Source organism: Rana temporaria, chromosome 8, assembly GCF_905171775.1.
Source record: "Rana temporaria chromosome 8, aRanTem1.1, whole genome shotgun sequence".
Classification (NCBI taxonomy): domain Eukaryota; kingdom Metazoa; phylum Chordata; class Amphibia; order Anura; family Ranidae; genus Rana; species Rana temporaria.
Window position 1 is genome coordinate 117,078,342 of NC_053496.1, and position 72,089 is coordinate 117,150,430.

At 42.5% G+C, this 72,089-nt stretch overlaps 1 protein-coding gene and 2 long non-coding RNA genes across 4 annotated transcripts; 2 read left to right on the forward strand and 1 right to left on the reverse strand.

Moving 5' to 3' along the window:
- Positions 1-4,386: 4,386 nt before the first annotated feature.
- Positions 4,387-12,718, forward strand: LOC120908984 (glycine-rich protein 5-like). Of its 2 annotated transcripts, XM_040320535.1 has the most exons (6): positions 4,389-4,569; positions 5,871-5,915; positions 9,331-9,426; positions 10,526-10,600; positions 10,823-10,882; positions 12,489-12,718. In XM_040320535.1, the coding sequence occupies exons 1-6, from the start codon at positions 4,443-4,445 to the stop codon at positions 12,569-12,571; spliced, it is 486 nt and encodes a 161-aa protein (XP_040176469.1). In that variant the 5' UTR covers positions 4,389-4,442; the 3' UTR covers positions 12,572-12,718. The 2 variants fall into 2 exon arrangements, with proteins under 2 accessions (XP_040176470.1, XP_040176469.1); XM_040320536.1 differs by lacking the exon at positions 10,526-10,600 and having other exon boundaries at positions 4,387-4,569.
- Positions 12,719-30,333: 17,615 nt separating this feature from the next.
- LOC120910704 lies at positions 30,334-31,854 on the reverse strand. The gene is made up of 5 exons (XR_005741543.1): positions 31,707-31,854; positions 31,424-31,497; positions 31,027-31,121; positions 30,683-30,880; positions 30,334-30,425 (listed from the first exon to the last, which is right to left on the reverse strand). It is a non-coding gene; the product is annotated as an uncharacterized LOC120910704 (long non-coding RNA).
- A 13,932-nt stretch (positions 31,855-45,786) lies between these two features.
- On the forward strand, positions 45,787-47,307 carry LOC120910705. Its single transcript, XR_005741544.1, has 5 exons — positions 45,787-45,934; positions 46,144-46,217; positions 46,520-46,614; positions 46,761-46,958; positions 47,216-47,307. It is a non-coding gene; the product is annotated as an uncharacterized LOC120910705 (long non-coding RNA).
- The last annotated feature ends 24,782 nt before the right edge of the window (positions 47,308-72,089 follow it).

Sequence of the window (72,089 nt, forward strand, 5' to 3'; positions counted from 1 at the left end):
GAAAGCTCTATTTGTGGGAAAAAAAGGACGCCAATTTTGTTTGGGAGCCACGTCGCACGACCGCGCAATTGTCTGTTAAAGCGACGCAGTCCCGAATCGCAAAAAGTACTCTGGTCTTTGGGCAGCAATATGGTCCGGGGGGTAAGTGGTTAAAGGACAGCTATGAAGGTGAGTATTGCAGCTTGAACTGATTTTTTTAATTTATTTTACCCTTCCTGGGGTCCCATTTTAAAGAGAAATATACCTGTAGCATGACTTTATAAAAATGGCCTTCCGTTTTACAGGTAAAAATATTACTCTTTTATGATCCCTATCAACTGCCATGCTTCTTTCCATTTAGGCTCCATTCACACCTGAGCATAATGAAGCTGTTTTTTTTTTAGTTTTGTTTCGTTTTTTAGTGGAGTGTTTTTGGAGCGGCACCATTCATTTGAATGGGCCTCCCTCCACTCTAAAAACACTCCAAAGAAGCTCATGTACCAAATCTTGCCATGAGCCTAGAACGTTTACTCTTGCGATTTTTGCTGTGATTGTAGCGCGTATTGTCACTTGACAATATGTTGTGAATTGTGCCCTTTTAGGCAGTTTTTTGAGCTCTTTCTAATCAGGTGTCAAAAAGAATGGAATATATAGTAACAAGGACCAACACATTTGACTGTATTTTTAAGCAAAGATTAGTGGTGTTATGGTGAGAATGAAGATAAAAACGTATTCCCAGATTCAAAAAGCACTTACGCCGACGTATAACACGTTACGCCGACGTAAGTGCAAATGTGCCCCGGCGTATGTGTGCGGCAGACCCACAAGTCAACATGCGCCTAAAAACATGCTACACCCCGCCGACGTAGCTTGCACACGCCGGCGTAGGGTGAGCGCACATATGGGCTGGGCGCATGGTGCTGCTCCCATTGATTAGCCATTCAAATATGCAAATGAGGGAAACATGCCGATTCACGAACGTGTGTGTGCCCGGCGCATGCTACGCGAGATGTGCGTAAGTTGTACGTCCAGCGTAAAGGTATTCCCCATAAATGAGGTGCAACCCGGCAACAGACATGCACAGGTCTGCACCAGGGAACACAAGCAGGCGTATTGTGCGTTGGACGTGTGTCTGGCTGGGCGTACGTTATGTTCACGGTGTACGCAGTGATCCGGCGTAACTTAGGCAGTTGTGCTGGCGTGGTTGTGAGCAGGCGCAGGGGGTGCTGAGCATGCGTCTACGTCACGGCGCATTTGCAGTTCGTGATAAGTACCTGTCTGGCGCTTGGCTTATCATTTGCATGGGGTCACGCCTCATTTGCATGGGTTCACGCCCACTTCCACCTATGCTGGCATGCGCCTTCGAAACCCACGCCACGCTGGCGCAGCGTTGGGAGCACTGGCTTGCTGAATGCAATGCTTGCCTCTCCTCGCTACGTTGGCGTAGCGTACAGTGTTTGCTCCACGGCGACGTAAGGTGCGCCTTGCTCTCTGTGAATCTGGGCCTTAGTAGTGTTATGGAAAGGGAATATAAAACTAATCTTTTTTTTTTTTTTTTCCCTAAAACCCATTTGAAGCCAAATGTATTGTTGATTAAAGTAAATCACCAATAAAAGCTTATAAATTTGGGGTAAAAAATGTAATGGATTATAAATTTCAATGTCTTATTTACCTATAACAAAACTAAGGCCAAATTGCAGCATGCACCTTATGATAATAACAGAAAATCCCAAGGATTTAAAAGTATATATGGAATCTATAAAATACAAGTTAGGCCCCTTTCACACTGGGGCAGTATGTGCGGTGGCGGTACAGCGCCACTATATTTTGCGGCGCTATACCGGCGGAATTGCAGCGGAATTGCGGCGGTATTCGGCTGCTAGCGGTGCGGTATTTACCCCCGCTAGCGGTCGAAAAAGGGTTAATACCGCCGGTAATGCGCCTCTGCAGAGGCGCATTGCGGGCGGTATTACCGCGGTGTCCCATTGTTTTCAATGGGAAGGAGTGGTATACACACCGCTCCTCTCACCGCTCCAAAGATGCTGCTTGCCAGCGCATCGCCTCAGTGTGAAAGCCCTCGGGCTTTCACATTGAGAATGCTGGGGTAGGAGTATTTCAGGCGTTATTTATGCGCTATTTTTAGCACTAAAACACCTGAAATACTCCTCAGTGTGAAAGGGGCCTTAAGCACAGATAAATAAACAAAACACTCCATTTAGTTGACATTATTTATCTGCCAACAATGTTAATGCCACCTAAAGAAAATGTTAGACCTCGTGCAGTCTAGTTCTTAACTACTTCTTATGTCTTTCTTTTCCTAAAACAGAGGAACAGACATTAAAATAGCTTAAAATTACTGAAATCTAGGGATGAGCTTCGAGTTGGATTCAAACTCATGTTCGACTCAAACATTGCCTGTTCGGCGAACAGCGAACAATTTGAGGTGTTCGCGGCAAATTCGAAAAGCCGCAGAACACCCTGTAAAAGTATATGGGAGAAATCGAAAGCGTTAATTTTAAAGGCTAATATCCAAGTTATTGTCATAAAAAGTGTTTGGGGATCTGGGTCCTGCCCCAGGTGACATGTATCAATGCAAAAAAAAGTTTTAAAAATGGCAGTTTTTTCGGAAGCAGTGATTTTATTAATGCTTAAAGTGAAACAATAAAAGTGAAATATTCCTTTAAATTTCGTACCATGAGGGGGGGGGGGTAAATCGTATGCCTGTAAAGCAGCCCTTGTTTCCCGTGCTTAGAACTGTCCCTGCACAAAGTGTAATTTCTGAAGGAAAAAAAATCATTTAAAATCACTCGCGGCTTTAATGAATTGTCGGCTCCTGGCAATACAGAGAAAAGTCATTCATAAAAAAAGAAATGTGTGGGGGTCCCCCCAAATTCAATTACCAGGCCCTTCCGGTCTGGTATGGATATTAAGGGGAACCCTGCGTCAAATTTAAAAAAAATTACGTGGGGTTCCCCCCAAATATTAATTCCAGACAAATCAGGTCTGGTATGGATTTTAAGGGGAACTCCACCCCAAATTTAAAAAAAATGGTATGAAGTCCCCCCCCAAAAATCAACACCAGACCCTTTATCCTAGCACGCAACCTGGCAGGCCGCAGGAAAAGAGAGGCCTATAGTCATATGATGGCCGCAGGAACCTCCCCCAGTCATTCCCCTCCCCCCACAGTAAGAATCACTCCCTAGGGAACACATTAACCCCTTTATCACCCCCTAGTGTAACCCCCCCCTCCCTGCCAGTCACATTTATATAGTAATCAGTGCATATTTATAGCACTGTTCGCTGTATAAATGTGAATGGTCCCAAAATAGTGTCAAAAGTGTTCGATCTGTTGGCCGCAATATCGCAGTCCTAACAAAAATCGCAGATCGCCGCCATTACTAGTAAAAAAATATAATAAAAATAAATGTCATAAATCTATCCCCTATTTTGTAGGCACTATAACTTTTGCGCCAACCAATCAATAAACGCTTATTGTGATTTTTTTTTTACCAAAAAAATGTAGAAGAATACATATCGGCCTAAACTGAGAAAAAAATATATATATTTAAAAAAAAAAAATTGGATATTTATTATAGCAAAAAGTAAAAAATATAGTTTTTTTCAAAATTGTCAGTCTTTTTTGTATATAGCGCAAAAAATAAAAACTGCAGAGATGATCAAATACCACCAAAAGAAATCTCTATTTGTGGGGAAAAAAGGACGTAAATTTTGTTTGGGAACCATGTTGCAATTCAAGGAGTGACAGTGCTGAAAGCTGAAAATTGGCCTGGGCAGGAAAGGGGTGACAATGCCTGGTATGGAAGTGGTTAAACAAAAAAAGAAAAATGCAAAAAATAAAATAAAAAAATGGGCAGACTTGATGGACTACTCTGTCTATTTCTGCTGTTACTTTTCTATCTTTCTATTATGCTTCTTGATTTTTGAGAATTGATTTTTGTGTCAAGACTGAAACGAGGTATAAAAAATGCAATAATTAGTTGTACTAGCTTAAGACGTATCAAAAATATGACAGGTATATTACATCTAGAGTTGATCTTTTGTAATTCTGCATCCATGAATAGTCAAAAGGATTAACTATGTCTTATTGCTGTTACCCTCCTAACCAGGTCACTTTGACAATAATTGATGTTTCATTGCTGAAATGAGTCATTGCATTGATTTATAAGAAACATGTGAACAATTGGATTATGATGGATAGAACAAAATAAATTACTAATGAGATGCACCCATCCCCAAATTTAAATCAACAGCAAGTCATGGAAATACCTTTGATATGCAAGCATCTAATTAAATAGGTTGTAACAGGGATGTAATTGGCCCCTGAAAGTAAACATATTTTAATAACTGAAAAAAAAAAAGTACAGAACATTTTGTATAAAAAGGATGACAAAAAGAACTACAAGCATTTCACTAAAGCCCTTCACAAAGCTCAATCTGCAGTTATGGCTGCCAAGGGTGGAAAAGGAATAAGCGGAGGCATCAGTGGTGCTGGTGGTGCTGGTGGTGCTGGTGGTGCTGGTGGCACCGGTGGCTTTGGTGGAGGTGCAAATCAAAACAAAGGCTGTGGCAGTAAGTACAACATAAAACTGTAAGTAGAATTTTATTTAGAGTGCATATTTGTGCAGAAAATGCCCTGCATTTACTTTGAGGAGTAGTCAAATCAATTAACCTGGAAAGAGACCAAATTATCAATCTTTGTAAAGAAAATGCTGACAATTATTAAGCCATTCCTAATTGTTAGTAATAACTTTTCTAGAAAACAATTTTTAATTAAACACATGACTCGAGTACTGTAAATATATATTATGTGAATTACGCAATAAACATTGATGCCAAATAGATGCCAAAGATAAATGCCAAATCACTAAGTTTGTATTGGTTGTGTGGAATACATTTTGCCAAAGCATACTCTGGAGTTCTAGCCAGCAATGAGCATTTGTGAGATCTGAAAATGCACTCCTAAACTTGGCTTCTGCCTGAGTGCAGGGCCGTTAGCTAACATGCTGTGTGGGCTTTTGTAGGAGATTAAAACTTTCAATTTACCAAGCCATTTTTTAATGTAATGCTGGCAATGCCTTTGTTATTTGACACATTTTTGCATGTCTGTTATCAACACTAAGTTCAGGCAGGAGACAGGATGCATCTACAACCTGGCACATTTACTCTGAAAATACAAGTAACTAAAAAAATCAAGCAAATGTGTATGGATGCGGTATTGTAAGGGTACACAAGTGAGGAAACAGATTATTACATACTATATGCCCACTGTGGTTTCAGTGGTACCCGAATGTAAGTGTACTTCAGCATAGGCAATTCCAATCACTTCTGAAAATGATCTGTGTGTCTATTTACATAAGATCAAAGCATGATAATACATAGTTAGACTAGTTTCAGCATTACACTAAAATATTATATTTGGAAATGGCTACCAGCAAGTTATAATGCAATGAAATACATACTGTATGCGCAAGAAGACTAATGATATTAAAGCGTGGTCCCAATGGTATCGATAAAACATCCCAATAATAGCTATTCATACATAAACAAGATTGAGCATTCTTCAATAATATCCTGTGTCATGTATAAGGCATGATAATAAGTACAACTGTTCATTTTCATGATTGCACATAATGTAGCTATTTTATACATAAAAAGATAATAATATATGGTAAAAAAAAATTGCTTGCATATTAAAAAATAAAAATTGCAATATTTCTACGATATGTGACCTGACATTACTTTGTGAAGTATCAACATAAGCGGTTATTTAAGTATGTCATAAAATATCACCCAAAGCATCTTTTGCATGTTGTTATATATACTGTAGATTTATATGGTTTACAATTTATTAAAGCTTTTATTTTTTCCAGCTGTACCAGTTCAGCCATGCCAGGTCATTCCAGAGCCATGTGGAAGTAAGAATATTGTATATTTAACTTAAACCATGTTTTAAATTGTCACACTAGCTAAAATTGGGCAACTAGAATTGCACTTTTGATATCAGTAATAAGTTTAGAATCTCAGTCTGATTGGGAATTATGTTGAATCAGAAACACTATACTTAGCAGACTGGTAGAAGTGGGCCCAGAGCCACTTTGATTAAAGGGTCACTAAAGGAATTTTTTTTTTAGCTAAATAGCTTCCTTTACCTTACTGCAGTCCTGGTTTCATGTCCTCATTGTTCGTTTTTGCTCTGATGTTGCTGTAATCCTTCTCTGTTCTGGACACTTCCTGGTTGTGTTTCCTGATGACCACAGTACTGGGAGATTCTAGTTTCATTTTCCAAACCATCACTGCTCTATAGCTCTGTATAGCACAGAGGCAGGATAACATGCAAAAACTAAACTAGATGCAAAACGAAACTAGAGGCACATTATATGATTGAATTTTATCTATTTTTAATCAATTTTAAAAGGAATCAGTTAACTATTATGTCTCCATACCCTGTAAACAGTCATTTCAGCAAAAAAAAAAATTTCCTTCACAACTCCTTTAATAAATGTCTTACTGAAGCTAATTACAAAGTGTCATTGTGTTGGTAATATGGTCCCTAGTCCAGCATTGATAGATGTTTTCCTCAGCCTTCTTCACCTTGCTTTTAAAAAAAATGGTCACATTGGTACAATAAGCCATGCTTGGTGGCAATGCCAAAAAAGAAAATGTTATTACTCACTCATATTTCTATCTATCTATCTATCTATCTATCTATCTATCTATCTATCTATCTATCTATCTATCTATCTATACATATATATATATATACAGAGAGAGAGAGAGAGAGAGAGAGAGAGAGAGAGAGAGAGAGAGAGAGATATCTATATATCTATATCTATATATCTATCTATCTAGATAGATAGATAAATAGATAGATAGATAGATACTGTAGATAGATAGATAGATAGATAGATAGATAGATAGATAGATAGATAGATAGATAGATAGATACCAGTAGATAGATATATATAGATATTTATATCTATATATTTAACCTGCCTGGCGGTCTTCCCGAGTCTGACACGGGGTTAGATTTTCCTGCTGCGAGCGGAAACCCCGTGTCAGACTCGGGCTTGCCTCGCTAGATCCACAGGCAAAGTTACTTACCTTGTCCCTGGATCCAGCGATGCCACCGCGCTGTGTGAGCGAGCAGGACCTCGCTCGATTCACACAGTGCCTCCGTGTGACGCCGATCTCCGTTCCCTGCGACGTTACGACGCACGGGGACGGAGAACGGCGCCAAATTCAAAAAAGTAAACAAACACCTTACATACAGTATACTGTAATCTTATAGATTACAGTACTGTATGTAAAAAAAACACACCCCCCTGTCCCTAGTGGTCTGTCCTGTGTCATGCATGTCATTTTATATAATAAAAACGTTTCTTTCTCCCTGCAAACTGTAGATTGTCCATAGCAACCAAAAGTGTCCCTTTATGTCAAAAATAGTTTTAGATCAGCTAAAAAACAGCGATAATAAATTATAATCACTTGCAGAATTGTGCGATAGCGATTTGTGGGGAAATTCGTCATAAAAAAAAAAAAATAATGACAGCAACAATTCTGCAACTGAGCAAATTTCAGTGATTTTGATTTGATTACATTATTGAATAATTTTTATTATAATTATATTATTATTTGTTATAATTATTTATAATTATTTATTATATTATAATTTATAATTTTGTTTTTAAAAAAATGTCATACCCGGGATGCCTATTAGAAGCTTGTTTGGTCAGATTTAAGTGAGTTATTTCTAAAAATTACAGACCTACAATATAAAACGCCAAATTTCCTTGCAAATAATGGTACCGCTTTTAGCATGTTTTTTCTGACAGAATCATACCGCCAGGGAGGTTAAACAGATAAATAATAAATAAATACATGAAACAAAAACAAAAAACTGTATAATGGAGATACAAGGCTAAAGTATAGCTCATGGAAATGTGTATAAAAACAAAGGTAGGCCAAACAAATGGCTACAACCGTTAAGAAAGGAGACAAAACATTTTAGTAACGGGAAGACAGTGTACTAATGGAATCAGACAAATGAAAACTGGGTGTAATACTTAAGACTTGGATGTATAATACAAATACAAAAATAAATAAATAGACAGACTCAGTGGGTCTCTTGGATTTTTTCTTCCATGTTTCTACACTTTTATAATGTATTACATTGATAAACAGCCCTCAGCCTCTATTAAAATCTTTACTACCTGCTAAGATTACTGCAACTTCCTGGAAGGCAACGACTGTTGGCTTTTCCTTAGTTGAAGTATATGTAAACCCTAAAAATAAACTTCTCCTATTTGCTCCCTATTATTCCATCAATTAAATTAAAGGCATTTTGATATTTCCTAGAAAAACTGATCCTGCTAGGAATCAGTAATCTCATATGGGTTTATGTTTTCTACCTCTGTGGCACTCTTATGAGCTACCAATGTTCCCAGCTCACCTTTTGGAACTACTAAACACCTCCCACTTATGTTATGGAGATGAGGACAGAGGAAAGTGTTGTGTAGTCCTAACACACTTTCTATCTTAGGTGACAATCCACATTCCATAGATATAGTAGACTGAGTGAGCATTGTCCTCTTAGGACATACATCTAATGACCAGTACGCTGCAATATATTACACCTGTGTTCTTGGGTTTTGATATACTTTAAAACAAGTTGTCAAGAATATTAATAGATGAAAACCTCCCTAGCATTTTTATGGATAAACAGGATCAATTTGTTAAGGTCTCGTGTCACCCTGGATCATTTATCTTCAGTAATTGTAAGAAGCAAAGGTTGGATGGACACATATAGACCATATATACCAGTGTTTCATGACATAATGGCTTCTATAACTGCATGGAGTATACATAAATAACTAAATGGCATTATCTATATACTGTAATGTCATATGTACACATTATGTTGTTAAATCTGGTATATCAATGTTAGATACAATAGGGCAATAAAAGATCTAGTGAAGTAAGAACAAATCTCACAGCTATTTTTTTTTCTTGTATTTTTTTTTTTTTTACTGTCCCAGTGACAAAAGGGCAACAAGCAAGGGAACAACTCTCTACTGGGTGCATAGCCAGGTTTTAACCCTTCCAACTTTACAAAAGTGCTTTTACTGCTGTCCACATCCCTGTTTTAGGGTGTTTTCTCCATATTTCTTATTCCATACCACAGAAGAAGTAAGAAATGCCCTCCCTTTAGGACTAATGCAGAATCCCCAAATCAAAACGGGTTAGATAGAAGTTATATTGCTACTAGCCAACATTTTGTATAATTAATGTGTAATTATTGTTTAATAATTTGTGTACTGTGTCATTCTTTAGTTGTTGATCCATGCCAACAAGCTGGAGGCGGTGCTGGAGGATTTGGCGGTGGAATTGGTGGTGGAATTGGCGGTGGCATTGGCGGTGGAACACAAGGTACTGGTTACTGTAGTGGAGCCAAGAAACCGAGAAGCCAACACAAACCATTTAAAATATGTGATATTAAATGCTTAACCCCCTTAGCGGTAAACCCGAGCATGAGTCACGCTCGGGGTGGATGTGCAGAGTGTGCAGCGGCGCGGCTTACCTTTCGCAGCATCCACAGACAAGTTACTCACCTTGTCCCTGGATCCTGCGATGCCTCCCCGCTGTGTGAGCGAGCGGGTCCTCCTTGCTCGATTCACAGTCTCCCCGCGTGCCACCGATCTCCGTTTCCTGCGACGTTACGACCCACGGGGGCGGAGAACGGCACCAAATTCAAAAAAGTAAACAAACACTATACATACAGTATACTGTAATCTTATAGATTACAGTACTGTATGTAAAAAATACACACACCCCTTGTCCCTAGTGATCTGCCCAGTGTCCTACATGTTATTTTATATAATAAAAACTGTTCTTTCTGCCTGAAAACTGTAGATTGTCCAAAAGTGTCCCTTTATGTCAAAAATGGTTTTAGATCAGCTAGAAAACAGCGATAATAAATTATAATCACTTGCAGAATTGTGTGATAGCGATTTGTGGGGAAATACGTCATAAAAAAATAAAAGTTAAGGCAGCGACAATTCTGCAACTGAGCAAATTTCAGTGATTTTGAGTTGATTACATTATTGAATAATTTTTATTAGAATTATATTATTATTTGTTAGAATTATTTATAATTATTTATTATATTATAATTTATGATTTTGTTTTAAAAAAAAAATCATACCCGGGATGCCTACAAGACTCTTGTTTGGTCAGATTTAAGTGAGTTATTCCTAAGAATTGCAGGCATACAGTATAAAACGCCAAATTTCCTTGCAAAATAATTGTACCGCTTTTGGTACGTAATTCCAGACAGAATCATACCGCCAGGGAGGTTAAATGATGAACTACTGTTTCTAGATCTATACTATTAACCATTACTTAAAATTATATTTACACATGTCTTACTGTATCTTTACTGTTCTTAATCTCTTTTAAGTATATGTGATTTAGATTTTTTTTTTTTAGAAAGATACCTCAGTAGTGTATGTACTGTGTCATTCTTTAGGTATTGTTGACCCATGCCAACAAGCAGGAGGCGGTGCTGGAGGAATTGGTATAGGATTGGGCGGTGGAGTACAAGGTACTGGTTACTGTAGTGTAGCCAAGAAAATGAGAAGCCAAAATAAACCATTTAAAATATGTGAAATTTATTTCTTAAACTACTGTTTTTAGATCTCACTGTATCTTTTCTGCTCTTAATCTCAGTAAAGTCTACGTGATTTAGCACAGTATTTTTTTTAGTAAGATACCTAGTATGACTTGCATTCCTGCTCAGTAACGTATGTACTATGTCATTCTTTAGGTATTGTTGACCCATGCCAACAAGCTGGTGGAGTTGCTATTGGAGGATATGGAGGGCAAGGTACTGACAGAGCCAAAAAATAATATCACGGGAAACCAAAAAAAATTACTTTTAATATATGAGAAATTAAATGCCTTAACAACAGTTAGTAAATTATACTACATACCATTATAATTACCTTTACATGTCTGATTGTATCTTCAGTATATCCTGCCTCATAAAGCATATTGTTGATCCACTTAAACATAGTCGTGGAGTTACTACTGAAACTGGTGGACGATTTAGGGGTGGAGCACAATTAATTAACAATGAGAAACCTAAATAGACTATTTAAAATAAATTAAATAAAAAGCCACCCTTAACAGAATCTGGGGGTTCTTCCCTTTCTGCCAGCTCATGTCATTTTTTTTTTATTTAGCGCGGCCGTGTGTGGCTCCACTGACATAGCCATGCCATTCATTCATGGGAATCTGTGAATGAAAAAAACAAGTTGTATCTGTCACCACGATAGAGAGACTTGTAGTTCTCAAAAGAGCACAAGTGCAGTGACTTCATTGCACGTGTAGTCCATTAATACTTCCTCCAGCCTGTAAATAAAGATCTACACCTTGGTATGGACCTTTGGCCGAATGAATAGTCTTCAGGAGCCAGAGCATTGCACCCTGATTTCCTGATTGTGGTTGCAATGCCTTGCAGATTTCAATGCAAACAACTAAGGCCTCGTACAGACGAGGGGATCTCTGCTGGAAACGGTCCGCCGGACCGTTTCCAGCGGAGATTCCTCCTCCGGATTTTGATCCAATGGCTTGTACACACCATCGGATCAAAATCCGCGCGGAATACATCCGCGGTGACGTGTCGCGCCATCGCCATGACGATGACGCGGCGACGTGCGCGACGCTGGAAGGTAAGTACTTCCACGCATGCGTAGAATCATTACGACGCATGCGAGGGAGGGGAGCGGACGGATTGATACGGTGAGTCTGTACAGACGACCGGATCAATCCGCTGGACACGATTCAAGCGGATAGATTTCTTAGCATGCTAAGAAATTTCTATCCGCTTGAAATCGATCGGCCGGACGAATCTCCGCGGATAAATATCCGCTAGGCCGTACAGACGACCGGATTTGTCCGCTGGAACTGATCCGCCGATCAATCCCAGCGGATAGATCCGGTCATGTGTACGAGGCCTTATAAATAAAAGCTGTATCTGAGGCGGTGATAGAAATTGGCCAGTGGCAGGACAATTTTGCTTCAGTGAGAACCAGGACAGCCTCAGTGAACCACTGACCAAAATTCTATCTGTTGGTCTAAGCAGGCCTCCTACTGCTAAATGACAGTTTTTTTTTTAAATTGAAGAGAATAAGATTGGGATGCAACTGCTGTATACATATAACAACTTACATATTAGACTTACAAATTGAAATAAAAAGCTAACAAGATTTTCTCCCCCTAAACGTCATTGCAAAGTTCAGATTCTCAAACCATCTAACAAAACTCTGAATTCCCAGCTACTTGAACCTGGACAGAATCTTTCACTGCTAATAACAACATATCTGTGAACAGAAAGTGTACTGTTTGATAAGAATGTTTTATAACATAGCAAATAACATATAACTTGTATTCCTACACACGTAATAAATACTTTGTGTGCTCTTTTATAGGGATAGGTGGAGGAGTTGGAGGAGGAGCTGCTGGAGGAAATGTTGGTGGAGCTAAAGGTGGCAATTACGGAACCAAGAAATGAATATCTTAAAATAAGTTAAATTAAATGCCTAAACAACTATTTGTAAAGCTGTATTATGTATCATTATTTACAATTAACTTCACGTGTGTCTCATTTTGTCTATATTGCTGTTCATCTGAATAAAGCATACCTGATTCAGCAATGTTATTCTGTTGATGAATATTTTTTTCACTTACCTTTGAAATTATACTTTCATTTCTTCACACTTTTTTTCTGTTCTCTCCACAGAATAACACAAATTGATGTTACATATGCAACCTTCATTAATGCACATCAATAAAATCTACATTTTAAAACAATATCCATACATCCCTTTACACAACATACAGCCCACACATTCCTATCAAACATCAAGGTAGTACTACTATGACATAGTAGCAATACCATAGAAAGCAGAGACCACACACCAGTGACGTCATTTGCTTCAAAACTTTATTCCAGCAAGACAGTGTAAATCAGAATTTCAGCCTGGAAGACCCATCCATTGTGCTTTTTATAAGCCAATCTCAAGGAACTCTCTTCCGACATATGGGTAGTTAACAATTAACCGGCAACCCGTTATATTCCAAGTTCCAAATTCTTTATTAATCTACATTAAAAATGGCACAAAATTGCTAACATGTTTCGGTCACGATAGCCTTCTACTTTGAAGAAGGCCGTCCTGGCCTAAATATGTTAGCTATTGTGTACCGCTTTTAATGCAGACTAATAAAGAATTTGAAACACTAATTTATTCTATGGATTGATGCCTTGGGAGCACACAGTTCAGTCATAAGCACCAGCCTTCAGCATTCTATGTGGTAACAGACCAGTTGAGCGTGGGTAAAGTCTCTTCAGTTTTTCTATGTGAAGAAGACCTTACCCAAAGGGCAGTTTATTAGAGCTAAATGGAATTGCTCTAGATTAGAGGATCTTGATAGGGAGCCATTAGCGATGAAAGCCAGGAACATCTCAAGGGAGATTCTATTGAGAGAACAAACTTTAAGATGTAGACAGTGTCAGATCAATGATAGACTCCCACTCAAAAAAGCATTCTCTACCAGCTATTGCCTAATAAAATTAAGCATAACATGTGTAAATATGTATCTATTTTACAGGGAGATTAACCACTTTAGCCCCAGAAGGATTTGCCCCCTTAACGACCAGGCCATTTTTTGCGATATGCTTTAACTGACAATTGAGGGGACGTGCAACGCTATACCCAAACAAAATTGACGACCTTTATTCCCCACAAATGGAGCTTTCTTTTGGTGGTATTTGATCACCTCTGCGGTTTTTATTTTTTACTCTATAAACAAACAAAAAGCACAAATTTTGAAAAAAAAACAACTTTTTGCTATAATACATATCCAAAAAGGGACAAATGATTACACACAACAAGTGTGTAGGGTTACAATGAGTCTTTCTTAGATCAAATTATATCTAAGGTAGCTGATCTTGACAGAGAGACATCATTAGGCCCAATAAAGAAAAAGGAGACCAAGATATTTTTGTCAGTTTGTGACTAATTGTTCAGTACAACATGCTTAAGTTAAGAATATCCTTAAAAAGAGATAGGAAATATTGAATCAGACCCAGTCCTTAAAAAGGTTTTACCAAAAAAAACATAAGTGGTATTCAAGAGGGTTACAAACTTGAGGGATCGTAATATAACCAATCATCCCAGTAAAATAATTTTTTTTACAGAATTCAACGGCTTTCATCCCTGTAATAAATGCGGTATATGCAGTTTCCAATTAAAAAAAAAATCTATAAATCTATACATTTTCATCTACTGATGGGTGGCACTGATAAGCAGGCACTGCATCACTGATGGGCACAGATTGGTGTCGCTAATGGGTACAAATTAGCATCATAAATGGTCACTTACTGGCATCACTGCTAGGCACTGCTGGTGCTGCATTGCAAGAGCAATGACACTGGGGCGACGTCATATGACGTCGTCCAAGAACGAGAAGGGATCCCAAATGCCATCATTTTACTATACTGATTGGTGGGACGTCGTTAATGTGAAAGCTACTACAACAAAATGCAGCCAAAACTGGAAGTGACAGCTGCAGAGTGCCGGGCACAGGCTACATAACAAACTAAAGCTCCTGAAGATGCACAATCACGCAAAACGGCGTGAATTATTAAAATTATCAGAATATTGTTATTATTATTTACTGATCTGAATACACCAATAAATGTACTGCAGCCAATCTTTGCCAACAAGTAGTTTGTGTTTTATTTAAATAGGTACTATAAGTTTGGTATTCGGGGAGGGTAGGTGCGGCCTGCATTCCCATGAATATAAAAACGTAGTGGGGTTATGAAAAGGGAATATAAAACAAATCTTTTTTTTTTCTAAAACCCATTTGAAACCAAATATATTGTTTACTAAAGTAAATCACCAATAAATGCTTATAAATTCTGGGTAAAAAATGTAATGAATTATACATTTCAATGTCTGATTTACCTATAACAAAACTAAGGCCAAACTGCACCATGTACTTTATGATAATAACATAAAATCCAAGGATTTTAAAGTATATATGGAATCTATAAAAAAAGTTAAGCACAGATAAATAAACAAAACACTCCATTTAGTTGACACTATTTATCTGCCAGCAATGTTAATGCCACCTAAGGAAAATGTTAGACCTTGTGCAGTCTAGTTCTTAACTACTTCTTATAGCCCTGTACACACGATCGGTTTGTCTGATGAAAACAGACCGTTTTCATCGGACAAACCGATCGCGTGTGGGCCCCATCGGTTTGTTTTCTATCGGTGAAAAAAAAATAGAACATGTTTTAAAATTTTCATATGGATAAAAAGACGATAGAAAAAAAACGATCGTCTGTGTAGAAGTCCATCGGTCAAAAATCCATGCATGCTCAGAATCAAGTCGACGCATGCTCGGAAGCATTGAACTTAATTTTTCTTAGCACGTCGTAGTGTTTTACGTCACCGCGTTGAACATGGACGGATTTTTGACTGATGGTGTGTAGGCAAGACTGATGAAAGTCAGCTTCATCGGATAACCGACGAAAAAATCCATCGGATTAGATTCCATCAGATATCCGATTGTGTGTACAGGGCTTAAGTCTTTCTTTTCCTAAAACAGAGGAACAGACATTAAAATAACTTAAAATTACTGAAATGTGGGGCTAATTGCTGTCAAATATATATATATATATATATATATATATATATATATATATATATATATATATATATATATATATATATATATATGTATATATGCAAGAGCTTAGAAAAATAAGGAAAAAGCACAACATAATGGTTTTGGAGGTTTGTTCTCTGCATGGAACCCTCTAATCCATCGATACACATAACTACAGGTCTCTGAACTGGCCAGCTCCAACCTACAACTACATATCATCGATATGATATTTATGACATGCAAGAAAGGAAACCAAGTTTTGGATTGCGGTAACCTTTAGGCCTTGTACTCACGAGCAGACATGTCCGATGAAACCAGTCCGCCGACCGTTTTCATCGGACATGTCTGCCCGGGGACTTCTGTTCGATGGCTGTACACACCATCGAACAGAAGTCAGCGCGTAAACAATACGCGGGGCTTGTCCGCGCCGTTGCCGCGATGATGACGCAGCGATGACGCGGCGACGTGGGCGGGCCTGCCTTTTAAATGCTTCCACGCATGCGTCAAAGTCATTCGACGCATGCGAGGGACGGCGGGCGCTCGGACATGTACGGTAGGTCTGTACAGACGATCGTACATGTCCGGGCGGACAGGTTTCCAGCGGACTGTTTTAAAGCAAGTCCAGGAAACAGTTGTCCGCTGGAAACCTGTCTGATCCGCCCGAAAATGGTCCGCTCGTGCCTACACACGGCCAAACATGTCTGCTGAAACTGGTCCGCTGGAAACTGGGGCCTTATACATAAAAAACAAAACAAAAACAAAAGACCCCTAAAAAAAAGAAAACATGCAGACTTGATGGACTACTTTGTCTTTTTCTGCTGTCACTTTTCTATGTTTCTATTATGCTTCTTGATTTTTGAGAAGCTCCCAATACAGACGTTACAGTATGTGACAAGACTGAAAAGAGGTATAAAATGCAATAATTAGTTGTACTAGCTTAAGAAGTATCAGAAATATCACAAGTATATTACATGTGGAGTTGATCCAGTGGCGGAATTATAGGGGTCGCTGAGATCGCCATGGCGACCGGGCCCCTTGCTGCGGGGGGCCCTCGAGGGCCCCCTGTACTCTTTGATAGGAGGAGCGTCAGAGGCAGCTGAGATAAGCTCCCTATCGTCAGCCGAACTGTGCAGGGAGCTCGTCAAAGTGAAAGTAGTGAGTGCTGTGCTCTTTGTCTCCCCCTAGAGTGCAGTACCCGGCAGGAAGAGCCAAAGAGTAAAGGTCTGCCGTATTTTTAGCTGACAGGTCTTTCTGGGAGATATGCTGATCATCCGTCCAGCAGGCTATAGGGAGCCCAGGCCACCATGGATGAGTGCTCGGCCTGCAGCTTGGTCATGGAGGTGAGTGAGATGACTCCACCCAGGGGCCCCATCTCTCCTGGGGACAGGGACCCCATCTCTCCTGGGGACAGGGGCCCCATCTCTCCTGGGGACAGGGACCCCATCTCTCCTGGGGACAGGGGCCCCATCTCTCCTGGGGACAGGGGCCCCATCTCTCCTGGGGACAGGGACCCCATCTCTCCTGGGGACAGGGGCCCCATCTCTTCTGGGGACAAGGACCCCATCTCTCCTGGAGACAGGGGCACCATCTCTCCTGGAGACAGGGGCAACATCTCTCCTGGAGACAGGGGCACCATCTCTCCTGGAGACAGGGGCAACATCTCTCCTGGAGACAGGGGCACCATCTCTCCTGGAGACAGGGGCAACATCTCTCCTGGAGACAGGGGCACCATCTCTCCTGGGGACAGGGACCCCATCTCTCCTGGGGACAGGGGCCCCATCTCTTCTGGAGACAGGGGCACCATCTCTCCTGGAGACAGGGGCACCATCTCTCCTGGAGACAGGGGCACCATCTCTCCTGGGGACAGGGATCCCATCTCTCCTGGGGACAGGGACCCCATCTCTCCTGGGGACAGGGACCCCATCTCTCCTGGGGACAGGGACCCCATCTCTCCTGGAGACAGGGGCACCATCTCTCCTGGGGACAAGGACCCCATCTCTCCTGGAGACAGGGGCACCATCTCTCCTGGAGACAGGGGCACCATCTCTCCTGGGGACAGGGGCACCATCTCTCCTGGGGACAGGGATCCCATCTCTCCTGGGGACAGGGACCCCATCTCTCCTAGGGACAGGGGCCCCATCTCTTCTGGGGACAAGGACCCCATCTCTCCTGGAGACAGGGGCACAATCTCTCCTGGAGACAGGGGCCCCATCTCTCCTGGGGACAGGGATCCCATCTCTCCTGGGGACAGGGACCCCATCTCTCCTGGGGACAGGGGCCCCATCTCTCCTGGGCCCAGGGGCCCCATCTCTCCTGGGGACAGGGACCCCATCTCTCCTGGGGACAGGGGCCCCATCTCTCCTGGGGACAGGGATCCCATCTCTCCTGGGGACAGGGACCCCATCTCTCCTGGGGACAGGGACCCCATCTCTCCTGGGGACAGGGGCCCCATCTCTTCTGGGGACAAGGACCCCATCTCTCCTGGAGACAGGGGCACCATCTCTCCTGGAGACAGGGGCACCATCTCTCCTGGAGACAGGGGCACCATCTCTCCTGGAGACAGGGGCACCATCTCTCCTGGGGACAGGGACCCCATCTCTCCTGGGGACAGGGGCCCCATCTCTTCTGGGGACAAGGACCCCATCTCTCCTGGAGATAGGGGCACCATCTCTCCTGGAGACAGGGGCCCCATCTCTCCTGGGGACAGGGATCCCATCTCTCCTGGGGACAGGGACCCCATCTCTCCTGGGGACAGGGACCCCATCTCTCCTGGGGACAGGGGCCCCATCTCTTCTGGGGACAGGGATCCCATCTCTCCTGGGGACAGGGACCCCATCTCTCCTGGGGACAGGGACCCCATCTCTCCTGGGGACAGGGGCCCCATCTCTTCTGGGGACAAGGACCCCATCTCTCCTGGAGACAGGGGCACCATCTCTCCTGGGGACAGGGACCCCATCTCTCCTGGGGACAGGGGCCCCATCTCTTCTGGGGACAAGGACCCCATCTCTCCTGGAGACAGGGGCACCATCTCTCCTGGAGACAGGGGCACCATCTCTCCTGGGGACAGGGACCCCTTCTCTCCTGGGGACAGGGACCCCTTCTCTCCTGGGGGCAGGGACCCTTTCTCTCCTGGGGGCAGGGACCCTTTCTCTCCTGGGGGCAGGGACCCCATCTCTCCTGGGGGCAGGGACTCCATTTCTCCTGGGGACAGGGACTCCATCTCTCCTGGGGACAGGGACCCCTTCTCTCCTGGGGACAGGGACCCATTCTCTCCTGGAAAATGGGACCCCATCTCTCCTGGAGACAATGACCCCTTTTCACGTGGGGTCAGGGACCCCATCCTGCCTAGGGTTTGGAATCCCATTTCCCCTGGTAACAGGGACTCCATCTTACCTAGGGACCCCACCTCCCCTAAGAAATGGAACCCCATCTACAGACCATGCTGGCTGGCAGGGCTGATGTCAGCCACCCTACGGTGCCAGGATGGAGGAGGGGGCAGAATACACAGAGGATACCTGAATCCCCAGCCATTTGGAGGGTGTACCAGCAGGGTCACTGGACACCAGGGGAGGGGGAGGGAGGTACAGCAGTATCAGCACGGGGAGGTTGGAGGGGTACATCAGTAACAGCAAGGTGTGATCTCCAGCCTCTGTGTGCTCTTTCTCGGACCCCCTCATCGGCTCTGCCAGGTTTCCCCATCCCCTTTCCTGTTGGCTGCTGCTTGTGATCTGTCAGGACGGAGAGTGGGAAATGGGCCGGTAAATGTGTAATTTACCAGACCCTTTTTTCTGAATTGAGAGTCGGTGATCTGTACTGATCACTGACTCTGTCCATTCATAACTGTGGCGTATACTATGCTTCAGTTCATGAATGGATAGGAAGCTCCGTGCAGAGCTATTACTGTCCATTCATTCTATGTAGCTGAGGCTGCAGAGAAGGAAATTAGGGGTCTGTGTCCTCAGTCTTCCTCTTTGTCTTAAAGGTGAAACATCACGAAAGTCCCCCAACAGGGCTCCTCATTTTTTTTTTTAAATAATAAAAAAAACACTGATACCAGTGGCGGAACTACAGGGCTCACAAAGGTCATACCTGTGACCAGGCCCTGGAGTACCACCACTGGATTTGGAGGGCAGGGCCCTGGCTGAAGTTCAGGGGGGGGGGCCCTTCATGGTTTGTTGCACCGGGGCCCTGAAGGTTCTAGTTACGCCACTGAGTTGATCTTTTGTAATTCTGCATCCATGAATAGTCAAAAGGATTAACTATGTCTTATTGCTAAATGGCAAGGGAGAGAGGGATTTTAACGGTGCAATATAGTCAAATAATGATGAGAGAGAATTGTTTCCATAATATAAAAAGTTTTGATTTGTAATATTGATCAGATTAAAAAAAATTGTGAAACAATAAACAAGGAAAATGGGCGGTAATTCAGTTAAATGGTGGTCACAACAAGCAGTTGAGAGGAAGATGGACATGCATTATCCCGACATGTTTCGCTGTGTTGCTTCTTCAGGGGATGTGCAAGACAGATCGATACTATCAAATATAACTATACAAATATGGAGACAAAAAGTGGTACATATAAATAATCATTACAATAACTACAAGGATAAGTCAAAGACTCTGATAAGGCATTTCAAAAAGTTTGCATACTCAGCAAAAGACTCCACCCATGGCCAACCACCGCCAGAAAACCAATAAACCAAGACAATAATTGATGTTTCATTGCTGAAATGAGTCACTGCATTGATTTAAAAGGAAAAATGTCAACAATTGGATTATGATGGATAGAACAAAATAAATTACTAATGAGATGCACCTATTCCCAAATTTAAATCAACAGCAAGTCATGAAAATACCTTCGATATGCAAGCATCTAATGAAATAGGTTGTAACAGGGATGTAATTGTACCCTGTAAGTAAACATATTTTAATAACTGAAAAAAAGTACAGAACCTTTTGTATAAAAGGATGACAAAAAGAACTACAAGCATTTCACTAAAGCCCTTCACAAAGCTCTGCAGTTATGGCTGCTAATGGTGGAAAAGGAATAAGCGGAGGCAGCAGTGGTGCTGGTGGCTACGGTGGAGGTGCAATTCAAAGCAAAGACTGTGGCAGTAAGTACAATATAAAACTGTAGAGAATAAAGGAAAAAGGGGGAGAAAATAAATTAATTTTGGACTTTATATGAGGCAAAGGACTTGTAGGTCCAATGTTGTAAAAGGCGACGTTGCACCACTGGTACTCTCTCTCCCTATGGCGCTCCAGCGCCATATTGCGTTCCATGTTGGAATGCATACGGCGCTCACGCGATGATGTCATCGCCCGGCGCCGTGATGCATTCCAGCTTGAAATTCGGGATTGCGTCTTATACGGCGCTCCATTTGAATTACATGCAATGCACTTCAGCTGATCTCCTGCCTATACGTAAAGGCATTCAATGGAAATACAGCTGGCGTTCTATTATTGTCAGCCGTAGACGCAGGCTTAGACGGTCAGCTCAGCCATGCTGCTGATCTTGCTCCCTTTGCCGAAACACCGCTCCAGGAAACAACTACTACTTTGCTGCTAAGACTTCCCACAACAACTACATTGCTGGGAACTACCTTCATGCTATGAACATCTTGCACTATGGACATTCCATCTCCTACAAACGGATAAGTAGACATTCCTTCACTTGTAGTTCTATGGGAAGATCTAATGCTAATGATTACAAATACTGTGTGGATATTACTATATCTTCCGGGAGATAATAATGTACTAAAGCTTATTGCAAAGGAGTACCTTAACGGGACAGCTACCTCTAAATCATTATAGCAATAACTACCTGAGCTAAACCGCCTCTCATATGTGTGCATTGCTACATCTATAAATACAGCTCATGTCTACAACTATATTTACCTGAGCTATACCGCCTCTCATACTATTCTACAAATACATACCTCAGGTACTCTACTATGAATACCTAAGCTATACTGCCTCTCATAAGAAATAGTATTTAATTTACCAATTTACCTCAAGTATGCTACTATAACTACCCGAGCTATATAGCCTCTCATATACAAGTACTACTACTCAACTAACATACTTGTTATATGCAAGCTACAGTTGTTACTACAACTTCTATTACTACGTGCCCGACATGAGTACAAACCCTCCTAGGTCTTGTCCTAACTGTTTGAACTTGTTCGCTCTAACTTTCTTTGCTAGGGGTTGATGTTATTCCATAGCATCTCCCCAAGTGGCCTTAATACATCTCTACATGCCAATGTGATATGATGTAGAGAACCACCGAACTCCTGTTTCGAGGAGAGACGCCTGGGGTCCTTACTGATAATCACCTGCATGTAGTGGTGTATTGGGATATTGTCCTTGAACTAATTTTAAACTCTAAGCTCTGGTCGCATGCTGTAATGCGTCCATGCTTAGTATCTCAATGCCTTTCTTTATGTGACAGAGAGATGATGTATAGATCCCCCAAACTCCTGTTGTGAGGAGTGAAGCCTGGGGCCTAGTACTGAGTTGTCGCATACAGAATCGCATTGAAGTCCTTTCTAACTGCAGTTGTGGTTCACTCTGTTCACCAGTGCTGTTACAGAATAATAGAACCTAAAAATGAACCCAGCGGAGCTTGCAAATCAAGTTGTCACCCTTACCCGGAGAGTAGACGCTCTCGCTCACACATTACAAAATTTGCAAGCAGAAAACCAGGCTTTGCAAGATTTGATTGCCCTTACCCCAAACTTACCTTGGCTTCCTCCAGAACCCAGGGTAAATCCACCTCCTAGTTTTTCTGGTGATCGAAGAACCTATAGAGAGTTCATTAATGCCTGTAAATTATTGTTTGAACTCCGTCCTCGCACTTTCCCCAATGATAGGATTAAGGTGCTCACCCTCATATCCTATTTACAGGGTGAACCTCGTGCTTGGGCAAATACCTACCTAGAAAAAGAGGATCCAATCCTAAACTATCGTCAACAATTTCTAGCAACTATGTCTTTGCTATATGATGACTTCAATAAGCAACTCACTGCTGAAAATGCAATTAGGAATTTCAAACAGGGTAAACGACCAGTTGAAGATTTAATTGCGGAATTTCAGAGGTGGGCTATTGAAACAGAGTGGAATGATGTCACACTGCGTAACCAATTTCGCCTTGGCCTTTTCGAACCACTCAAGGATGAATTGACTCGATCAGATCTCCCTCCTACTCCCCTAACAACATCATACAACGTTTGATCACCATTGATCGTAGGTTAAGAGAGAGATGAGCTTAACGCCAATCAAGTGCAACTACATCTGCCCCTATGCCTAAAAAATTGAGTTTGGTTCCTGTTGAAGAAAAAATGGACATAGGCTCCACACGTGACCCACTTACCTCATCTGAAAGACTTTGTTGCCGCAGTTTGAATCTCTGCCCTTATTGTGCCTCACCTGAACATGCCATCTCTTCTTGTCCTCTTGTAAAAAAGAAAAAGGACGAACGTAAGCCTATTCATCTATGCAAATTGGCTTGTTCTGTTTCTAAACATGCTCCTTATATCTTTTTACTTCTTATGTTACAATGGGATGAAGTTAGAATTCCTGTTAAGGCTCTGTTGGATACAGGCACATGTGGTAACTTCATCTATTCAGCCCTTGTTTCATTACACAAAATTCCACATATGAAGAAGTCATCCCCTCTTTCTGTGCGTTTTATTGATGGTACAACTTCTGCTTCTCGACCTATATTGTACCAAACTCAACTCTTATTGACTATTTGCAGAGATAACCATAGTGAATTCTTGACCTATGATGTTATTACTTCTCCCTTATTTCCTGTTGTGTTGGCGCTGCCCTGGCTCAACCAATATATGCCCACTATTCTATGGGATCAAGCAACAGTACTTTTACATTCACCATATTGTAAAAAGACTTGTTATCAAGTTGCTCCATTACTTCATCTTGCCCCTCAAGAAATACCTCTCCAGTACCTTGAATTTTCTGATGTATTCAGTGAGAAGAACGCAGAGATGTTACCTCCTCATAGGATATATGACTGTCCCATTGAGTTATTGCCAGGCACCCCTATAACTACGGGTAAAATGTATTCCCTTTCTCAACCAGAACTTTAACATTTGAAAAAAATATCTACAAGAAAACTTAAAACAGTGTTTTATTAAACCTTCTACTTCTCCTGCCAGTGCTGGTATGTTTTTTGTCACAAATAACGATGGTAGCCTCAGACCTATCATAGACTACCGCGCTTTGAACAAAGTCACAGTAAAAAATGGCTATCCCCTTCCACTTATTCCTGAACTGATCGAAAGATTACAGGGCTCTAGCATATTTACTAAACTCGATCTTAGAGGAGCTTATAACTTGATTCGTATTAGATCAGGTGATGAATGGAAGACTGCTTTCCGCACACGTTATGGACTCTTTGAATACACTGTCATGCCTTTTGGGTTGTGTAATTCTCCAGCAACTTTCCAAAGCTTTGTGAATGATATTTTCAGAGACCTATCGACGTATGCATTGTCGTATACTTGGATGACATACTCATTTACTCAGATAACCTGATAGAACATCGAAAACATGTCAGATGAGTACTTGCAAGACATAGAGCTCATGCCTTATACGCCAAACTTGAGAAATGTCTTTTTGAACAAACTACTATCTTCTTCCTTGGCTTTGTCATTTCACCAAACGGTATACAGATGGATCAATCCAAAGTGACTTGTATTACGAACTGGCCTACACCTACTTCGAGAAAGGCTGTACAAAGTGTTCTTGGTTTCGCTAATTTCTACAGGAAATTCATAAAAAATGTCTCCTTATTGGTGAAACCACTTACTCAACTTACCAGTTCATTGGTAAAGTTCACCTGGTCAGAAGCTGCCCAAAAAGCTTTTCAACAGCTAAAACATCGCTTCACTGGAACTCCCCAATCCTAACTATCATTTTGTTCTGGAAGTCGACGTATCGCAATGCGCCTTGGGCGCAATTCTTTCTCAGCTATCTACTCTGGATTCTCCAATCCACCCTGTCGCATTTCTTTCGAAAACTCTGAATACAGCTGAATGCAACTATCCTATTGGAGAAAAAGAATTGCTTGCAATAAAATGCGCCATGGAGAATTGGCGACACTTATTAGAAGGATCATTACATCCCATAATGATTTATACTGATCATCGTAATCTACAATACCTCAAATCTAAAAAAAAACTCTCTCCTCTAGACAACTACGTTGGAGTCTTTTCTTTGATAGATTTGACTTTTTGATTACTTATAGGCCTGGTGCAAAAAATGGAAAAGCAGATTCTCTTTCTAGACTTTCAGAACCTGTGGAAGAACCTTCTGCTCCATCTCTTCCTATTCCTTCTCATAAGGTTATACTTGCTAATCTGAATTTAAAACAGTTACTTAACCTGCCTGGCGGTCTTCCCGAGTGTGACTCGGGGTGAGATTTTCAGGCTGCGAATGGTAACCCCGAGTCACACTCGGGCTTGCCTCGCTCGATGCAGAAAAAAGGTTTTCTTACCTTTTCTCCGCGATCCAGCGTTAAATCCTCGCAGTGCACGGCGGGCGGATGTCCGCTCGATGCTGTGTGTTCCCCTGATTCCCTTCCCTGCGAGCGTCGCGACGCAGGGGGCGGAAGGAGGGGGGCGGCGCGAAATTCAAACGTATAAAAAGTAAAGGAAAAAGAAAATATCGCGCCAATCTATAAAAATTATTCAAACCTATGTGACAACACAATTAGTGTAGTGAATAAATGTCCAAAAAAAAGGAAAAGAAATAATGTCCCTGTAGCATGTGAAGTATACCACACTAGCATGTGTGGGAAGCATTCAAATCCTTATTGGAATAACCATAGTAGTGAGTAGTATTAAAAGTCCAAATAGCTGTGAAGTTTCTTGGGACAAACAACACCCGGTGCACAAATGATTAAGTGAGCCACCACCACATGGACTGGGGCTTACCAGAACACATATAAATAACAGCGTTATTTAAAGATAACAGCAGGGGTCTCCAAGGGGTCTGGTCACAACACAGGATCAATGGATGTACTGCATATATCTTTCACTGGTATCTCCACGGAGGGATAAGATAAACTCGTACTGACAGACTCTCGGACCGTAGCAGGAAACAATGGCATGTCATGCAGAGAGAAAGCCGCACATAGCGTAATACGTCCAAAAAATACTTTTATTAAAAGAGTAAAAACCTACTTACATCAATTCAATGAAATATAGGCACATAAAAACAGTTAGCCGGCCGGCATAGATGGGAGCCCTTCCTCCTTGTATAAACGCGGTGACGTCACTGCACGCCTACGACCCAGACGCGTTTCGTTATAGGTTAACGTTTTCAATGCCGGCCGGCTAACTGTTTTTATGTGCCTATATTTCATTGAATTGATGTAAGTAGGTTTTTACTCTTTTAATAAAAGTATTTTTTGGACGTATTACGCTATGTGCGGCTTTCTCTCTGCATGACATGCCATTGTTTCCTGCTACGGTCCGAGAGTCTGTCAGTACGAGTTTATCTTATCCCTCCGTGGAGATACCAGTGAAAGATATATGCAGTACATCCATTGATCCTGTGTTGTGACCAGACCCCTTGGAGACCCCTGCTGTTATCTTTAAATAACGCTGTTATTTATATGTGTTCTGGTAAGCCCCAGTCCATGTGGTGGTGGCTCACCTAATCATTTGTGCACCGGGTGTTGTTTGTCCCAAGAAACTTCACAGCTATTTGGACTTTTAATACTACTCACTACTATGGTTATTCCAATAAGGATTTGAATGCTTCCCACACATGCTAGTGTGGTATACTTCACATGCTACAGGGACATTATTTCTTTTCCTTTTTTTTGGACATTTATTCACTACACTAATTGTGTTGTCACATAGGTTTGAATAATTTTTATAGATTGGCGCGATATTTTCTTTTTCCTATATTGTTTGTGCTATGACACGTTATTGCTGCCTTTTTTTATATTCATTTATTTAATCACGTTGTTTTGGTTAGCGCAATTTTTCTTTTAAAAAAAAAAAAAGTATAAAAAGTAAAACAAAGTAAAACACAGTAAAAACACACTGATATCATTGGATAAAATTAAAAAAAAATACAGTGACCTTTGATTGCCCCCCCCAGTGCTTTCCAGTGCCCTGTCTGCAGAATTACTGTATCAGTGTCTGTATATTGCACAGCAATAATGGCAAAGCGCGCCTCTGCATCAAACTTATTATGCGACTTGCTGCCAAACAGCGACAGCGATGCCGAATCCATTGCGGAGGAGCTGAGCGACAGCGACGTGTGGGAAAGTTCATCGTCGGATGCAGAAAGTGATGTGGTTGACGATCCTGCACCTGTGCCCAGCGACGTGCGGACCTGGTGCGCAATTGATTGCGCTACGGAGCACGTAGCGCCCCCTAGGTTTCCGTTCACAGGATCACCTGGAATAAAAGTGGACATAGAGGATGACAATCCCTTAAAATACCTCCGACTATTTCTGATGAGGTGATCGACAAAATTGTTTTGGAGACCAATCGGTATGAAGAACAGCAATCTGCTACCCAGCAGTTATTTTCAAGACGCAGAAAATGGGAGCCTGTGACCAGCGAGGATATATGGAAATTCCTTGGCCTCCTAATTTTGCAGGGAGTGGTGGGAAAACCACTCCAAAAGTGGTACTGGACCACAAATAAATTATTGGCCACACCTTTTTTTGGAACAGTAATGTCCGAATATCGGTTTTCACTTATAATGAAATATTTGCACTTTGCAAATAATGAGGAATTTGACGAACGGTCTCATCCAGCTCCAAAGCTTAAAAAAATTTGGGATATTTACCAAATGGTCCTGCAGAATTTCCAGCGGACCTACATACCTGAGAGGGACATTACAATAGACGAAAGTCTCATGGCCTACAAAGGTCGCCTAAGCTGGATTCAATTCATTGCGTCTAAGCGCGCTCGCTTTGGGATAAAATCCTTTATGTTATGTAAGTCCAGCTCGGGTGGTAGCATCACTACAGTTGGAGCAGCGGCTTATGATGACGATCTGGCGGAAGATTCAGGAGTTGCGTCTCCGGACAGATTCTGTACTCGGCCTTCCAGTCGCATGTAGCCGTCCTGTAGATTTTTAACAGCTTGGGTGAGAGATACGAGGTGTTTACAAATCTCCTCCATTGCTGGGGCCACTCCTGAGGGCTCTGACATGGCTGTCTGATACTGTTATGTATCACGTACCTGGTAACCAGAGCCCGGTGGTAGGAGTAGGCCTCTCTTACAACTCCGGCTTGTGAGCTGCTGGATGTGGAACAGCAGACTCAGAAGCCTGGCGGGGTAGGAGTGCCGGCTAGCTGGATAGGTGAGTAGATGCAGACCACTGCTGGAGGTGTAGACTGGAGCTGAAACCGGAAGTAGGGTCCGTGACACTGGCAGAAGATGCACAGCAACAACTGAGAAGGCAAGCTGGTTAATAGACAGCAGACGGAAGCAGGGTCAAAACAAGCCGGATCACAATAGAGAGTTCAGATATTCAGATGGGATAAGCAGGAGAGTAGTCGTTGTGCAGGCAGGTAGGTCAGGCAACAGTGGATCAATCAGAGGTAGGTCGATAGCAGCCGAGGTCAGGATCGGAGAGGTGCGGAAGGTCAAACAAGCCGGGTCAAATAGTTGATAGCAGATAATCAGGTTTCTTCAGGGTAACAGCGTTCAGAGACTGTAGATCAGACAGCAATGTGCTGGAGCTGTCAGTGTCCATTTAAAGCCGTTTTGGCGCCAAGGAGTCAGCGCGCACGCGCGCGCCCCGCTGCGCGCGCTCCCGCCGTGCACGCGCGCGCCGTTAACGCACGCGCGCGCACCACAGGCACACGACGGTGCGCGATTGCGCGCCGCTGATTTAACCCTCTGGAAGGATTCCGGAATTGAGAGGTGAGTCCCTGACATAGGCTTAATAGCACCGTATAGAACAAAACAGGAAAATAATGAGAATTCACTTCTTTATGCAAACAGGCTATGGTCAGCTTATTATGTATAGGGATGAGCTTCAGATTCGAGTCAAACTCATGTTCGACTCGAACATCGTATTTTCGATCGTTCGTCGAAATATGAACAAAACGGGTCGCTCGCGCCAAATTCGAGTTACGTTTCACAGACCACGCCCCACACTGTAAAAGGCTGCCTGCAGGTCGGCCTTGTGTAGTGTGTTGCGGTGGTTAAGAGAGGACAGAGAGAGTGTCATTTTTTGCAGGTAGATAGAGCAGGCAGGCAGGCAGGCAGGCTAGTCAGTTAATGTTACAGTGTGTAGAGGATATATATATATACATCCCAGGTGTTGTACATATATTTATACACTGTATAGTTTAGCTAGATCATTTCTTCCTAATTTACTGGCAGGCAGGTGATTGTGCTAGCTGCAGTATTCTCATGTGGTGTATTGCCTGTGTCCTCTGTAGTTTGCACCTAAAGCTACTTGGTGTGTACTGTTTGTGTGCTCTGTAGTTTGCACCTAAAGCTACTTGGTGTGTACTGGCTGTGTGCTCTGTAGTTTGCACCTAAAGATTCAGGAGCAGTGATTTTAATGATGCTTAAATAATAAAAAAAAAAAAGAAAAATTCCTATAGACACCTGCTGGGTGTCTATAGTATGCCTGTGAAAACATCTTTGAGAACCCGGGTCTTGCCCCAGGGAACATGTATCAATGGAAAAAAAGTTTTAAAAACGGTCGTGAGTCCTGAAAAAAACAACCGTTTTTAAAACTTTTTTCCTGCCAGCTGCATCTTTGGAGCGGTGAGAGGAGCAGTGTGTTTAGTGCTTCTCCACTGCTCCATCCCATTGAAAACAATGAGACACAGCGGTAATACCGCCAGCAATGCGCCTCTGTAGAGGCGCATTGCCGGCAGTATTAACCCTTTCTCGACCGCTAGTGGGGGTTAAAACTGCACCGCTAGTGGCCAAATACCGCCGCAATTCCGCGGCAATTTCAACGGTATATACTGCCACCGCACCTCCCGCACCAGTGTGAAAGGGGCCTTTTAAAAAGAAAGAAGCACCATTACAATAACAATGCCTCCAAAGATAAGATCTATAGGCATGGCCCTGCAGTTAATAGCCAGAGGCAAATAGCCTCATGCTCCCCTTTGGATGTAAATTTCATGGAAAGCGATCTCAGATTACAGCACAGGATATCTGTTCTGCAAGAAATAAATTACCTCTCTGGAAAAGGAGATTGAACTCCTGAAGTTGCATATAAGTGGATTGACAGAGCATAAACATTAATTAAATAAGGATTGACTGTCAGCTTTCAAGTCCCTCTATGAAAGAGGATATATGGGGGTTTCCTTATACAGGAAAAATATGGGGACTCTTGTTAAAGCATCGACAGTAAATTTCTGTAGAAATATGTGGGCCTGGTCAAACCTCAATCATGAGAGCCACAACATCGATATGAATATCAAAAATATTTATTTTGTAAAAAGGTTTTCTTTATAAAAAGACATAGAAAAAGAAAAAAAGAAAAAAGCAAAAATATTGTACATTGAATACTATAGAATGCATACTAGACAAATTCCAGACTATCAAATAAAATGATACTTCAAGTGCATATAGATGCAGGTGATCTTCATTTCATCCCACATGTAACGGTTCTACTAGTTTCGCCCAAGGGGGCTTCGTCAGGAACCAATGGGGGGCAGTAGTCTGAGCAAACAAAGAGTATATCAATGAACAGGAACATATAAATCATATTATATACAAAAAGTCACATAAATTGATTATATCGGTACATACAAACGTGTCTGGTTGACCATAGAGTTTAATATAATCATCGTCTATTATAGAACATAAAGATAATGTATTTTCTTTAAATAAATGAAAGTCGAGTTAATGGAGTATCTGTGGTAGCTGTGGACTTTAACGAAAGAAATATAAATAATAATTATAAAGAATATATTTACCTGTAAAAGTGGACTAAAAAAACCTGAATGATTGGCCGTGATTGGCTCAAAGTCCCAGATGGAGAATCCCAGATAGATGGAAGGAGGGATGGGAGAAAGAGGAAATAATCCTCTTAAGCATGCGGGTAGGAACGCCGTGCCATGCACAGAGCCTGGATGCAAGCCTATAGAGGAAGAGGAGCCGGAGGCAAGCAGGTACTGTAGGTACAGAATAAAAATATTAAGAATATTGGAAAATTAACAAGTAAAAAAGGAAAAAGAGAAAAGGTAACCAGAAAGGGAGAAAGATTGCGAAGAACAGACAACTGTAGAGAGATATGTGTAGAAGAATTAATGATTATTACCTGATTAAAATGATGATAGAAATAATGGGAAGATTGATGATGAGGTAGTCTCAGAAGAGATGGGTATAATTCATCCCAAGAGATTTCTGTCAATACTATACTGCACAAAATAGGAAGTCATTCACTACATCATCAGATTGTATAATGACAAATTAGTTTGAAAATTAATTATTAAAACTGCAAACGACAGCAGTAATAAAGATAATGTTAATATAAATATAAACGCCTATATAGGCTGCAAAGTATCAAACGAATCTAAATTAATTAGAAGAATGTAGCATTTTTTTGTAATAATTCAACTTTATAGTTGTTATACCTATCATAGTAATAGGGGTATAGCATGAAAAGAGAATGAAAATACTAATCTAATTAAAAGGAATAATGGTAATGGTTTTACCTGATTCTAGTTGCAATAATAACTGCCGGGAATAGGGCAGATAAATTGCCCAGGAGAACTGTATAGTCCAGATACTGAATAGTAAGAAATAAAAGAAAGAAAGTCAATCCAGGAAAAAATATATTTCCTCATTGTTGACAGATAAGTGAGTAAAAAGTATATTTTCACAGAGTCTGCAAGTGGCAACAAAGTATCACATCCAGACTGTTGTGAAAAATGAATTAAACTTGGAAGGGAAGAAAATAATGAAATAATGATAAGACAATGGTAGATGAAAGCATACCTATGACCTGCTGTTGCCTCTGTATACCAAGGAATGATTCCTCTGGCAGAGCTCACGCTGACACATCAGCTGTGCGGCTCACTAATAAGCTGCCCTCAATCAGAGTGAGATGATACACAGCTGAGTAGGGGGCAGCTCCTCACTCTAAGATGGGCGTGGTAATCACGGCAGGTGTCATGGGGATTGCCCATAGGAACCACAGGGACCGCGTCTGCGCAGAAGAAGAGCATCCCTCTAGGAGATGCTGAATCTAACGCGCCAGCGCGGAGAAGGGGAACTCCTGGGAAAGTGCACCAGCGTCACAAATGACGCATCAGTGCCTAGCATATGGGTGCCGTGAGAAAGCGGACGCGCACTGACACTCAAGCCTCCGCTTGAGTTCAGATCAGTAACGCTGAGCTGGTGCGTGCCCCCTAGCGCCCAAAATGGCTTGCAGCAATACTAATAGATGTCTGATGATAACGGCAGTGTGCTAAAGTGCAGGAGATCAATGCTGGTGATAGGAGAGCATGCAAAACAAGTTTGAATCCGTGTCAGGCAAATAAGTGAAAATAGATGTAGGGAAAGGGGGAAGAAGAGAAAAGGGGAATAAAAGAAAAAGAAAAAGAGGGAAAGCAAGAGTAAATGTAAGTGTAATAATTGGGAAATAGGAATTGGTGAAAGAAAAAGAAAAAAATATTATTTGATTAATTATAAAGAATACTAAAGGAATATAATATTGTTTATAAAATCAAAATTAAGAAAAATAATAAAAAGATAGAAAAAATAATAAGATAGAAAAAATAATAATGATAATAATAAGAAAAATAATAATAAGAAAAAGAAAAAAAAAAAAAAAAGAAAAAGAAAGAGAAAGAAAAAGAAAAAGAAAAAGAAAGAGAAAAAATAAATAAATAAATGAATGAATAAAAAATGTGTGAAGATATATAATGATAATAAGGAATATAAAGTATATATATAAAAAAGGGCCCCCAGTGGACCCAGAAGAAACAAAAAGAAAAACCGTAGATAAAGTCCACAGGTCACAGCATAAACCCCTCGAAATCCATTACAGTAATATTTGACATTAATGTTGTCACATCAAAGTATGTTCTTCTGTATAACCGAAAAAAATGGTATTCAAAAAACAAATCAAGTTAATTATAAAGTGTTGTTGCATACCTACAGTCATATAGGCTGCACAATAAAGTTCTATACTCCCAAGTGTCGGGTGGTGGGGTATCGCAATAATGGGGCTCGTATAAGTGTAAAAACACAGTTCACGGCGCCAATTGCACCACCTCCTTCTATCAACAGGAAGTATTAGTGCTAAAGGGACTCGGACAGGATGGCTTGATGGGCCTTGATGGATTAAGGCTGATAGCCATTTGGTAAAGCCTGACCATAAAAGATGGAAGAACAGCTCAGATGGAAGAGCTTCAAATCAACAATGTAGTCACCCCGATATGTCCAGCTTGTGGTCACTGGATTAAACTAAAGAAAGGGTTTGTAACTAATATTTTCATTTAACCCTGGATGCTGAGTGGCATTAAGTGTATATATCCAGCGTGCTTCCGTTTGTAGCAGTCGTTTGTCAGCATCGCCTCCTCTCTCATTGAGAGGAATGTGTGCCAAGGCAAAGAAGCCTAACATTGCCTGGTTGTGGTTATGGAACAAGCCCATGTGGCGGCTAATGGGTGTTTCCATAAGTTTTTTCTTTACAGCTAAGACATGGTCTCTCATTCTACAAAAGAAATTGCGTTTAGTTTTACCTACATAGTAGGCACCGCAATTGCATTTCATTATATAGATAATGCCAATTGTTTGGCAGGTTGCACGAAACTTAGGTGAATATGTTTCGCCATTAGGTAGAGAAACACTTTCACCTGGCAGAATATATCGACAAAAGTTGCATTTACCGCACGGGAAAGTTCCTGTCTTAGTTGGTTTGGGCACCATTTGTGTCGCATAGTGGCTGGTAACGGCTCTATCCCGAATTGAGGGAGAGCGTTTGAATGTTATCTCCGGTTTTAAATGGATGAATTTTTTAATTTTATCATCGGAGGTGAGGAGGTACCAGTATTTGCTGTAAATATTACGAATAGTTTGGTGCTGACGATTGAAGCGTGTAATCACCCTAGTAGTGTTGGCTTTAGAGACATTTTTAGATTTATAGATAAGATCGTTTCTGTCTAATCGGCTGGCTTTATTGTAGGCACGGCGTAAGCAGGTCTTACTGTAGCCTCTCTCTTTGAGGCGGGCGTAAAGCTGTGCTGCTTCTTTTTTGTAATCTTCATCGCGGGAGCAATTGCGCCTCAGTCTTAAATATTGACTGTATGGAATACTGTTGATTAGCGGACTGGGGTGCGAGCTGGAAGCATGCAGTAGGCTGTTGCCTGCTGTAGGTTTCCTGTAGAGTGTAGAACACAGGCTACCTTTATTATCAATAAAGAGTTCAACATCCAAAAAGGTTATATTTTTTTGGCTATAATTGTATGTAAATTTTAAATTGTAGTTGTTAATTTGTAGCCCCTCCAAAAACATCAGAAGCTCATCACGAGAGCCCCCCCAAACCATGAAAACATCGTCTATATAGCGATGCCATGTTAGCACGCTATCAGACGACGTGTTCCTGGATTCCTCATTGAAGAGGTCACGTTCCCACCCCCCCAGGTACAGGTTGGCGTAGGAGGGGGCACAGCCTGCCCCCATAGCTACGCCCTGTACCTGGAGGTAGTGGGAACGTTTTTTTTTTATATCAGAAAAGTTTTTATTGCTCATAGAACAAACAAGAAAACAGCAGTATGACATCTCATACAAGGTATAAACAATACACTACACATACAACTCTTCGTCAGATACCAAGCATGTATGCATCCTACCCTATATTGCGTCCTCCCTTCCCACTCTTCCATATCTAGCGAATTTAGTTACCTCCTAACAATCTCATCTGGACGAGCTCCACAGGGCTCAGGCCGGGTGTGGCTAGCCATGGATCCCATATTCTGTCAAACTTGCCCACCCTACCCCTGTGCTGATAAATGTACCTTTCCATCACAAGTATCTTGCCCATATGTGTCACCCAGAGTTTAAACGTGGGGGGTGCCTCCAGTTTCCACTTCAGGAGAATGACCTTCCTGGCCTGGAATAAAGCTCTATTGAGTGCTATTCTAGTTATCTCCTCCGACACCGCCCCCTCCAATACTCCGAGCAGGCAATAGACTGGTTCTAAGGGAACGGTAGTCTGGAAGACAGAGTTGAGCGTGTCCATGACCTCCCTCCAGAACCTGTGGAGTTTGGGGCAACGCCAGAGCAGGTGAATCAAATCACCCGTCCCTACCCTGCACCTGTTGCACATGGGGTCAGGGACCCTGCCCATTTTAAAGAGTTTCACGGGGGTGTAGTGGACCCGTAGTAGGATATATAGTTGCGATATTCTCTGTGCGACGTTAAGGGAACAACTATTGACCACCTGCAGTGCTTCCTCCCACATGTCACCTGTCAATGGCCCAACGTCCTCCTCCCACTGATCTGCCACCTTCATAGGATGTCCCTCTAGAAAAGAGTCAAGCAGCATATTATAGCACAGTGAAATAATGCCCTTGGTCTCCGAAGCGTCCCGTAGGACGCGGAAGACCGGAGTGGGGGACTGAGCCCACTCCACCGCGCCCCCCTGGGCCCTGATTGCATGTTGCAGCTGGACATAGTAAAAAAGCATGTTTTGTGGGAGCGCAAATCTGGACCTTAAAGTATCAAATGGGAGCAAAGTGCCCCTATGAAAAATCTGTTTGAGTAGGCTAATACCCCGATGGCTCCACCGGGGGCCCTGATCTAGTTTGGCTAATTCCGTGTAATTGTCGTTATCCCATATCGGGCTGTATTCAGTAAACCCTGTGACCCCCTGGAGCTGCCTCGCCTTATTCCACACCTTCTGGGTAAGTGCATATGTGGGCATTTTCCTATTGGGCTTCTGGAAGTGCTGAGCCTCAAGTCCCTCCAGAATCGACCGGGCCCCAGTGCCAAACAGTAAAAGCCTGGCCGAGGAGCCGGCCGGGGCCGGAGACATGGCACCAATTAGGTGCTGTAGCTGCGCAGCTAGGTAGTAGATCCATGGGTTGGGGAGTGCCAGGCCCCCTCCCTCCTTGGGCCGCTGCAATTGCTCCAGCTTTATCCTGGGCGTTTTGGTGTGCCATAGCAGTTGTCTAAAGAGTGAGTTTACCACTCTAAAAGTTTTGAGGGTGATGACTATCGGGGAATTGTGGAGCAGGTACAGCAACTGTGGCATCAGGATCATCTTAATGAGATTGGTCTTACCCGCGAGGGACATTTGCAGCCTACTCCATATATGGATCTTGTCTCTGAACCTGGTCAGTAGGGGAAAGATATTCAAACGACTATAATCAGTCACTATGGGGGAAACATGCACCCCTAGGTATTTAAAAGAGGACACTACCGGGACAGGGGTTGAGGGGCTACCCTCGGACTGAGGAGGTCCGTCCAAGTACATCAACGCGGATTTAGTCCAATTTATGGTGAGGCCAGAAAAATGTCCGAACCTCACCACAAGGGACATCACCTGGCTCAGGGATTCATCTGTATCTTCCAGAAACAGGAGCATGTCGTCGGCGTACAACATGAGTTTCTCATGCATGTCTCCATATCGGAAGCCCCTAACCGCTGGGCAGGCCCGCACCAGGGCCGCCAGGGGCTCAATCGCCAAGGCGAAGAGCAGGGGGGACAGGGGACAGCCCTGCCTGGTCCCCCTGCCCAAAGCGAAGGCAGGAGACATCCGGTCCGACAGCCGCACGGCCGCCTGGGGCGCGTCATACAACAGTCTCACCCACCTCAAAAAATTAGGGCCGAAGCCAAACTTGGCCAATATCACCCACAGATACCGCCAGCCGACACTGTCGAAAGCCTTATTGGCATCAAGTGACAACAGTGCCCGTTGGCCGACGGTGTCCGATGGGGTCTGCATGTTTAGGTACAGGCGGCGAAGGTTGGTCGCGGTGGAACTACGTGGCATAAATCCCGCCTGGTCAGGGTGGATTATGGATAGAATAATCGTGTTAACCCTCATGGCCAGTACTTTGGCTAAAATTTTAACGTCGCTCTGCAGCAGGGAGATGGGCCTGTATGAGCCTGGGTCTAGGGGGTCCTTGCCTGGTTTCAACAAAAGAATAATGTTTGCCCTTGTCATGGAGGGGGGTAGCTTCCCCTGTTCAAAAGCAGCATTAAAGACCTCTAGGAGTTTGGGGAGAATCTCCCCCCCATATTGGGTGTATACCTCCATAGGGATCCCATCGTCTCCCGGAGCCTTACAGGTAGGGAAGGAGGCAGCCGCCTTCGTTAATTCGTCAAGGGTAAGGGGAGCGTCCATTGCAGCTCGGGCCTGTCGGGACAACATCGGAAGAGCCACTTCTTCTATGTATGTTTGTAGCTCACTGTCAGGGTAGTCGTCACAGGGTTTATACAGATCCATGTAGAAGGTCGCCAGCACGGCAACTATCTGCTCTGGATCGTTCACTAGCCTCCCCTGAGAGTTGCGAATTGCTCCTATGGCCGGGGACGCCTGTTGGGACCTGGCAATCCTGGCCAAAAGTCTGCCCGTCTTTTCCCCCTCCTCGTAAAAAGCCTGCTTGGTAAAAAAACGTTTCTTTTCCGCGGTGGACGCTCTCAACCGGTCCAGGGAGTCCTGGCCCGATATCCAAGCGTCCCTCGCGGAGTCCGAGGGATCTGTTACGTATTGTAATTCCAGTCTCTGCACCTGGTCCCCGACCTGTTCTAGAAGTGCTGCGGAGTTGCGCTTAACGGCAGTGATTTCAGCAATGAACGTGCCCCTGAGGCAAGCCTTGAATGCATCCCACCCCTCGACTGCATCGCCCCCTTGGCCATTTTCCGTAAAGTATTTCCCTATCTGCAGCCCTATTCGCTCATGAGAGGTAAACAGTTTTAACCAAAATGCGTTCATTTTCCAGGGGACCCTGGGCAGGGAGGAGGCCGGGCGGGTAATAAGGTGTACTGCCAGGGGTGAGTGGTCCGATACCCCTCGGGGGAGATATTCCGACTTGGAGACCATTTGCAGAACCTGGGTGGACCCCACGCACAGATCAATGCGTGAAAGCGACCCATGGGTCTTAGAAAAACAGGAGAATTGTTTGGTCGTCGGGTGTCTGACTCTCCAAACATCAATCCAACCCACCTCCGCCAGCAGGCGGCTCAAAATAGTGCCTCTGCCCCCCAGCGGAGGTATGGCCGGCGGATGCCTATCCAGCCTGGGGTCCAAGCACCCGTTAAAGTCCCCCATAATCATGACAGGTATATCAGGCTTATCCGCTAAATGTGACAGGAGACATTGTATAACCTCTCTAGAAAAGGGGGGGGGAATATATACAAAAGCAAGTATCATTGTCACAGTAAAGAGTTTGCAATGCAAAAAAACATATCTCCCTTGGGAGTCTATTACCGATTCTATTTCCTGGTAGGCCAAGGATTTGTGAACCAAAACACTCACCCCCCGAGAGTAAGAGGTGTGAGTGGAGTGGTATGCCCTGCCCACCCAGGAAAGTCCCAGGCATCCTATAGTGTCTTTCGTAAGATGAGTCTCCTGGAGACCCACTACTGCAGGATGGAACTTCCTCAGGCATGAGCCAATCATAGTGCGCTTCAGGGGGTCATGGACACCACGGACATTCCATGATACTATAGGTGTGGTAGCCATGACCGTTGGGGATTAATGGCACCGCCGTACGGCGATAGCGTCTCAGGTCCACCTCGAGCACAGGAGTCCAGAACAAAAAATGCGTGCCTGTAGGCATCAGTCCATGTACGAAATGGGTGGAGGTATAAAAAGTAGAATGTGGGGAGAGGGGAGGTAGCGTAGCGTATAGTGAGATGAGCAAAAAACAACACAAAAACTGAGATGAAAAAACACAGTCTCCGGAACTCTGTGCCAACCGGGCACCTATCAGTCCTCCCCAGACTACGGGGTCTTTCTCTAGCGTGTGCGACATAGAGGGGGGGTCTCCCCCTCTGCCGCTCAGATTCCAACATTGGAAAGGTAATTTTTCAAAAGCTCTGAGCTCGCGCTGACAAAAACAAAAAAAAAAAAAGAAAGAGAAAATAGCAATGTCCCGCAATTAGAGATATAAAAAACAGGCATTTCCCACAACAGGTGTCATACCTAGTCCATCTTGTGCGGTCAGGTGTTTCAGTCCCCCTCGTCTACGTCCCTTCTCCTGCGCAAATCTTGTTCGTTGCGGTCCAACCACTCCGCAGCATCCGCGGCGGATTCGAAGAAGGTGGCTTGGCCTCTGACTGTGATTCTTAGTTTGGCCGGGTACAGCATGGCGTATGTCACTTGAATCTTTTGTAGGCGCTTCTTCACATCAGCAAATTTGGCTCTCCTGCGCTGCACTTCTGCGGAAAAGTCCGGGTAGAATGAGACCCTTGCTCCATTATAGTGTACAGTCCCCTTCTCCCGCGCCAGCCTGAGCACTATTTCTCTGTCTCTATAATTGAGGAGCCTGGCGAGCATGGGCCTCGGCGGATTACCTGGCGGGAGGGGTCTTGGTGGCGTGCGGTGGGCCCTCTCCACCGCAAATAGTGTGGTAAATGCTTCCGCACCAAATATCTCCTGGAGCCATGACTCCACGAAGGCTGTGGGGTCCCGGCCCTCCACCTTCTCAGGGAGCCCCACGATGCGAACATTGTTCCTTCGTAGGCGGTTCTCGATGTCGTCTGTCTTTGCGTTCGCCTGACCCGCTTGCTGCAGCGCAGTTCTGGTGTCTCTAACGAGGTGGGGCATCTGGTCCTCCACCTCACTAACGCGCCCCTCCACTGCCGTGGTGCGTTCTCTTATTTTCTGGATGTCATGTCGGATAAATGACACAGTTTCTGTCAGGGCCCCAAACTGCAGCTTTAGGCCATCCACGGACGCAGTCACAGATGTGGTGCAGCTTTGCACTGCCTGCAGGATCTCACTCAGCGTGGGTTGTGGAGCATCCTCTGGCCTCTCAAACAGGTCAGCTATCTGTCCTTGGGACACCTCCAGGGGCAGCGTGTCATCTAGGGTGGAGGCGCCATCCTGCCCCCCAGCCTCATGTAATGGTGTCGACAGCTGAGGGGGAAGGGAGCAGCTCGGGCCCTGGAGCTTTTGGGTATAGTACAGCATATCTTTGGGCTGCTCCCTCCCCTGCTGTTTTGAGGTCTTGGCCGGCTTACCCGTCTCCTTGTGTGTCTCCCAGCCGCGCGTGGCCCTCTGAGGGAGGACGGAGCCGGCGCCATCTTGGAGGGCCAGGGCCGCCACCACCGCCGCTTCTTTTTCGCCTCTACGGGCCATCTCGGGGATCGGGAAGGTCTCTGTGTGGTCGCCGCCGTGTGGAGGAAGGTAGGGTGGGTCTGTCGGCACTTTGTGCGGTACAGGATCGCCGCGGGAAGGATCGTTGCAGGATCAATAGCGGGAGCTCCGTGCCAAGCGTCCGCTCACATGCCTGTCCAGGCCACGCCCCCCTAGTGGGAACGTTTGAACAGAAAGATGTTGTTCGTCAAAATAAATTCAAGCATTTCTATAATGAAATTGTTATATTTAGAGGTATTTTTGTCACGTTCATTGAGGAAACTCCTAATGACTTGTGTCCCCAGCCCATGTGGGATAGAATTATATAATGCCTCTATGTCAATGGCAACTAGCCAGGCATCAGATGGAATAGTAAGGCCATCAACAATCTTTAATAGTTCGATGGTATCTTTTACGTGAGAGAACAGGCTCTGAACATGAGGGTATAGGTATTCGTCGATGATCCTACTGATGTTTTCAGTAAGGGAACCACAACCAGATACGATTGGACGTCCTGGAGGGGGTAAAACCCCCTTATGTATTTTAGGCAGGGCATAGAATGTCGGGGTGGTGGGGCTCTCGATGTTAAGAAATTGCAGAGTGGTCTCATCTATGGTGCCCAAGCGGCGTGCGCGGTTCAAAATCTGGCGATATCGCTCAATGCTTTGTGTGATCATCGAGGCTGGTACAGGTCTGTACCAGTCTCTATTTTTCAAAATTTTAAGGCACATCTCCTCATAACTGTGTCGATCCATTAGTACAATGTTTCCCCCTTTGTCGGAGGCTTTAACTACAAGATCGTCGTTATTACGGATAGTATTCAAGGCTGTTCTTAAATTTTTATTAAGGTTCGAAGTAGTAGGTGACTTCCAGTTCGCTGCCTCTATGGCTTTGGTGACCTGCAGGACAAAAGCCCAAATATTGGGATTGCCCTGCAGGACAGGAAATGATCTGGATTTGGGCCTATAAGTTTTAGGGGTGACATAGACTGGTTTATTATGTCTTGACTGTATTAAGCCGCCGGGCACCACGCCCGGAAGTTGATACGTCCAGCCTTCCTCCTCAGGATTACTCTCATCCCACAGTTCCATTAGGTCCTGTAGGGCCTGTAACTCCTGCAGGGAAACATTGTCTAAGGCAGTGTTGTCATTGATAGAGGGGTTAGAGGGATTAGCCGCGTTATCGTAAAGTACCTTGTACATTAATCGTCTAGCGAAAAGGTGCAAGTCTTTTACCAGTTCAAATTTGTCCGCCTCGCCATCTGGGCAGAATGAGAGACCAAGTTGAAGAACCTTTTCTTGATCTGTGGTTAAAGGATAGGGAGAAAGGTTAATGATATTTTTTACTTTTGTTGTGTCCCGGTCTACATCATTGTGGGGACCGGGACCTGATCTTTTACTGTCGGCTGGGTACTCTGTGTGCCTGCACTGTGTTTCCTATCGACAGTAAATATGGGTGCAGTGCGTAATTCTGATGAAACATTAGATGTTACATGATTGGAACTATGTGGCATGGGGGTCATAGGTGGAGCAAGGGTAGATGTTGTAACTAATCCTGTAGTAGAGATAGGCAGCGTAAGAGAAGTATTACTGAAAATGCTCGTGTTATTGCTGGAATTACTAGTACGCGATCTTTGAGCACGGGATCGTTTATCCTTTAGAGGAAACTGAGATCGAGTGACCTCCTGCAGGCTCCTGTCTAGATCGTTTTTTCTCTTTTTGTTATCTGTGTCAGTGCGTCTCTCAACTGGAAAGTAAGATGCAGATGACAGAGAAGATGTATCAGACTGACATCTAGGACTATTTTTAGGGGAGCTTTTCTTATCAAAGGATTTCTTTACATTAACATTTTTACGCTGAGGGTTACTCGGCCATCTATATGCCTGAGCATTGTCATATGCCCTTTTATCTCTTTGGTATTTATTTTCCTTAGTTTTAATCAGGTTAGTGGCATACTTGGTCAAATGGACTTTAAGTTGATCATCATATGCTGAGTAGTCAACATATGAACGTACATTGTGATTAATGTCTTGCCAGTCTTTGATCTCACAATCAATATTGCTCATATCACGGCTATATTGTTCACACAAAATATTCATCATATTAAACGAACAGTTCTGTAAATTAAGCTCCCACGCTGCCTTGACATTTGCTTCTACTTTGTTAATATTTGGAAATATTTGTATCCTTAAACCCCAAGGCACAATTTTGGTACTGATGTATTGTTGAAAGAATTCCTTGTGCCAAAATAGGCGCGTTTTCTTTTCAACTAATTTTTGTAGACCCAGGAAAAAGGAATTAGCATCATCTTCTGAAGCCTCATCCTTGATCCTAGATTTCTTCACCTCAGCTATAAATCCCTCCCACTCCTTACCACAATATTCCACCATCTTGACAGAGAGGTGATTACTTTCTCGTTGATTGGCTAGCCGAACGGTATCAAACAAGCAAGATGGTAACGAAGAGGCCTGTCCCTTAAAACAATAGGAACGATAATGTGCAGTAATAGTGAACAGCTGGTATGACACAGCAAAAAATAAACAAATTAATATATTAGTGTTTCAGTAGTTAGAGAAAGCACATGGAAAAATCAAATTGTCACAATAAATGTGGCACATGAGTGAGGTTAACAGGAAGATCAACTAGAGTATGTTAGAGCTCTGTCTTAAATGGGGGGAGCACGGGTGTTTAAATCCACCCTATAATAAGATATAAGTGGATTGACAGAGCATAAACATTAATTAAATAAGGATTGACTGTCAGCTTTCAAGTCCCTCTATGAAAGAGGATATATGGGGGTTTCCTTATACAGGAAAAATATGGGGACTCTTGTTAAAGCATCGACAGTAAATTTCTGTAGAAATATGTGGGCCTGGTCAAACCTCAATCATGAGAGCCACAACATCGATATGAATATCAAAAATATTTATTTTGTAAAAAGGTTTTCTTTATAAAAAGACATAGAAAAAGAAAAAAAGAAAAAAGCAAAAATATTGTACATTGAATACTATAGAATGCATACTAGACAAATTCCAGACTATCAAATAAAATGATACTTCAAGTGCATATAGATGCAGGTGATCTTCACTTCATCCCACATGTAACGGTTCTACTAGTTTCGCCCAAGGGGGCTTCGTCAGGAACCAATGGGGGGCAGTAGTCTGAGCAAAAAAAGAGTATATCAATGAACAGGAACATATAAATCATATTATATACAAAAAGTCACATAAATTGATTATATCGGTACATACAAACGTGTCTGGTTGACCATAGAGTTTAATATAATCATCGTCTATTATAGAACATAAAGATAATGTATTTTCTTTAAATAAATGAAAGTCGAGTTAATGGAGTATCTGTGGTAGCTGTGGACTTTAACGAAAGAAATATAAATAATAATTATAAAGAATATATTTACCTGTAAAAGTGGACTAAAAAAACCTGAATGATTGGCCGTGATTGGCTCAAAGTCCCAGATGGAGAATCCCAGATAGATGGAAGGAGGGATGGGAGAAAGAGGAAATAATCCTCTTAAGCATGCGGGTAGGAACGCCGTGCCATGCACAGAGCCTGGATGCAAGCCTATAGAGGAAGAGGAGCCGGAGGCAAGCAGGTACTGTAGGTACAGAATAAAAATATTAAGAATATTGGAAAATTAAGAAGCAGCACAGCTTTACGCCCGCCTCAAAGAGAGAGGCTACAGTAAGACCTGCTTACGCCGTGCCTACAATAAAGCCAGCCGATTAGACAGAAACGATCTTATCTATAAATCTAAAAATGTCTCTAAAGCCAACACTACTAGGGTGATTACACGCTTCAATCGTCAGCACCAAACTATTCGTAATATTTACAGCAAATACTGGTACCTCCTCACCTCCGATGATAAAATTAAAAAATTCATCCATTTAAAACCGGAGATAACATTCAAACGCTCTCCCTCAATTCGGGATAGAGCCGTTACCAGCCACTATGCGACACAAATGGTGCCCAAACCAACTAAGACAGGAACTTTCCCGTGCGGTAAATGCAACTTTTGTCGATATATTCTGCCAGGTGAAAGTGTTTCTCTACCTAATGGCGAAACATATTCACCTAAGTTTCGTGCAACCTGCCAAACAATTGGCATTATCTATATAATGAAATGCAATTGCGGTGCCTACTATGTAGGTAAAACTAAACGCAATTTCTTTTGTAGAATGAGAGACCATGTCTTAGCTGTAAAGAAAAAACTTATGGAAACACCCATTAGCCGCCACATGGGCTTGTTCCATAACCACAACCAGGCAATGTTAGGCTTCTTTGCCTTGGCACACATTCCTCTCAATGAGAGAGGAGGCGATGCTGACAAACGACTGCTACAAACGGAAGCACGCTGGATATATACACTTAATGCCACTCAGCATCCAGGGTTAAATGAAAATATTAGTTACAAACCCTTTCTTTAGTTTAATCCAGTGACCACAAGCTGGACATATCGGGGTGACTACATTGTTGATTTGAAGCTCTTCCATCTGAGCTGTTCTTCCATCTTTTATGGTCAGGCTTTACCAAATGGCTATCAGCCTTAATCCATCAAGGCCCATCAAGCCATCCTGTCCGAGTCCCTTTAGCACTAATACTTCCTGTTGATAGAAGGAGGTGGTGCAATTGGCGCCGTGAACTGTGTTTTTACACTTATACGAGCCCCATTATTGCGATACCCCACCACCCGACACTTGGGAGTATAGAACTTTATTGTGCAGCCTATATGACTGTAGGTATGCAACAACACTTTATAATTAACTTGATTTGTTTTTTGAATACCATTTTTTTCGGTTATACAGAAGAACATACTTTGATGTGACAACATTAATGTCAAATATTACTGTAATGGATTTCGAGGGGTTTATGCTGTGACCTGTGGACTTTATCTACGGTTTTTCTTTTTGTTTCTTCTGGGTCCACTGGGGGCCCTTTTTTATATATATACTTTATATTCCTTATTATCATTATATATCTTCACACATTTTTTATTCATTCATTTATTTATTTATTTTTTCTCTTTCTTTTTCTTTTTCTTTCTCTTTCTTTTTCTTTTTTTTTTTTTTTTCTTTTTCTTATTATTATTTTTCTTATTATTATCATTATTATTTTTTCTATCTTATTATTTTTTCTATCTTTTTATTATTTTTCTTAATTTTGATTTTATAAACAATATTATATTCCTTTAGTATTCTTTATAATTAATCAAATAATATTTTTTTCTTTTTCTTTCACCAATTCCTATTTCCCAATTATTACACTTACATTTACTCTTGCTTTCCCTCTTTTTCTTTTTCTTTTATTCCCCTTTTCTCTTCTTCCCCCTTTCCCTACATCTATTTTCACTTATTTGCCTGACACGGATTCAAACTTGTTTTGCATGCTCTCCTATCACCAGCATTGATCTCCTGCACTTTAGCACACTGCCGTTATCATCAGACATCTATTAGTATTGCTGCAAGCCATTTTGGGCGCTAGGGGGCACGCACCAGCTCAGCGTTACTGATCTGAACTCAAGCGGAGGCTTGAGTGTCAGTGCGCGTCCGCTTTCTCACGGCACCCATATGCTAGGCACTGATGCGTCATTTGTGACGCTGGTGCACTTTCCCAGGAGTTCCCCTTCTCCGCGCTGGCGCGTTAGATTCAGCATCTCCTAGAGGGATGCTCTTCTTCTGCGCAGACGCGGTCCCTGTGGTTCCTATGGGCAATCCCCATGACACCTGCCGTGATTACCACGCCCATCTTAGAGTGAGGAGCTGCCCCCTACTCAGCTGTGTATCATCTCACTCTGATTGAGGGCAGCTTATTAGTGAGCCGCACAGCTGATGTGTCAGCGTGAGCTCTGCCAGAGGAATCATTCCTTGGTATACAGAGGCAACAGCAGGTCATAGGTATGCTTTCATCTACCATTGTCTTATCATTATTTCATTATTTTCTTCCCTTCCAAGTTTAATTCATTTTTCACAACAGTCTGGATGTGATACTTTGTTGCCACTTGCAGACTCTGTGAAAATATACTTTTTACTCACTTATCTGTCAACAATGAGGAAATATATTTTTTCCTGGATTGACTTTCTTTCTTTTATTTCTTACTATTCAGTATCTGGACTATACAGTTCTCCTGGGCAATTTATCTGCCCTATTCCCGGCAGTTATTATTGCAACTAGAATCAGGTAAAACCATTACCATTATTCCTTTTAATTAGATTAGTATTTTCATTCTCTTTTCATGCTATACCCCTATTACTATGATAGGTATAACAACTATAAAGTTGAATTATTACAAAAAAATGCTACATTCTTCTAATTAATTTAGATTCGTTTGATACTTTGCAGCCTATATAGGCGTTTATATTTATATTAACATTATCTTTATTACTGCTGTCGTTTGCAGTTTTAATAATTAATTTTCAAACTAATTTGTCATTATACAATCTGATGATGTAGTGAATGACTTCCTATTTTGTGCAGTATAGTATTGACAGAAATCTCTTGGGATGAATTATACCCATCTCTTCTGAGACTACCTCATCATCAATCTTCCCATTATTTCTATCATCATTTTAATCAGGTAATAATCATTAATTCTTTTACACATATCTCTCTACAGTTGTCTGTTCTTCGCAATCTTTCTCCCTTTCTGGTTACCTTTTCTCTTTTTCCTTTTTTACTTGTTAATTTTCCAATATTCTTAATATTTTTATTCTGTACCTACAGTACCTGCTTGCCTCCGGCTCCTCTTCCTCTATAGGCTTGCATCCAGGCTCTGTGCATGGCACGGCGTTCCTACCCGCATGCTTAAGAGGATTATTTCCTCTTTCTCCCATCCCTCCTTCCATCTATCTGGGATTCTCCATCTGGGACTTTGAGCCAATCACGGCCAATCATTCAGGTTTTTTTAGTCCACTTTTACAGGTAAATATATTCTTTATAATTATTATTTATATTTCTTTCGTTAAAGTCCACAGCTACCACAGATACTCCATTAACTCGACTTTCATTTATTTAAAGAAAATACATTATCTTTATGTTCTATAATAGACGATGATTATATTAAACTCTATGGTCAACCAGACACGTTTGTATGTACCGATATAATCAATTTATGTGACTTTTTGTATATAATATGATTTATATGTTCCTGTTCATTGATATACTCTTTGTTTGCTCAGACTACTGCCCCCCATTGGTTCCTGACGAAGCCCCCTTGGGCGAAACTAGTAGAACCGTTACATGTGGGATGAAATGAAGATCACCTGCATCTATATGCACTTGAAGTATCATTTTATTTGATAGTCTGGAATTTGTCTAGTATGCATTCTATAGTATTCAATGTACAATATTTTTGCTTTTTTCTTTTTTTCTTTTTCTATGTCTTTTTATAAAGAAAACCTTTTTACAAAATAAATATTTTTGATATTCATATCGATGTTGTGGCTCTCATGATTGAGGTTTGACCAGGCCCACATATTTCTACAGAAATTTACTGTCGATGCTTTAACAAGAGTCCCCATATTTTTCCTGTATAAGGAAACCCCCATATATCCTGAAGTTGCATATTCATAATGGGGAAAATACCAATAAAATAATGGAAACATCACATGGTTCTAAGGTAAAATATGAAGCATGCCATGCAGATGTGGTGCAGTGTAGGAAAGAATTGAAAGTAATGAAGCAAACTTTTGATGAAATTGTTAAGGTCCCACAGAAAACTGTCTGTTCCATTCAGACAGAAAATACAGGAGGGAGGCCCAACCTATCTATGTTATCTGCTAGGGCTTCACCTTACTGGGAGCACAACTTAAATATAAGCAATGTAGAAACAGCAAAAGAAATACCAGCTCTAATGTGTCAGATGTCTACGATCTAAATTAATTATTTGCACCAGATCCAGGCGTGAATGTCAGTGAACATATACCAATGTAAATATGTAAATGTAACAGCCTTTTTCTTCCATGTTTCTACACTTTTATAATGTATTACATTGATAAATAGCCCTCAGCCTCCATTAACATCTTTACTACCTGATAAGATTACTGCAACTTCCTGGAAAGCAACGACTGTTGGATTTTCCTTAGTTAAAATATATGTAAACCCTAAAAATAAACTTCTCCTATTTGCTCCCTATTATTTTATCAATTCCATTAAAGGCATTTTGTTATTTTCTAGAAAACTTGATCCTGCTAGGAATTAGTAATCTCATAAGGTTTTATGTTTTCTACTATGTTTTTTGGAACTACTAAACACCTCCCACTTATGTTATGGAGATGAGGACAGAGGGAAGTGTTGTGTAGTCCTAACACACTTTCTATCCTAGGTGACAATCCACATTCCATAGATATAGTACACTGAGTGAGCATTGTCCTCTTAGGACACATAGGACATATCTAATGATCAGTAATCTTTAATATATTACACCAGTGTTCTTGGGTTTTGATATGCTTTAAAACAAGTTGTCATGAATATTAATAGAAAACCTCCCTAGCATTTTTATGGATAAACAGGACCGATTTGTTAATGTCTTGTGTCACCCTGGATCATTTATCTTCAGTAATTCTAAGAAGCAATGGTTGGATGGTAGACACATTGGGGGTTATTTATGAAAGGCAAATTCACTTTGCACTACAAGTGCACTGCAAGTGCACTTGGAAGTGCAGTCACTGTAAATCTGAGTAAGTACTGCTGACTTTATCATCCAATCATGTGCAAGCTAAAATGCTGTTTTTTATTTTTCTTGCATGTCCCCCTCAGATCTACAGTGACTGCACTTCCAAGTGCACTTGTAGTGCAAAGTGGATTTTCCTTTAGTACATCACCCCAAAGAGACCATAGTCTGCAGGACATAGTCTGCAGGAGTCAGAGCATTGCACCCTGATTTCCTGGTTGTGGCTGCAATGCCTTGCAGATTTCAATGCAAAAAAATAACAAATGTCCATTAAAAAAATTAAAAATTAATATGGGAGCATTGATTATTCTTGTAAAAGGTGGACTATGTCTTTAAACTGCCCCACTGCTCCCCATTTTTTACACAGCTGTATCTGGGACGGTGATAGAAATTGGCCAGTGGCAGGACAATTTTGCATCAGTGAGAACCAGGACAGTCTCAGTGAACCACTGACCAATTTGATATCTGTTGGTCTAAGCAGGCCTCCTACTGCCCTATGACAGGCTATTTTTTAAATTGAAAGGAATAAGATTGGGGTGCAACTGCTGTATACATATAACAACTTACATATTAGACTTACAAACAGAACTCTGAACTCCCAGCTACTTGAACCTGGACAGACTCTTTTACTGCTATTAAAAACATATCTGTGAATAGAAAGTATACTGTTTGATAAGAATGTTTAAGAACATAGCAAATAACATATAACTTGTATTCCTACACACGTAACAATTACTTTGCTCTTATATAGGGATAGGTGCAGGAGTTGGAGGAGGAGCTGCTGGAGGAAATGTTGGTGGAGTGAAAGGTGGCAGTTACGGATTCAAGAAATGAATATCTTAAAATAAGTTAAATTGAATGCCTAAACAACTATTTGTAAAGCTGTATTATGTATCATTATTTACAATTAACTTCACGTGTGTCTCATTTTGTCTATATTGCTGTTCATCCGAATAAAGCATACCTGATTTAGCAATGTTATTCTGTTGATGAATATATTTTTTTTCACTTACCTTGTAATTTTACTTTCATTCCTTCACATTTTATTTTTACTGTTCTCTTCACAGACTCACGCACATTGATGTTACATATGCAACCTTCATTAATGCATATCAATAAAATCTACATTTTGATACAATATCCATACATCCCTTTACACAACGTACAGCCCACACATTTCTACCAAACATCAAGGTAGTACCACTATGACATAGTAGCAATACCATAGAAAGCAGAGACCACACACCAGTGACGTCATTTGCTTCAAAACTTTATTCCAGCAAGACAGTGTAAATCAGAATTTCAGCCTGGAAGACCCATCCATTGGGCATTTTGTAAGCCAATCCCAAGGAACTCTCTTCCAACATGTGGACAGTTGCCGACCTAAATATGTGAAGAAAATCATAGAAGAAATTAACCGGCAACCCGTTACATTACAAGTTCCAAATTCGTTATTAATCTACATTAAAAATGGCACAAAATAGCCAACATGTTTTGGTCACGATGGCCTTCTGCTGTGAAGAAGGCCGTCCTGGCCAAAACATGTTAGCTATTGTGTACCACTTTTAATGCAGACTAATGAAGAATTTGAAACTTGGAACATACTGGGTTGCACGTTAATTTCTTGTTTGGATTGATTCCTTGGGAGTAGGGATGAGCTTCGCGTTCGACTCGAACATTGCCTGTTCGATTGTTCGTCGAAATTCGAACAAAACGGGTCGTTCGCGCCAAATTCGAGTGACGCGCCACGGCCCATAATTCACTGCGGCATTGCGCGCTGATGATTGGCCAAGCATGCACTATGACCCCAATTATGGCTCAGGGCTTTAGCACACGCCCCACACTGTAAAAGGCAGCCTGCAAGGTGGCCTCGTGTAGTGTGTTGCGGCGTTGTTGATGAGAAGATCAGTCCTATAGAGAGAGAGACAGTGTCTTTTTTACTAGATAGATAGATAAAGCAGGCAGGCTAGTCAGTTTAGTTAAATTTACAGTGTGTAGAGGATATATATACATCAAATATGGGATGATGCTCTCGAGGAGGCAGACGAAGGAGAATCTTGTCTTCTAGTACTGTTGGACCTCAGCGCAGCTTTTGACACGGTAGACCACAAACTATTGCTGACTCGGCTAGCTGAAGTAGCCAAAGTCGCGGAATGTGACTTATCCTGGTTCTCCTCCTTTTTGGAAAACCGATCACAAGTAGTGAAACTGGGACTGTTCACTTCTGAAAAACGCGCGGTGTCATGTGGAGTCCCTCAAGGATCCCCTCTGTCCCCGGTGCTGTTTAATATCTATCTTCGGCCCCTTTTTGAAATCATCAGCAGCCAAAAGCTGCTCTACCACTCTTATGCGGATGACACACAATTGTACTTTCGCATCTGCAACAAAAAGGATCATCATCTCGGTCTAGAGAAATGCCTCTCATTGATAGAGAACTGGATGACTAAGAGTTATCTTAAACTCAACTGGTCGAAAAAGAATCAACCGGCAACAACCTGGACACCTCCGTCCATTCTGGGCAAAACCATCAACCCTAGCACCAAAGTCAAAAGTCTCGGAGTCATCTTTGACACCTACATGACAATGGATGCACAAATAGCGTCAGTAGTCGCCTACTACGCAGACTTATTCCATTTATTCCCAAAGAGGACATAGCGGTCGTGGTGGGAACAATTGTTAACTCCAGACTTGATTATGCAAATGCCCTCTATCTCGGACTCCCAAAGTACCAAATCACTCGCCTGCAGGTCGTTCAGAATACTGCCACGCGACTGGTGACTGGGAAAAAACCTTGGGAATCAATCTCACCCTCACTGAGAAGCCTTCACCGGCTGCCAGTGAAAGACAGAATCACTTTCAAAGCACTCTGTCTGACGCATAAATGTATTTTGGGAAATGCCCCCAAATATCTATGCGAAAAACTAAAGGCTTACAACCCCAATCGCGTTCTGCGATCCTCCAACTAAAACCTACTCCAAATGCCCAAAACCAGATACAAGTCCAAAGGAAAAAGAAGATTTGCTGTCCTAGGCCCTCGACTTTGGAACATTTTACCAACCTCCATTTGTTTGGAGGAGAACCACTTGGCCTTTAGGAGAAAGTTCAAGACCCATCTCTTCTGAGGTCAAAGGAGAAATGGTCAAACAAGCGCCCAGAGGCGATTCAGTTCACATGTGCAGCGCTATATAAGTTTTTCACTCACTCACATCCCAAATGTTGTACATATATTTATACTCTGTATAGTTTAGCTAGATCAGCTATTCCTATTTGTCAGGCAGTTGATTGTGCTAGCTGCAGTGTTCTAACGTGTTGTATTGCCCATGTGCTGTATAGTTTGCACCTAAACGTACTTGGTGTTTACAGCACTTGTGCTTTATAGTTTGCACCTAAAAATACTTGGTGTTTACTGCACTTGTGCTGTATAGTTTGCACTTAAACCTACTTGGAGTTTACTGCACTTGTGCTGTATAGTTTGCACTTAAACCTACTTGGAGTTTACTGCACTTGTGCTGTATAAAAAATTGGTATCAAAACATATAGCCCAAAAGGTGGTTATAAAATGATAAAACAGCGCTAAGATGGATAAAGTCCAGTGTAGATAGTAAATGTTAGAAAATTCCACAGGTAGGTATAGTGAGACACAGTTCAAAGAAGTATAGGAAATGCTTCAATGGTTGGAATAGTAGTGCACCCTCCATCGACTCCCAATCTTCACCACACAAAAGTCAGGTACACTTCCCCTCTGGGGTTCACACTCACCAGATAGCTGGCTAAACAGAGCCTTGAAACTATTTCCTCCTGATCAGACCTCCAACATCTCTCCAGAAACAGCAAAGGTTAATTCCAACTCATGGATCATAATAAACAAAAGCACCAATATAGTGTAATTCCGTTTTAATGTAACAAAGAACCCGTGTAATAACACCCCGCTTCCTATCTACGTACAAAAAAACATCTGTAAAAGAGCATAAAAGAGTGTAATCACCGCTCTCCTCCGCACACAGGGGGTCGCGCTTGTGCTGAGTGCACGCTGCTGGAGACGCCTGTCCTGGTTGCGATGGTTCAGTGGTTGAACGCACTCCTAGCAGTTCCTGGATACGCCGTCGTCCATCACATATTTTTTCTGCCGTGTTAAGTCACTGGGATAATACAAATGTGTGATTTGTTAACGCTGCACAAAGTAAATAATCTATAACATCATACATTAGTTGAACGTGTCTACATAATAACATAATGTTCCACGGTAATAACGTATACAGAGACACTTTGCAAAAACAATAGCCAATTGGCTGTGACAACATTACATTTACATCTATACCAAAATGAAAAGGCAAGATAGTGTCACTATAAAAACAGACATCCCTGATATGATTATCAGCATGCGGCTAAGGTAAAGTACCCATCAGCCAGTGGGAAATGGACAAACCATATCAGTAGCACATCAGTGTCACAGACATTTACCCTTTGTATACCAAATTGTGCCGTTATTTATCCATTAACCCGTTACGATCAATGGTAATTTCAAACATATAGGGGTGTGCATTTTAGTATATAAAAATACGCATACACATGTAAAATGCACATATAAAATGCATCTAGGAAGAGGAAAAAGGCAACCTGAAAGTTGACTGCTGTAAAACTAAATAAAATTCAATAAAACTAAATATAAAAATAGAAATAAAGGTTGGAGAAAAAATTCTTGTCAACAAATTCTAATCAGTGCATAACTGCTAGATTCTTGGTAGTAAGAGTGTATATCATAATAAATATTCAAAATCATATTTGTACTCAGAGTCTCAGGTAATCATGCTAGGGAAAGGTCTGAGGGGAAACAGGGAAATTGACCTGAGGTGTGCCGGGGTCACGTGGTCGGTATGCCTAAAAGGGGGCATACCCAAGTAGAAGTAAAAGAAGAAATAGTAAGAAAAAAGGGGATGGGTGGGTGGGACACAAGAAATCGTCGCCCAGAAGGAGGAAGGAGGGTGGGTTTAAATACCTCCTGACTCCTCCTACAAATACAGGCTGACCTGCGGTCAGCCTTACACTTGTACTCAGAGTCTCAGGTAATCGTGCTAGGGAAAGGTCTGAAGGGAAACAGGGAAATTGACCTGAGGTGTGCCAGGGTCACGTGGTCGGTATGCCTAAAAGGGGCCAAAAATAAACAGTAGGATGAGCTAGCAAAGAGATTGAAATGAAAGTAACCGTATGTTACCACAAGCCCCCAACGCAAGAAAGTCTGTGACAGACAAGTGGAACTGAGATATGTCCGGAAAAGACAGCTGACTACCGCCAATCTAACTTCTCAACAACGAAAAGAAACAGACCCCTCGATGAAAAGCAGCAGGACTGCACCTGTACTAAAAGCACGGCCCGGAGTGAATATGAAGTGCTACCCTAGCTAGGCAGCAAGGAATTGCTGCGTGCCATGCCCTGTGCTAGAAGGGCAGGGAGTGCTAGGGAAAGGAGGGTGGCCTATCTCTGAGCACATCCACGAAAGTCTGGCGCCCAGCCTGTACTGGGCACCAGCTTGAAAAACCTGTTGAACTGAAAAGTGGCCAAAAGAACCAAACCGCAAGTAGGTACAGAAAGTTTGTGAGAAAAGAACCCAGGATACTGGGATAGAAATGCCTGGAAGATATCCCAGGCCGAGTCAAGAGCTACTAGGCTAAATTGAAAAGGACTTGAGATCAAGCTTGTCTGTAACCAAAGAGACGGCCGTAATGGGAGGTTCAAGGAGGGCTTGCCACCATGTACGAAACCCGTAACCGGAGAAGGACGGATGGCGGCAAAATCTTCGATTCTCTGCCCGTGACATGAATTCTGCAAACAAGAACAACATCGTTAAAAACAAAACATGACCAACGAGCCCCAACTTACCTTAGGAAAAGGAAAATCCCTACCTTTCCTAACCCCTACCTACGTGGGTGTCCGTGATTGACACACTCAGTAACGTAGAGCAGGAACGAATACGTAGCACAAGACTGAAAACGTGTCAGTCTCAAGAACCTAGCGAGGCTGAGCAACCTGAGGTAAACCAGGCCAATTAAAAACGTAACACTCAAGCCTATGAACCTGAAGACGTGTCAGGCAAGTGATGTAAGTAGTGAGATAACATGACGTACGAAAACGTAATGAAAGCCCTGAGAAGCGGATGAGGGGACTTGCCACTGCACAAGCCAATTAGAAACGAAACATCTCAATCCGACAGTACCCTTGAACGTGGCAGGTACCCAGCAGTGGAGAGTGGCCATGAACAAACGTGAGGATATGAATGTGGCATGTGCCCAGACTATGAAAAAGTAGGTAAGTGTAGGACTAGTGCAGCTGGACTGACAATGTGACAATCCCCTGAAATGCGAAGGCCGAGCAACCTGAGGCGTAGCAGGAAAATTAAAAACGTACACTCAGGCCTGAAGAACCCGAAGACGTGTCAGGTCGTTGTGTGAGAAATTAAATGTCAAGATGCATGAAACGTGAGAGAAACGGATGAGGAGACCTGCCACCGTACAAGCCAATTAAAAACGATCATCTCAATCCGTAAGCACCCATAGACGTGATGGGTGACCCCCCCCCAGCGGTGGAACGCCATGAATCTAAAAGAACATGCTAATACTACCAACTGAAAACTAACACAACTGGAACCTGCATGAGAAACGTAAGGTAGCATGAGAAACAAACACATTCGAGAACATGAAATAGCATGAGAAACAGGACACATCAATAGCATGAGAAACGAAAACATGAGAATATAAATTGCATGAAAACATAAAATTGCAAAAGAAACGTAAAATTGCATGGGAAACGTGAACACATGATTGCATGAGAAACTAAATACACTGAGAACATAAACTCGTATAAAAAAAAAAGCGTAACTCGTATGAAAAAGCGTAACAATATAATTGCATCACAACTGAAACCTGCAAGAGACGTAAATATTCGAGAACATGCATAGCATGAGCAACGTAACGTAAAGCGAAAAAAAAAAAAAAATGTAAAATTGCATGAGAACATGACTCGCACGAGAAATGTAAAACCCATGAGGACGGGACTAGCATGAGAAACGTAATCACATGACATGACGGGCATGAAAAACGTGATTGCATGAGAACGTAGTCGCATGAGAAATGTAACCGCATGAGGACATGACTAGCATGAGAAACGTAACACATGAGGACATAACCCGCATGAGACCTACCACGAGATACATAATCGCATGAGAAAATACCATGAGAAACGTAATCGCACGAGAAACGTAACACATGAGAAACAATCATATGTGGACGTAGCAAGCATGAAAAACCGTAATCGCTTGAGAAACGTAGTCGCATGAGAAACGTGGTAGCATTAGAAACGTGGTCGCATGAGAAAATACCATGAGACACAAATCGCATGAGAAACGTAGTCGCATGAGAAACGTAGTCGCGTGAGAAAATACCATGAGACACAATCACATAAAACACAAAATCGCATCAGAAACATGATACCATTAGAACGTAGTCGCATGGGAAACATAGCCGCATGGGAAACGTGGTCGCATGGGAAAATACCATGAGACACAAATCGCATAAGACACAAAATCGCATGAGAAACATGATACCATGAGAACGTAGTCACATGAGAACGTGATCGCATGAGAAACGTAGTCGCATGAGAACGTGATCGCATGGGAACGTGATCGCATGAGAAACGTAGTCGCATGGGAACGTGATAGCATGGGAAACGTAGTCGCATGAGAACGCGATCGCATGGGAAACGTAGTCGCAAGAGCAAATACCATAAGACACAAAAAAACGCATAAGACACAAAATCGCATGAGAAACATGATATCATGAGAACGTAGTCGCATGAGAACGTGATCGCATGAGAAACGTAGTCGCATGAGAAACGTGATCGCATGAGAAACGTAGTCGCATGAGAAAATACCATGAGACACAAATCGCATAAGACACAAAATCGCATGAGACACATGATACCATGAGAACATAGTCACATGAGAACGTGATCGCATGAGAACGTGATCGCATGAGAACGTGATCGCATGAGAAAATACCATGAGACACAAATCGCATGAGACAAAAAATCGCATGAGACACAAAATCGCATGAGAAACATGATACCATGAGAACGTAGTCGCATGAGAAACGCAGTCGCATGAGAACATGACCGCATGAGAAACGTAGTCGCATGAGAACATGACCGCATGATAAACTTAGTCGCATGAGAACATGACCGCATGAGAAACGTAGTCGCATGAGAACGTGATCGCATGAGAAAATACCATGAGACACAAAAATCGCATAAGACACAAAATCGCATGAGAAACATAAACCATGAGAACGTAGTCGCATGAGACCCTAACACTCTGAGAACATAATCGCAATGGGAAATGTAGATACACGAGAACATGAAAAATATGAAGCTACCAGAAACCTAAGACAGGGGGAGATGCATGACACATGGACAGTAGTGAATTGCAGAGCTGGACGTGAAGTATGGAGTATGTGTACATGAATGGAGCTGAACATGTATTGCCAGGAGTATGCATGTGATAGAATGCAGCATATGGCCAGAGCTGGCAGCCACAGATCCTACCCCTCCCCCTGACACCATGTGGAGTGAACCTTGCTCTGCCCGCCCCCTAAATTACTCCTATGAACGAGAGGACCTCGCACTGCCACTCCCCCCGACTGGGGAACCCCCACGACCACTTGCCAAGCCCCCCAGCTACCAAGCAGACACCTGCTCCCCCTGCAAACTCCACCGCAGGGAGAGGAGCGGACCCCCGAACAGTAAGGAGGGAGGACACGACTCCCGTTCAGCTGCAGCCATCAGCCGCCGAAGCGTGCGACTCCTGTCGGCACTCTGACGTCACACGCGGAAGTAGCGTGTGTCGACTCAGAGGGGAGCCCTCCCGCCGTGGATAACCCATACCGACCAGCTGGAGGTGGCCGCCCGCCTGTGGTGGCCCCCCGACTGACTCCTGAACCTGCAAATAACACGGTAGACACAGGCAGGGCCGTCTTTACCACAGGACAAATGGGGCAGCTGCCCAGGGCCCTGTCACTGTTGGGGGCCCAAAGCAACCCGCTTTAAAAAAAATTTTTTTTTTTTTTTTTTTTTTTTTTTAGGAGTCCGGAGGTCCCCAGGGGCCCGGAGGCCCCCAGGGCCCCAGATGGCAACCCCCCTTTTTTTATTTATTTTTAAATTAAAAAAAATATATTTTTTTAATATATTTTTTATTTTATTTTTTATTAAAGGGCCAAGTTTTTTAGAGGTTTTTTTTATTAAAGGGCCAATTTTTTAGGGGTCCCGGAGGCCCCCAGGGCCCCAGATGGCAACCCCCCTTTTTTTATTTATTTTTAAATAAAAAACATTTTTTTTTTAAATATATTTTTATTTTATTTTTTATTAAAGGGCCAATTTTTTTTTTTTTAGAGGTCTGGGGGTCCCCAGGGGCCCGTAGTTCCCCAGGCCCCCCGGATGACAACCCCCTTTTTTTTATAAAAAAAATATTTTTTTATATATTTCTTTATTTCTTTTATTTTATATATATATATATATATATATATATATATATATATATATATATATATATATATATATATATATATATATAAATGTCTAAAAAATATATAATTTATTATTATTTATTATTATTATTATTATTATTATTATTATTAAAGGACCCAGAGGTCCCCAGGGCCCCGGATGGCAACCCCCCTTTTTTTCTAAAAAAAAATTCATATTATTTTATTTCTTTGTATTTCTTTTTTTTATATATATATATATATATGTATGTATATATATATATATATATATATATATATATATATATATATATTTATTAAAGGGCTCAGAGGTCCCCAGGGCCCCATGTGGCAAACACCCTTTTTTATTTTTTTTATAAATGTTTATTTTTTTATTTTTGTTTATATATTTTTTTTACTTTTTTTTATTAAAGGGCCCAGAGGTCACCAGGGCCCTGGATGGCAACCCCCCCTTTTTTTTTTATAAATGTTTCTTTTTTTTATATATATATTTTTTTTTTATTAAAGGGCCCAGAGGTCCCGGATGGCAACCCCCCTTTTTTTTGTAATTTATTTTTATAAAAAAAAAATTATTAACGGACCCAGAGGTCCCCAGGGCCCCAGATGGCAACCCCCTTTTTAAAAAATATATATATATATTTTTTATATATATTTTTTGGGTGGCTACACCCCTTTTTTATATATATTTTTCTTTATTTCTTTCTTTCTTTATTTTTTGTAAAGGGCCCCCCCTGCTTCTCAATTTCAGGCGGCAGCCCCCCCTGCTTCTCAATTTCAGGCAGCAGCACCCCCCCCCCCGTTCTCTGCTCCAGGGGGCCCATGCCTGAAGCTGTGTAAGAGGCCCAATAATTCCTGATCCCTGCCGCCCGTTAAGCCCCTGTGCTGCCCACAAATCAGGCCGAAAATCATCAGCGGCACGCAGCCATTGACAGTACTGCTTCCCTTCCCAGTGTTTTAAAATGTACAGCACCTCTGGCTTCCCTTTAGATGTGCACTTCTCCCTTCCTGCCACTGGGTGCTGCTTGTATATAAAAGTGAATTAGAATGTGATTTTATAACATCCCCAGTTTGCTCTTCCCGAGGCTGACTTCTTCATGTCCTGCTCCTCAAGGTATGTCACTGTTTGCTAATCTATATTGTATATAGAAGTTTTCTGTAGAGTGTGCCCAAAGTCTTTATAATATTTGATGATTCACTGCAGGTCTGGTCAGTGTTTTAAAAAGTTCCTCTATTTTACACATGGCATGGCATGGGGGTCACAGCACCGTCTGTCCATTCTGCTTTAGCACCATGGGACCCCATACCATGCCATGTGTAAAATAGAGGAACTCTTTAAATCACAGACCAGACCTGCAGTCCAGGCTGAGTAAGGCATTTAACTGCTTGATGGGCTTATTTTGGGCCTGGCTGGTTCACATGTATGTGTTTTGGCGGCCCACATTTGCGCAGGCACAGCAGCCCATTCATTTGAATGGGCCACCATGCCTGCATTTACTGCAAAGAAAAGCACATGCCTCATCTAATAGGCTGCGCACACGGCACGCCTATGCCCATCAAGCACTGAAATACAGCACTGTCTGTCCATTATGCTGTCTGCTGTGACTTATCTGCAGTTCCCGCACTGTCAAACTTGCTGCATTTTTAGACGTTTAGGTCACGCTTTTAAAAACACAGTGCGTTTGTGTGTGGAAGAACTGCAGGTAAGTAGCATGGTGCAAAAGCAGAATGGATTTCAAGGCAACTGTATTTTTAAAATGCTGAATGCACCTTTTTTCTGCAGGAAACGAAGGCATGGCAGCCCATTCAAATCAATGGGTTGCTGTACCTGCACAAATGAGGACCGCCAAAACATACATATGAACCAGCCAGGCCCAAAATAAGCTGGAGGGGGGCCCAAAAAAAATGTTTGCCCAGGGCCCAAACCATATTAAAGACGGCCCTGGACACAGGGACTCCTCAAGGCGCCTAACGACATGCCGAGCCGAAAACCGGAAGTGACGTCAGACGGGCACACAAGAAATCGTCGCCCAGAAGGAAGAAGGAGGGTGGGTTTAAATACCTCCCGACTCCTCCTACAAATACAGGCTGACCTGCGGTCAGCCTTACACATCAATAAATATATGAAAGTGGAACCAGTAGTAATGATACATCTCTACCATGTAGAGTAAAAACATGTAGAGTAAAAATATGTATAATTAAAATCTCTGAGATATATTTGAAATATACTATGATGGAAAACATAAATATCTCAAAATTAGGGACGTATCTAGAAGAAATATTGGAAGTGAATTCTCGGACAGTGTAGGATATTAGTAATCGCTAATAAAACAGTTGAAGTCTAGTTCAACATTTAACCCTTTCGGCACCAGGGTATCAACAGAATATATCCATTCAGTTTCAAGCTTAGACAGTTCCCTAACACGGTTGGAGCCCCTCCATGAAGGCTTTGGGTGACAAACTCCCCAAAATGTAAGTCCCGTAGGATTTTTATCATGGAAGAGTTTAAAGTGTAAGGAAACATTGTGGTCCTTGTAGCCCAGCTTGATATTAGCTACATGCTCTGCTATTCTCACTTTTAGGTCTCTCTTTGTGCCGCCTATGTACATGAGCTTGCAGGGACAGTCTAAGATGTATACCACATAGGCAGTGTTGCACGTAATGAACTCCTTTATGGGGAATTCTTTCTATTGTTAGATGTAGAAGTGAAAGTTTCAATAGCTCTTAGTGGTCTATCAGCTTCCCTACAAGGGAGGCATTTGCGACATGCAAAAAACCCATATTTGTCCCAGAAAGTCATTTTTTGGGGGGGGGGGGGGTCTAGAACTTTTTTCACGACCCTATCTCCAAAACTCTGAGCTTTTTTATATATGAACCCTGGCTTCATGGGGATGACAGTTTTCAGTATTCTGTCTAGAAAAAGAATATGCCAGTGTGATGAGAAGATTTTTTTCCACTTCTTTATACTGTGAGTGGTAGCCGGAAATGAAACTCCACTCATGAGTGTTCCTATTGGTGGATGGAAGTTTGTTTCTTAGGCAATCACTTCTTGGTACTAGTAGGAGGTCTTCAATAGTTCTTGTAAGGTGACTTTCTTGGTAGCCCTTTTGTAAAAATTTCTCTTTCAGTATAGAGGCCTGGGAGATGAAGTCTTCATCATTGGTACAGTTGCACCTTACTCTTGTCAGTTGTCCTTTTGGTATGTTTTGTAGCCACATGGGGTGGTGGCCACTTTGTATGGGAAAGTAGCTATTAGAGTCTGTAGGTTTAAAGTACACCTTAGCCCCTAATTTATTGCCGCTCCGGTAGATATTCAGGTCCAAGAAATGGATGCTTTGCTGATTGTATTCGCTTGTCAGGTTAATATTGCATTTATTATTTTCTGAGTATGGGATAAATCATCTCTCTGTGATAGTGCCCAATACTGGCCCTGAATTGGGCACTATCACAGAGAGATGATTTATCCCATACTCAGAAAATATTTTTAAGAAATGCCTTAGATTTCTGCCTTGGCCACAATTATTTTTGGTACAACGGACGGTTTTACTAGCAAAAAACAGGGGTCGCGATGGGAGCAAAGTTTGCTCCAAGTATAGCGAACCTGTTCATGGCAGAATGGGAAGATAAAATGATTTTTAATAGTAAGAGAGATCAACTGATTTTATATCGAAGGTATATCGATGATTTATTTTTTATCTGGGCTGGGTCCCTACTATCTCTAGAAGCATTTTTGGAGGAGCTCAATACTAATAAATGCAATATTAACCTGACAAGCGAATACAATCAGCAAAGCATCCATTTCTTGGACCTGAATATCTACCGGAGTGGCAATAAATTAGGGACTAAGGTGAACTTTAAACCTACAGACTCTAATAGCTACTTGCCCATACAAAGTGGCCACCACCCCATGTGGCTACGAAACATACCAAAAGGACAACTGACGAGAGTAAGGCGCAACTGTACCAATGATGAAGACTTCATCTCCCAGGCCTCTATACTGACATTTTTACAAAAGGGCTACCAAGAAAGTCACCTTACAAGAACTATTGAAGACCTCCTACTTTCAGAATACTGAAAACTGTCATCCCCATGAAGCCAGGGTTCAAATATAAAAAAGCTCAGAGTTTTAGAAATAGGGTCGTGAAAAAAGTTCTAGACCCCCCCAAAACAACTCCTACTTTCTGAGACAAAGATGTTTTTTTTGCATGTCGCAAATGCCTCCCTTGTAGGGAAGCTGATAAACTTTCACTTCTACATCTAACAAAATAAAATTCCCCATAAAGGAGTTCATTACTAGTGTTGCTCACGAATATTCGCATTGCGAATATTCGACTCGAATATAGCATATTCGAGAAATCGCGCTATATTTCGAATTTCGCGGTGAATATTCGCAATTCCGAATATTCGCATTTTTTCAATTTGATTTTTAAAACAGATCACATCCTATCGACGTCTAAAAGCATTGCTGGTATGATTAGAGACCCTGGGCCGAGTAGCTAAGCTGAGGCGATCCTTTTATGTTGCCAAATTGAAAAAAAAAACATTGCGATTTTTCGCTATTGCGAATGCGAAAATGATTGCGAATTTTCGATAACTGTGGTAGGAGAACTCTGATTGTCTCTGATGCAAAAGGGGGGGGCTTTGTGTATGTTTCTGTTATGAATATTTGTATGTTTGATATTATTTTTTTTTGTAAGAAGAAAAAAATTGCGCATACCTTAAAAAAAGGGGAGAATACAGCAGCAACTCAAAAATGTTATACAACATAATTTAATACAAGACAGAAAATGGAGTCGCTCTACAAGAATAAAAAATATGTCTAGTGACAAGACATGTGGGCAAATTATAAAATAAACAAGCGCAAATAACTTGTGAAATACACAGTGAAACAAATATATAAAGAAATATAGTCCCAATAATAGAAAAATAATCTTTCATAAAAATGTCTTTGATATGTGAAGTGAAAAAAAGTCCAAAGCATGCAGCATGAACGTGTTCAATCTTCAAGGTGTTTGATTGACAAACGGCTGTGACAGATGGATAGAGTAAAGAATCACCACCAATGCAAAACACTTTTTATTTTGTATTGTAAAATATCAAGAATATTCTGAGCCAATCAGAGTGCTCCTTCTGCATTTGCCGAATATTCGCAATTATTTTGTATTGTAAAATATCAAGAATATTCTGAGCCAATCAGAGTGCTCCTTCCGCATTTGCCGAATATTCGCAATTATTTTGTATTGTAAAATATCAAGAATATTCTGAGCCAATCAGAGTGCTCCTTCCGCATTTGCCGAATATTCGCAATTATTTTGTATTGTAAAATATCACGAATATTCTGAGCCAATCAGAGTGCTCCTACAGCATTTGTCGAAATTGCGCAGTAAATATCGCATTCGCATGTTGCGATATTTTGATAAAATATCACGAATATTCTGAGCCAATCAGAGCGCTCCTCCAGCATTTCTCGAAATTGCGCAATAAATATCGCATTCGCATGTTGCGATATTTCGATAAAATATCACGAATATTCTGAGCCAATCAGAGTGCTCCTACCGCAGTTATCAAAAAATCGCAATTATTTTCGCATTCGCAATAGCGAAAAATCGCAATCATTTAATTTCGATAAAATATCACGAATATTCGAATTTAGCGAATATATCTCGAATATTCGAATATATATTCGAGATATATCGCGAAATCGAATATGGCATATTCTGCTCAACACTATTCATTACGTGCAACACTGCCTATGTGGTATACATCTTAGAATGTCCCTGCAAGCTCATGTACATAGGCCGAACACAGAACGCAGTGCGAATTGAGAAAGGAGCTGCATGTGTCCTCTGCAGTTTGCACCTAAAGCTACGAGGTGTGTGTACTGATTTTGTCTTCTTCAGGCCATTATAATGTCTGGAAGGACAACAAAGAGAGGCAGAGAGTCACGAGGGCAAGCAGGCTCTGCATCTAGAGGCAACAGTGCTGGTGGTGGACACGGTGCATCCTCTTCAGCACATGGCCGTTGCACACGCTCGTCCTTTTCGGGAGCTGGCCGTGTTGAGCCCCAACATGCAGACAAATTGGTAGAGTGGATGACCAAGCCATCCTCATCCTCGTCCTCATCCTCTCTCACCCAGGCTCAGGGTACTTTGTCTGGCAAATTAGCTGCCAAGGCATCCTCTTCCCTCTGCTCAATGGCATCATTTACTCCTTTCCTAGTCCCACCATGTCCTCCTGAGGAGTCCCCCGAACTGTTTCAACACAGTGTTGGGTACATGCTGCATGAAGATGCGCAGCGTTTTGAAGGCTCCGATGATGGAACACAGATAGAGGAAGGTAGTAATGTGAGCCCAGAGAGAGGGGGTGCCCGAGAGGGACAGCAATCTGGCAGTCATGTTCCCCCAGCTGCAGCATACTGCCAGGTTTTCAACAGTGATGAGATGGGAGGGGATGATGAGGTCACTGACTCTATGTGGGTGCCTGATAGGCACAGGCACATCTCCAAAGAGGCAGGATGCCCTCCAGGGGCCAGCTTAAGGGCAGCACACCAACTGAATTACATCGCAGAGCTACGCCTGTGCAGGGCGCTGCTGTGTCTCAACGTTACTGCAAAAGTTCTTTGGTGTGGGCGTTTTTTGAGACATGTGCATCAGATCGCACTGTTGCTATTTGCAACATATGTCTCAATCGTATCTCGCGTGGCCAAAACATCACCCGCTTGGGCACCACATGCTTGACCAGACATATGTCGACATGCCATGCAGTTCGATAGCAAGCATACCTGAAAGACCCACACCAAAGAACAAAGCGGACCTCCCATTGCCCCTCATCAGCTGGGATCTCCAACCCCACTATACCCTCAGACCTCTCTGAAGCCTGCACTGATAGGACTGAAGGTGTAGAATTAGGTGTGTCACAACCTAGTAGTACATGCGGGCAATCTACTATCGGTACACCGATGTCAGATTGTACCAGCCAAATTTCCCTGCCCCAGCTGCTGCAACGCCGAAAGAAGTACTCTCCCAGCCATCCACATGCCCAGCAGTTGAATGCTAGCTTAGCAAAATTGCTAGCACTTCAACTGCTGCCTTTTCAGTTGGTAGATTCTGCCCCCTTCCGTGAGTTTGTGGAATGTGCGGTACCTCAGTGGCAAGTTCCCAAACGCCACTTTTTCTCACGGAAGGCGATTCTGGCTCTCTGCCACCGTGTGGAAGGCAATGTCCATGCCTTGCTGGACAGGGCGGTCAGTGGTAAGATGCATATCACCGCTGACTCATGGTCCAGCAAGCATTGACAGGGACGTTACCTCTCTTTCACGGCGCATTGGGTGACTCTGCTGGCAGCTGGGAAGGACGCAGGGCAAGGTACAGTAGTGTTGGAGGTTGTTCCGCCACCACACCTCCAAAACACTTCTACCGGTTGTGACACACCTCTCTCCTCCACCCCCTCCTCTTCTTATTCCTCTGAGGCCTCTTCCTGTGCTGATGTGTCCTCGGAACCAGCCGTGCTCCATAGGCATACGAGGGGCTATGCAGGAATGCAGGCAAAGAGATGCCATGCGATGCTAGAGCTGGTGTGCTTGGGAGACAGGAGCCACACTGGGGCAGAGGTTCTGTCAGCTCTGCAGGGGCAGGCTCAAAGGTGGTTGATGCCACGCCAGCTTAAGCAAGGAATGGTGGTTAGCGACAATGGCACCAACCTCCTCTCTGCCCTGCGACAGGGACAACTGACCCATGTGCCCTGTTTTGCTCATGTTCTGAATCTGGTGGTGCAGCGGTTCTTGGGCAGGTACCCGGGCTTACAGGATGTCCTGAAGCAGGCCAGGAAAGTCTGTGTGCATTTCTGAAGGTCATATAATGCCACTGCTCGGCTGACAGACCTCCAAAGGGAATACAACCTGCCCAAGAACCGCATAATCTGTGACATGCCCACCAGATGGAACTCTACATTGGCCATGCTGCAGCGGCTGCACACGCAGCAGAGGGCCATCGATGAATACCTGTGCCAATATGGCAGCAGAACTGGGTCAGGGGAGCTTGGTTTTTTTCCCCACGCCAGTGGGCCTTGATCAGGGATGCATGCACTGTCCTGTCACCATTTGAGGAGGCCACAAGGATGGTGAGCAGTGCCAGTGCATGCATCAGTGAGACTGTCCCTCTTATTCGCATGTTGGAGAACACGCTACGTGGAATAATGGACAGGGCCCTTGAGGCAGAACAGAGGGAGGAAGAGGAGGACTTCCTTACCTCTCAAGGCCCCCTTTATCCAGACAGTGGTCCTGCTTGCTCACCTAGCACACAGGAAGGGGACGAGGAGGAGGAGGAGGAAGATTGTATCATCAGCATGGAGGTGGAGCCTATCACTCAGCATCAGCAGCAGCAGTCTTCAAGGGATTATTTACAGTCCCAAGGAACCCATGGACTTGGCTGGGATGAGGTGGCTGTGGATCCTGTCGTCTTCAGTGACCCAGAGGACTGTGCCCCGAATGCCTCAGCAAACCTACGCTGCATGGCCTCCCTGATCCTGAAAAGCCTGTGTAAGGATCCTCGTATTCGTGGTATCAAGGAGAGGGATCATTACTGGCTGGCAACTCTCCTTATCTTGCCGTCGCAGAGGGAGCAGAAGATGAAACATCTTTGGGAGGCCTTGCAGAAAGGTCTGTGCAATGCGTTCCCAGAACCTGGGGGATTACAAAATCCTGGTCCTGGACAACGTGTTGCTGAGGCTTCGGTGAGTCACAGAAGGAGCGGTGGAGAAGGTGGCCGCCTGACCGATGCGTTCAGACAATTTTTTAGTCCGCAGCCCCAAGGAATGACCGGTTCCGGCAACCATCGCCAGCATCTGGTTTACATGGTGCGGGAATACTTAGGGGCAAGATCAGATCACACCTTCCCCACCGAAAATCCTCTGGCTTACTGGGTCTTGAGAATGGATCACTGGCCAGAGCTTGCACAGTACGCAATTGAGCTACTGGCTTGTCCTGCATCTAGCCTTCTTTCAGATTGCACATTCAGTGCTGCTGGAGGCTTTGTGACCGATCACAGGGTGCGCCTCTCCACCGACTCAGTCGATCGACTGACCTTCATAAAAATGAATCAGGCTTGGATCAACACCAGCTACCAAGCACCTGATGCTGATGTTACTGAATAATTTTTTGGAAGTGTCAGATCCCTTGGAGACTGCCTATGCTAATGCTGAGTGACTATCCTGGTATGCTGACTGAATATCCTTTTCCTCCTTAATGATCTTGCTGATAGCTAGTAAGAACATTGTTGGTTCTGGGCACCGCCACCAGTGCCTAGGCCCAATTTTTTTGCCCCTGTTTAACAGGGGCATGTAATAAAAATTTTTGATGCAATACTTTGCATGTGGCTCTTTGCTGCGCTCCAATTACAGTATGAATGAATGAATGAATGAAAAACTTATATAGCGCGGCACATGCAAACTGAATCGCCTCTGGAGTATCTGTGAGGGGTTTCAGTGTTGTGGCACCAGCACCAGTGGCTAAGGCCCAATTTGTCTGCCCCTGTTCAACAGGGGTGTGTAATTACAATTCTTGATCTAATATTTCACAGCAGGGCGTTCCAGCACCCACCAAGACTAACTGTGAGGGCTTACATTGTTGTGGCAACACCAACACCTAGGGCCCAAATTTCTGCAGAGTATATACGGCAGGCCCCTACTTTCAAACATCCAACTTACAAATGACTCCTACTTGCAAACGGAAGGAGACAACAGGAAGTGAGAGGAAATCTACCCCTGGGAAGGGAAATTCTCTTCTGTAAAAGGTGTCTCCTGTCCACTGATGCTTTATCACAATCCTTGTTTCACAATTTTTTTTTTTCAAAAAATCATTTGTCTTTGGGACAGAAAGTGAGGTGCAATCTTCTGAACAGATGCACACATACAACAAAACAAATGTTACAGGGGTGATAACCCTTCTCTATGTTTTCAGAAAAGCTTAAAAAAAGATTTTATGGCTAAAGCTACACTTTAAAGAAGTACCATTTGAAAATTACAAACAGATTCTACTTAACAAACCTACAGTCCCTGTCTTGTTTGCACCGCCTGTATACTGCTGTTCAAAGTATATAGGGCCAAAGGGGCTTTTTAATGACCTGGGGGAGGGGGGCAGGGAAACCCATGCTATTTTTCTCAGTGATTTTCATCCATATTGCAGGGACCAAACATTACATTAAAGCCGCAAGCAGTCTGAAATGACTTTTTTCTTATAGTAATCTCATTTTGTGCAGGGACAGTTCTAAACACGTGCCACTACTATAGACACCCAGCAGGGAGAATATTTAAAGGAATTTTTCATTTTTTTTCACTTTAAGCATCATTAAAATCGCTGCTCCAGAAAAAACGACAGTTTTTAAAACTTTTTTTTCCATTGATACATGTTCCCTGGGGCAAGACCCGGGTCCCCAAACCAGTTTTCTGACAATAACTTATATATTGGGCTTTAAAATGAGCGCTTTTGAATTCGAATGTTCAAGTCCCATAGACGTCAATGGGGTTCGATACGTTCGCGCGAACGTTAGGTCCGTTCAAAGGTTTTGGTGCGAACCGAACAGGGAGCTGTTCAGGTCATCCCTACTTGGGAGCACACAGTTCAGTCATAAGCACCGGCCTTCAGCATTCTATGTGGTAACAGACCAGTTGAGGGTGGGTAAAGTCTCTTCAGTTTTTCTATGTGAAGAAGACCATACCCAAAGGGCAGTTTATTAGAGCTAAATGGAATTGCTCTAGATTAGAAGATCTTGATAGGGAGTCATTAGTGATGAAATGGTATAAATGAATCCGCGCAATGGAAAAAAATATTGCCTATGAGTGAGTTTGGGGTTTTGACACCCTTAAATAATTAAGCAGCTGCCCCTACTTATTTTATTTCACCTAAGTGAGATAATCAATTGAGTGAGGTATAGAAGTAGAAATGACGCTACCTTAACCACTTGACCCCCGGACCATATTGCTGGTCAAAGACCAGAGTACTTTTTGCGATTCGGCACTGCGTCCTTAAACTGACAATTGTGCAGTCGTGCGACGTGGCTCCCAAACAAACTTGGCGTCCTTTTTTTCCCACAAATATAGCTTTCTTTTGGTGGTATTTGATCACCTCTGCGGTTTTTAGTTTTTGCGCTATAAACAAAAATAGAGCGACAATTTAAAAAAAAATTTTTCCTCAGTTTAGGCTGATATGTATTCTTCTACGTATTTTTTGTAAAAAAAAATCGCAATAAGCGTTTATTGATTGGTTTGCGCAAAAGTTATAGTTATAGTTATAAAAAATATATTAATAAAAATGTCATAAAAATACCACCTATTTTGATAGGGGGTATTTTTATGACATTTTTATTAATATATTTTTTTACTAGAAATGGCGGCGATCAGTGTTTTTTTTCAGTACTGCAACATTATGGCGGACACTTCGGACACTTTTGACACATTTTTGGGACCATTTGCATTTTTATAGCAATCAGTGCTATAAAAATGCATTGGATTACTATAAAAATGCCACTGGCAATGAAGGGGTTAACACTAGGGGGCGGGGAAGGGGTTAAGTATGTCCCTGGGTGTGTTCTTACTGTGGGGGGGGGGTGGCCTCACTAGGGGAAATCACTGATCTTCTGTTTATACATTGTATGAACAGAGGATTAGCATTTCCCCCCCTGACAGGACCGGGAGCTGTGTGTTTACACACACAGCTCCCGGTCCCCGCTTGGTAACGAGCGATCGCGTGTGCCCGGCGGCGATCGCGCCCACCGGGGCACGCGCTCGGGAGTCGGGGGCAAGCGGGGGGCGCCCCTAATTGCCTGTGAGAGAGCCAATGTAGAGCTACGGGCTCTCACGCAGGAGAGCCAACCTGCTGCCGTAGAATGACGGTGGCAGGTCGGCAAGTAGTTAATTAATATGTGAATATAAAGTGCAATGCTGATAATGTGGGTATTGGATTTATCCTATTTTATAAAGTGCACCTGTGCTTATTATGTAAAAAAAAACACAATAAATACAATAAATTGATCAAATGTGAATGAAATAGTGCGCATTAATAAAGTCCCTGTGCCTCGCATGAATTACTGGTGATGTCCAATCCAAACGTGTGCATAAAATAAATTGGCAGAAAAATATATATATATAAATAAAATATAAAAAATAAATATGAAAATATGATGAAAAAGTGCTTTGTGCTTTGTGAACGTCTAGTTGCTTTTTTCACACAGTGACCCGCTCAAGCTGTGCTCCTATGTGGCCCGCACTCACCAGATTTTCACCCCCCCTTGGGGTTTACAGCGTTCACAGTGTATGCCACTGTGCAGCATTCTGGCAATAGTACGTCCTGCTGTGATCTTGGTGATGCTCCCAATGGTTATCCCATATGGAGGAGAAAAAAGGTTCCCAAATAGTGTAGTAACGTTTTTCAAATTCAGCTTTTTTATTTAGTCAAATAAGTGCTCACAATTTGGGTGATTCAACAGAGCATATCATTACAAAAAAACAGAAGTGTTGTGGCGTTCTATCGGATCGCTCGACCGGTTTCGTCGACCTGATCATCTGGAGCATTCTGAATGCCACAACCACCTCCCCTTTTATTACAACATTGCATCCTGTATTACGGCGGCCATGTTTGGTGTGATCTGAGGACAGAAGTCCATACACTCTAGTGAATGTAAACTCCATCCTGTATTACGGCGGCCATGTGTTATTCCCATCCAGTCATTCACTAATATTATTACTATTATTACCTATTATTATTATTATTATTATTATTATTATTATTATCTCCCATTTTCCCTTGGTGTACATTGGTTTCTATTTATATATTTAGTTAGCATACCACATAGTATATTCTACTTACACAAATATTTTTATACCCATTACAGATAATTTTATGGCTATGCTAATCACTTCCCATTCTACCATCCATGGGCTATCTCCCTCCCAAGGAGTCTGTCCTCCAAGGGTACTTTCAACATCCCATCTGGGGTTTTACCACCTCAGTTCCCGGGATTGATGACTTGTCCGGCCGGCTCGCTGTCAATATCGCTATCAATCAGACCCACAGTTGATCTGTAAGTTTCGGGACATATTCTTTTATACTTCCCATATGTCCCATATGATTCTATGCTTTTTTACCTTGTTTCCTATACCCTTCTATTATTTAAGACCCTGTACCAATTGTTAAATTACATATTTTATCAATTTCAGATATTTATCAGCTCCTGATGAGTAGAGAGTTCCACGAAACGCGTCAAGCTATTCTGATGTTACTATCATGAATTACATGGGATCATCGAATGACCTTCACTATTTTTCAATTTTATGCTGTAACAATCATGATGTTTACATGGTTACTATGTGATATATGGATCAATGTGTCTGACGTCCTATTAAACTATTACTATTTAATATAGTGTTGATATGCTATATTTTATTATATGTATATATATTAATTAAATGTTATTGTTATTTATTAACATTCTGTGTGCCGGGTATAGAGATTTAGCTAGTACAGTCACAACATTTATTTTATTGGTCAGACATTTATTGCCCGTTGTCACTTTTTAGGTGCATGTTTCATAGTAAAGTCCCAACCCTTTTTTCAGCATAACATTAAACTGTAAGTAGAATTTTATTTAGAGTGCATATTTGTGCAGAAAATGCCCTGCATTTACTTTGAGGAGTAGTCAAATCAATTAACCTGGAAAGAGACCAAATTATCAATCTTTGTAAAGAAAATGCTGACAATTATTAAGCCATTCCTAATTGTTAGTAATAACTCTTCTAGGAAACAATTTTTAATTAAACATATGATTACAGGTACTGTAAATACAT

Bases quoted from the DNA above. Each gene is read 5' to 3' on its own strand.
- LOC120908984 (XM_040320535.1), top strand. From the start codon at position 4,443: ATGGCTGCCAAGGGTGGAAAAGGAATAAGCGGAGGCATCAGTGGTGCT. The intron at 9,427-10,525 runs GTACTGGTTACT...GTCATTCTTTAG, and splicing joins CATTGGCGGTGGAACACAAG to GTATTGTTGACCCATGCCAA. The intron at 10,601-10,822 runs GTACTGGTTACT...GTCATTCTTTAG, and splicing joins ATTGGGCGGTGGAGTACAAG to GTATTGTTGACCCATGCCAA.